Source organism: Oryza sativa, chromosome 11, assembly GCF_034140825.1.
Source record: "Oryza sativa Japonica Group chromosome 11, ASM3414082v1".
Taxonomy (NCBI): Eukaryota; Viridiplantae; Streptophyta; class Magnoliopsida; order Poales; family Poaceae; genus Oryza; species Oryza sativa.
Window position 1 is genome coordinate 23,490,227 of NC_089045.1, and position 72,089 is coordinate 23,562,315.

Consider the following 72,089-nt stretch of genomic DNA (forward strand, 5'->3'; position numbering starts at 1 on the left):
AAGTGGCATATATACATTCATAAAAATCTTTAAAAAAATTGCCGAAAAAGAAAGAGGGGAAATATTTCGATCCTACTCGATGTCTACTACCCTAGCCTCCTAAAGCACCTAAATTAAGAGGTCTGCACGATCAAATCGCTGGCCATATCCTCGCGAAGAACACACTAACCCCCAGAACGCAAAACCAAACCTCCGATCCAAAAAAACCTAACACGCACGCACAACCTGGCATAAACCAACCTACCCAATAAAGAGGAGAACTCGGGGCAATGGGACGCAAATGCTGAACAGATGCTACCTCCGAGCAGATCTGGGGCTAGAGCGTGATCCGCAGCGGCCGGCGCCGGCGAGCCACCGGGGTGGGCAGTGGGTGTCGTTAGGTTCTTAGAGGAAGAGCAGAGGCAGAGGTGAGGTGAGTGACAGAGTGAGTAGTCTACTGTGGTCGAATTGGACACGTGTCATGCTAGGAAGTGAAGTCCTCGAGATCAAGGATAATTTTTCAATATATGCCATTCAATTCGTCGCACTTTCAGATTTTGCCCCTCAATTCGTCACACTTTTAGAATATGTCATCGAGGACGTGAATTGTTTCATTCCGTGCCACTCCATCCATCCAACGCCACATCCGTCAATCTGTCCGTGCCCGTGCCGTCGTTCGTCCATTGGGCGGGGAGCAGCTCGTCTGTCCTCCCTGCGCGAGCCGCCAGCCGATGAGGTCCTTCCTGCACGCGTCGCCGGCTGCAGTCGAAGCTAGTGGACGCGGAAGGAGTTGGAGTTCCCGCACTGCCGACGCGAGCGTTCATCTCCTGCGACACGCACTCGCCGTTCCGGCCACGCAGCGTGCACCCAACGGCCCTGTCCCTGTCACCAGCACCCTCCTCGTCCCCATGTCGTACAACCTCTGCCCATGGACACGAGCAAGAACAGCATACTCACAAACAAGAATACCCCGTGAACCGATGAACGACATGAAGTAATGTGTGCATGCTCGCTGGTGATGTCCGGGATGTTGAGGCCATTGGAGAAGCGACCGGCGGCGGCTGGACCTCGTCGGCCAGCGAGCTGCGTGCGGGGGACCTCGCCGGCCGACGCCGTGCGCGAGGAGCAGCTCGTCGATGACGGCCGAACGCCCCAATGTGCCAATCGGGAGGACGTCGGTAGCTGGCGGTTCTCGACGGCGGCCGGATGCGTATGCTGGGAAGACATCGACTGCTGATGGCGGGCAGATGTGTGCGCATGGAGGACCTCGGCGGCCGGAGGCGCTCGACGGTAGCAAGATACACGCGCAAGTCATTGCCGGTCGGCGGCGAGCGCTGGGAGGACCTCGCCGGCTGGTGGCTCGCGCGGGAAGGACCGACGAGCGAGCTGCTCCCTGCCCGATGGACGAACGACGGCACGGCACGGACCGACTGACGGATGCGACGTCGGATGGAGGGAGTGTCACGGAGTGAAACAATTCGCGTCTCTGGTGGCATATTCTGAAGGTGTTACGAATTGAGTGGCAAAAGCTGAAAGTGCTACGAATCAGATAGCATATATACTGAAAATTCTCGAGATCAACGGAAGTGAGTGATAGGGGTCTTTTTTTCTAGGGTTAATTTTTTTTTGACCGAAAAACAGTGGGGGAGAGAGATGGCAACGGGTGCATATCCATCGGGTTCCTTTGCCCCATACCCACACGCATGATATCAAAATATTTCCACTTAAATACCCACACCCGTCGCGGGTACAAAATCGTCCCCATACCCACACCCATGCGGATAACGGGTATCCAACGGGCACCCATACCCATATAATTGACTTGTAGTATTTATAGTTTTGTACTCTAATTAGCTATATTAGAGTTGTAAACCATTAATATTTTCTCTAGCAACAATGCTATTAATATTAGTGTTCAAAGGCGAGTAAAAAATTATACAACTACATTACATAATCAAGAAATCAACTAATAATTTTATATAACTAGTCTAGAACAATGCTTAAGGTGTGAAAAGAGTTTTATGCTATGATTTAGTAGTCGTTGAGACCTATATGGCTCTGTTTTAGGCTCAATCAACAGGTTTTTTTTTACCCACGGGTTGGTGGGTACGGGTGGGTAAAGAACATACCTATATCCATGTATCTAATGGGTAAGAGTTTTCACCCGTTAGTAGATCCATGGGTATAAGAGTTAGAACACGATTAGCTCCTAATGGAGTAAAAACCCGTCGGGTCTCGGGTTATGGGTCCCCATTGCCATCTCTAGGGAGACCCCACGTTTTTCTAGGGTTAATTGGATCTATGCCATTACAAATATGCATATTTAGATAAATGTCATTACAATTCGTCAATTCGTAACTATGCCATTGTAATTTTATAAAATTAGAATTGTACCATTGCTGTTAGGCTTCCATCCATCTTCCTCTTTTTTTCCGTTTCTTCCTCTTTTTTTCCGGTCTTTTTCCATTGAGCTACCGATTTCTTCCGGGGGGATCGATCCACCTATTGGCGGCTGTGGATGATGTCTGGTGGAGGTTCAGGGGCACCAACGCCACCGTGGCCAGTGCGTTGATTCTTCCTCCTGCCATGCGCGGTTGGTGGCCAGCGCACGGCGGCGTGGCGGCCGGCACAAGGCAGCGCTGCGGCTGACGGCGAGCGCACGGTGGTGTGGTGTCCGGCGCAAGCACGGCGGGCGGCGGACTCAACGCGGTTTCGACACGGACTTGGCGAGCGGCGGCCGGGGCACGGCGCGTGCAACGGCGACGCAGCTCGGGCATCCGGTGCTGCTCGCCGTTTTTTCTTTTTTTTTTTTCGTTTTCTTTTTCTTATGTGATGGTGCCAGTCACCGTGGGGCGGTGCGCCGCAACCCAGCGGCTCGGCGGCGCAATGATGGCGGCTCAGCGAGGACGTGCGACGGTGTGACGCATGCATAGCGGGCGGCACCTTGGCGCGCTGCGGCCTTGGTGCTGCTTCGGGGCAAGTGGCGGCGCGGTGCTGCAGCCTGGTCGGCGCTCGGCGTCGGAATGACTTCGTGTGTGGCGGCTCCTAGTTTGTCACCCAGACAAACATCAACAAGACGGCGTGTTACCTCGTGGATTTGATCGGTCGATTGCCCAGCCAGACATGGTACTTCATGCTGGCTTCCGATGTGAGGCCAATGAGCTGCAGCCTGCAGCAGGTGAGCAGGGACTACATGGCGGCGACCGTGCCGCCCTGCCCTAGCACGAGGTTCTCCGCCGACTGCATCGTCGCCGCGTCGAGGCGTTCGTGGTGGCGGCGCAGCGGGCGTGACGTGCCACGCCGCCGGATTTGGCCACCGCATCGCCCGATTTGGCCGCCGCCAGGCCAGGTGCCGCGCCGAGCCACCAGCCTGCGTCGAACCCGCTCCAGTGGCGCGTCGGAGTGGACGGATGGGAAGAAGATGGAAGAGAGAAGGAACAAAACGAAGGAGATGGATGGAAGAAGACGGGAGAAAACGGAAAACAAGAAAGAGATGGATGGAAACGTGACAGTGGTGGCATGTTTCTATTATTGTAAAATTTCAATGACACGGTATGAATATGCGAATTGTAATGTTATTTATCTGAATATGCATATTTGCAATAGCATGATCCAATTAAACTTTTTTTTCTACTCCTCTGAAGTTTATATACTAGGAGTTTATATATATTTTTTTCGTTGGCCACTTGTGAGTATATTGACTGACTGCCTGCCTGCCTGACGCTTTCTATGATTACTTGTGGATTTAATAGTTGGATTTAATAGTTGGGTTTCTTTTGCAGTAATTTGTATCGTGATGTACAATTAAGGAAAAATGAATGTATAACTGACAGAAAAATAAATGAATGTAATTGAGAGAGAGAGAGAAGTAATGTTTCATGAAATTATTAGACAGGAAACTTCTCTTCTTTATACTTAAAATGTACGTTGTAACGGGTCATAACCACAGAAGTAGGAATGGACTATAGGGTGATTTGAGATAAAACATTGATCTGGTGGTTGCCTTCGGTGTAATGGACCATGCCCATATAAATAGATATAGGTTATAAGGTAATTTAACATAAAACATTGATCGGGTGGTTATGGGAGGTGGTGCGCTCGGTTGGAGGATAAAGGAGGATGATTTAGCTTTTAAGATTGTAGAGATATTGGATGAATCTTCTATTCAAGCCATCTCAAGAAAGGGAATTGTCCATGCTAAATGCTACTATCTCTATTTTTAGCAAAGTAACGTGTACCAAAATAAAGTTATTTCTTCACCTACCTTTTTCTCTTAACCAATCACAACCATTCTCTTCTCCTTTAATCATAACCCTCGTCCAATCATTTCTATCTACTTTCGTTATATCCGTGTCTATCTCAAAATGGTTTCATTATGGGACAGATGGAGTATTATCTACCCATTTATTGCCAATTAAATGAAAGCCACGTATGGACGGGTGTGCCTAATGGATGAATGTTCAAGCACGAACACTTTTGGCCCGGCTCACATGCATCTAGCCTAACAAAAAAAGCTATTTCAGAAATTTTTTATGTGTATGTACAAACTTTTAATATAAAAAAATATTTGAATCCAAATCAAACATATAAACTTCTGTTATAAATCTCTACTATTTTAAAAATTGAAGATGTTTTTGCCGGCACTTTGGTACGTTATCCGTGTATGAGTTGGTTTTCGAAATACAGATCCGTATTTGAGTCGGGTTTTAAGTTCGTTCGTTTTTGGAAATGCAGAAGGAGTCGTATAAGAAATTTAAATAAAAAATTCGCATATTAACTTGAGATGATCGGACTCCTACTTACAGCTCATGGTTTTTTTAGAAAAATATATATCCAAGCGAATTCTCAAGTGAATTTCACCTTAATTAAACCATATAACGATAATAAGATAACCTTCACCCGTTGCAACACATGGATATTTTTTCTAGTTTACTTAAAAATAGAACCTGTACGGTGCCAAAAAAAAATTAAAGGAAAGAACATGGTGTATAAAGTGTCTAAGCCGCACGCAAACTTTTGCACGATAGCCTTTCCGGACCGCACACTACACATGCGTGTACCCTATTTGGCACGTGCTCGCACATTACACATACGTGCACCCTATTTGGCACGTGCTCAAAAAATAAAAGAGAATACTCTTAATGTGTAAAAGAAACGCGAATATTATATAATGAACTAATATTAAATAAATAGAAGAGGTGAGGCTTCGAACCCATACCGACTAGCCCACCACATTGTGGAGCCAGAAAACCCCCAAGTATTTTTCATTTATGTGTAAAAGAAACTCCAATATATAAAATTGGGAAAATTGTAAAAACCACCCCAAATATCACTCTGAGTTTAAGATGCCCCCTCATAAGAAGATTTGTGCAAATCCCCACCTTCTAATTCACCTTGGTTTGATTTAGACACCTTCTCTCCACACGTGCGTGATTCCTGGAGAATCTCATGGCGAAATCAACCTAGTCCCACTTAGAGTGAATTAGGAGGTGGGAATTTGCAACAAATCTCCTTATAGGGGGGCATATCAAACTTAGAGTGATATTTGGGGTGGTTTTTTGCAATTTTTCCTATAAAATTTAATATTCCATATCACATTTATATAGACCTGTGGTCATTGTCTGTCTCACTGTCTGCATGAGGAAACTCCATACTGAATATTGAATCACCACCATGCCACTAACACTGAGACCTCATCAGGCATGCGGTAGCAACAGAGTAGCACTATAATTTGAGGATTTTTATGGTATAATATACTAGTAGTATATATTACCAGTATAAATGATCTAATGGTTTAGATTAATTTGATCTTCCACTCAATTAGCTTGTAATATAAATTGACAAAGGGTATATTTGTCTTTCAACTAGGTGAAACCCCGCGCATTGCTGCGGGAATTTAGTATGATAACAATAAAAAAAATAACGTGCAAGATAGCTAGATAACATCAGATTAAGTAAATTAATGTGGTTTATGATAATTTAAATTTAAATAGTATGTAGAATGGTGATTGAAATGTAAAAAGTAAGGTGGTATGACTTTATGGAAGAAGAAAAGTAGAGAGATAGTTTGGACAGTAGATTAATCATTTAAAGGGTAAAAACAATTGATGTGATATGACTTAATTAGAGGAAAAAAGGAGAAAGATAATTTAAACCATAGATTAATCATTTAAGCACTAACTAAGTGAGGATGAACTATATAAGTATACAGGATATCATAAAACATAATAAAGATATACATTAAAACATTATGTGAATTATGTTGGATGATAATTTAATTTAACATATTTGTATTTGAAAAGCTCTTAAATTCTAAAAACTATAAAGATATAGCGTATTTGCATGATGTTTAAATGTGATGATTGATAGTGGATGATGGTGTGGCATCTTGTTAATTAGTGGATGATGATGTGTCATCTTGTTAGTGGATGATGATGTGTCATCTTTACATGTTAAGCTTAAATAGTTAGTATAGTTAGTGGGGGATAACTTTATAGTAAGATAGGAAAAGGGAGATTTTTATTTTTTTTTCCTTTGACGGATCCCGCTCGAGCGAAATCCTAATTGAGCCGTTCGCCTTCCTTCGTCACGGCGATCGACCACCGCGTGCCCACATGCCACAGGCACCCTGCGCCACCGCAATGTACTAGTAAGATGGTATTTTAGCCAGAGGAATTAATGAACTTCACATGCCATATTGAAAAGCAAGAATAAGATTACTGTGCCCATGGCGGAGATTGAGAAACAGCATTTTTCATCACCAACAGAAGAATTCATTTGGTGGACACAGTATATACACCAGGTAGAGTATAACAGATCCAACAGATTCATCTATCAATTTTATGGATCATGGTTCTGCATGTTAGACCTTAACAGTGGGAGCAAGAGGTCGGAGGTGGGAGGCGGGATGAGGCAGTGGGCTCGACGTGGCCAACCTCGCTGCCATGGTTTGGAGAAGGCAGAGGTTGAATACGGGGGAGAAAGCCGGCGGCTAGGGTGGGAGCCTACGAGGCATGGCGCCGGGGACGCGGGAGAAGCCGAGTGGGGAAGGAATCGGGCCGCCTCCACGTGCATCGTCTTCGTATTCTGGAAGAGCGCTACCATGACCACACGACGAGATCGACAGGGTACTCCCGATAGAAACAATTGTGAACTTCAAATGGCTAAAAAGCCCTTTCCAGATTTTTACCAAATACCAAACATACCCTTCTATATACTGCTAGGATATACTTGCAATACAATGTACCGTAAATGAATTGTATAATTTTCTCTGTGTAAACATGAATGAGGATTTGCACAGAAAGTTAACATGGCCAGACGAATCTATGTTTGGGTAAATTTAGATAAATCAGGTGTTGAACAGCTGAAATTTGGGTGGAAATCCTCCATTCCTTCTGTAGAAAAACGTCAGGAACTGAAGCAGGGTCGAGCTCATAGAAGTCACTGAACTTCAAACCCTTTTCTTTTACCAGAGAGAACGAAGGTATCCGATGCGAAAACCTGAGGTTCTCTTTCTCAGGTATCTCCAGTATCTCCTTCCCAATGTGAAGCTTGAACACAGCTATGTATCCATCTAGTCGTCTACTTCACTCAGAGGAGAAAACAGTGTGTGCTGCCTTCAGAGCACCTGATGATCTTGCCAATGGCATACTCAAGACAGCTATTGAATCTGGAAGGAGCCCAATCAGGTGACCAGTTCTTGTAGATGGCTCAAATCTCACCTACCTTTGGGAAAAAAAATAATTTGCCGATTTGAATCACACATGGATTTGCAGTTTCCAATTCTAAAGATGCCGCAACTGATAGGTGTATCCTGCTCCAACCATTGCTTCTCCTGTTCGAGTTCAGGGCAAATCTCTAGCTATGTCAAATGCAATCTGAGTGGATCCAGCTTTGATTTCGGCTATCCAGAGATAGAGATTGGGGAACTTATCATGGTCACTGTACAATGCCCAAATTTGCTGATGTTCAAACTTATCACATGACCGGACTTGTGGAATTCAGAAACAGGATGCGCGCAACTAGTGAATTCAGTGTTCGGTCTCGTGTCGAGAGACATGTAATGGGTGAGAGCGATAGAAAGAAATGTTGAATCCAACTCACTTGAAAGATGAGCTGAAGTATCTAGCTCCAGTAACCCTTCTACAATGCATGTTTCTCCTAAACAGAAGCTTCCGCGAGCAACAGGCAATTCCTCATCACTCCATTTCGCCTCTTGTGCATTCATAGCTTTGTGCTCCAGCCAAGTGAACTGAACTTTGAGGTTGGATATATCAATGTGATCTATTCGAGCATAGACTCTTGGAATGAAATCATGGTCGTCATACAGTGCCCAGATCTGATCAACTTCAATCCTGTTGATATCTCTAAACTTGCCAATATCACAGAAGTCTGGATAGTGGTAGGCAATCACAGGATTGTTCAGAGTCCTGACTCCTGAGAAGCAGTATCACCGGCTTCTTTTTGGTAATTCTGTTGATCGCCTTCATGTTCTGCATTTCTTTCCCCATGGATGTCCAATTTGATGGGGACATGATGTTCAGTAGATAGACTTACAGCTGAATTATCATCCAATATTTGCACATAATTAGAACCAGCACTAGGAGCTCAAGCTGCAGCTGGTGAAGGCACCATGATCTGCTCAACATTTGAACTTGTTTCTGTATCCATGTGTTCCCTCGGTTGAAGAAAGCTTAATATACTGGGTCTGCTGTGATATCGGCGCGAAAACGCTTCTGACGAAGTTCGGTAATTGCTGCTGAAGCTAAAAGGAATCTCGACGGCACAGCCTGTTCATGCAGCTTGAATGCAAAGTTCTTACTCCCTTTTGTTTGAGAGATGTTCAGATTTGTGTGCTGCTTTCATGGAAGCATACTCCCTTTTGCTGTCATACTACAAAGATCTCTTCATATGATCACACAGTATTAGATGAGCTTCTGAAACCAAGTTGAGAGCAGATTCAGCACCAGAAAGAGTGTTTTCATCAGGATAAAAGCCACAAGGCAAAGCTTGTCATGTTGATATTTTAATGTGGTGTCATCTGCTGTTGCCTCCACTTGAAGAACACCATACCAGTCCAAAGTCTCAGTAGGTTTTCGCCTCTGCTGAAGAATGAACTTTGCAGACAGTTAGCAGCTGATAAATGTAGTCAAGATCTGGAAAAGGCCTTTGGCACAAAAAATGTCCTTGTTTTCCAACTTCTTCACTGCAATTTATCTGACCCTTACAGCCTCTTCTCTGTTGCATTCCAATATGTAAAAAAGAAAATTTAGTGCATCAGTTCCTGCATACATACAAAAAAATCACTAATAGAGAAATGTCAACTGTGTGACACATGCACCCAAAAAACAAGGCAAAATTTCTTGTGCACAAACACCACCTCCTATTTCAAAGATTGACTAGGAAACAATCTTACAATACTACATGGATACCAACATCGCATACATGTAGTAGTGTAGCTTGGAAACAATCTTAATAAAAAAATCACTAATTATCTTAATACAATTTTGCTATATATTTGTCGACAAATTTTCCCCCAAAAATTTGACAGATATAATTACAGTACAATCGTAATATAATTACACTGTAACTTGCATGTCATTACACTGTAACTATAATGTAACTTGTACGTAACTTTCAAAAATCTCTCCGTAACATGTTATTTGGGTCAAATGGAGGTCGTGGGAATAAATCCTTTCACATATGTGTGTGCTGTGATTTTTTTTCTTCCTCACCATAACAAATCTTGTATTTCCACTGTTTCACAATGTAAGTCATTCTAGCATTTCCCACATACATATTGATGTTTATGAATCTAGACATATATATCTATCTGGATTCATTAACATCAATATGAATGTGGGAAATGCTAGAATAACTTACATTGTGAAACGGAGGGAGTAATAAATTTAACGATTCAAAATCACGTGAAACTTACATACAAGTTACACTGTAGTTACATGCAAGTTACAATGTAATTACACTACGATTGTACTATAATTACATCTGTTAAATTTTTAGGAGAAAATTTGTCAACAAATGTATAGGTGGTCCCATCAAGATATGTTCTGGGTTATTAGTAATTTATGAATCATTCCATTTATCATTCTCTGCCAAACCTAGCAAGTAGGATTTGTTCCAAGTCAATGGTATTGGAGTCGACACAGAAAAAGAAAAGGCTGTATTTTCTGGACGAGTAACAGAATGACAGAACTACAGAAAACCAAAAATGAGTAGCGTGCATCTTCGATGTTCTTACGTTTCCAATTAAATCACTGAACACACTAAAAGCTGTGTAGAGTACTACAGTTCCTGGCCTCCTCTTTTTCGGGAAAATTTGGGTACACTAATTTGCTGATTACAATGTACTGAAAGAAAGAAAAAAGATACTGACTGCAAGTCTGCAACCCTTCCATGGGCATCGTTCAGTAATCAGTAGCAGAGGCCTCTGCAATGGAATGTCAGGATGGGTTTTGAACATAACTTATCCCTGGGTAAAACATTGATGGTATTAAGGTTAATACAGAAAGTACAGGCTCATACATACAGGAGCATGCTGCCAGACAACACTATATGCCGACAACAGTTCCAACAGTAGTCAGGGCTCAGGAGCCAAACACAACTTATGTCATTTTGACAGGATTTCACAATAGCATTTGAAATTAAGAAAATCACTAAACACATAAAACACTTGGAGAAAAAAAGTACTGATTGCAGTGCAGCCCCTTCCACAGGGTGGCAGCCAGCAGAGGCAACTGTAATAGAATGCATGTTATGATGGTTTTGAACAGGGCTTATCCTTAGCAAAACATGGCATTTGACAAGTAAGAGAGGCCACATAATTAGAATGTTAGTAACAGGTTTCTGAATAGATTACAGGTAAGGCATATATGTACACAGAAAATGAGTAGAACCATACATCAAGATATATCATAATTAAGACCGAATTTCAGTTCTACTGTCTCAAGAGTCTGCTATGGCATTCGTAAGTCATGGAGTGTCTGTTATGGGTGGAACTAAAGTGCTTGGTGAGGTTGCGAAGGCTATAGGAGTGGTGGATGGGTGGCTGAGGCCCTAGCACTCATGGACACCAGAGCGTCAGCCGCCACTGCTGCCTTTGTGCCTGGCACACCTCTCATGCCACGCCGGTAACGCTGGTACGTTATCCAGCCCATAACAGTGTTCCTATACAGGAAAACGTCAGGAACAGAAGCTGGATCGAGCTCATAGAAGCCACGGAGCTTGCCACCTCTTTCTTCTGTCAAAAGGAAGGAGGGGATTCGGTGAGAAAACCTCAAACGATCTCTTGTAGGTATCTCCATAACTGCACTTTGCTTGTCGGGCATGAACACCGCTCTGAAGCCATTAAGTTGGGTCAGAAGATAGATTATTATACTTGCTTCCGTGCGCCCAACAATCTCACCAACGACAAACTCGCAAGTATCTACTCTGGGAGGAGTCCACTCAGATGTCCAGTTCTTGTAGATGCACCAAATTTCACCTACTTGCGGAAGAATTTCAATCTGCCGGTTTGAGCCATTCTATCCTGTATGTACTAAATGAGAAAGAATAATTTCTCTCATACTTGGTTTTCCAGTCCCGGATTTTAAATTTACCACAAGAGACTGGTAAGTCCTGCTCCAACCACCGTTTCTCCTGCTCATATTCAGGAGAAGCCTCAAGCCAGATCAAATGCACTATGAACGGTTGTCGCTCGACTTTGCTTATCCAACCATAGAACTTGGGGAATTTATCAACATCACTGTATAAAGCCCAAATCTGCCCAGGTTCAAACTTCTCACATGTGCGGTCATCTTCGAAGTTATGGAATTCTGGATCAGGATATGAAAAAATAGTTGGGGTTGGGGAAGGGCAGCCTGGCCCAGAATTATTGCCAAAACCATTGGCAACGTGGCCATTTTTGGGCAAGGATGAGTTTTTTTCAGAAGAAAGACTCTCCTTTTGTGCTTCAGAAAGATTCTCCGTTTGTTCATTTCCAGGATCCTTTCTACTACTTCTACTGTCAGTCGTCAAATCAATGAGTGTACTGCCCTTTTTCTTGCCAAGGGAGATGTAAGAGTCCAGGGTGACAGAAGGAAATATCATATCCATGTCAATGGGGAGACAAGAAGTGTCAAGTTCCATAAACCCTGCCGGGGCACCTACTTTTTCATTTCCAGTTGTCCTGTAACAGGGGATATTATGAGAAAATCGAAGCAACTCACTCGATGCTATCACAACTGCAGATTTGTCTTTAGCTGCCGCAAATAAACTCACAAAGCCTTTAATCCTGACTAATGGGATAACAGTGATACCATCATTAACTGAGAAACCTGACAATATTTCAACAACTTCATAATCATAAGACCGATGGCTGTCTGCATCTGAATTCCACTGCATGCTCCAATCCTTATAAAGAGCCCATAACTCACCCTTATTAAGATATACTTCATAGGCAATCCTCTTTTTGCCTTTTGTCCATGAAACAATGTGAGAGAACATGAGTCTGTCATGTTGACCCTAAGCAAAACTTACCACAAGCAACAGGTTGTTCTTCATCAGCCCATTTCTTCTCTTCTTCACTTGCTGCATTGTACTCCAACCAAGTGAGATGAGCTTTGAAGCTGGATGCATCAAAATGTTCAATTCGAGCATAAAATCTTGGCATGCCATCAAGGTCGTCGTAAAGGGCCCATATCTGACCAAGTGAGAACATATTAATATCCCTGAGCTTCTCAAAATCATAGAAATCTGGATATGGGGACGGAAGTTCTAAAGAACAGGAATGCTCATTCTGACGAACAGTATTAGTAGCTTCAGCATTGGCATTGTCCTTATCATCTGTGTCTGAAGTTTTTCCTTTACCTTGAATGTCTACTTTTCTTGTCATAGGAGGTGGATTATATTGTCTGTCAGCTCTATGGGCAGTATCACCGAACGTTTTCTTACGATTCAAGTGAACAGAAAATGGAAGATCATTCTTCTTTTACTTCCTTTTACCATTGGAGTTCAGTCTACTGTTGCCATCAACATCTTTCTTTCTGTTAGCTGGTCTGGAGACACCAGAGGAGGCCGCATATATACTGTGGGAGAGACAGATTGGCTGAGAGGAATCACCAAACCTGTTGGAACTATCACTATTCTTCTGAAAGGTTACCTTTTTTTGCAAAGAAAGATCTTCATGATGTTCTGCAGACAGCAGGCGACAAACATGTGCTTCAGACTGATTCACCTTTAGCCGAATAGCTACACGATTTGCCATTCTTTCCTCATGGCTGTCCACTTTGCTGGTGACTTTATGTCCAGCGGGGGATGATTGTGACACATGAAACTTGCGAGCTTTTTTTGTCTTTGGACCTTCTGAATGATCACCAACTGATGACAACCCTTTGCAACCATCATTGTTATTTTCTTCCCTATTGAGGAAAATGTCAGGAACAGAACCAGGATCAAGCTCTAAGAAGCCACAAAGCTCACCACCTCTTTCCTCTGTCAAACGGAAGGAGAGTATTTGATGAGAAAACCTCAAACGATCTTTTATAGGTATCTTCAGAACTCCCCTACGCTGGTCAGAAGGAAACTTTTATAGTTGCTTCCGTGCGCTCAACGATCTCACCGATGGTGAACTCGCATGTAGCTTTGCTGGAAGGAGTCCAGTCAAATGTCCAGTTCATGTAGATGGACCAAATTTCACCTACTTACGGAAGGATTTCAATCTGCCAATTTGAGTCAATATGTCCCGTATTTACTAAATGAGAGAAAACATCATTTCCGTGATACTTGGTTTTCCAGTTCCGAATTTTAAATTTACCACCGCTTCTCCTGCTCCTGTTGAGGACAAGGCTCAAGCCAGGTCAAATGCACTGTGAATGGTTGTAGCTTGACTTTTCTTATCCAACCGTATAACTTGGGGAATTTATCAACTTCACTATATAAAGCCCAAATTTGTCCACACTCAAAACTTCTTGCATGAGCGTCCTTCTTCAAAGTTGTGGAAATCTGAATTAGGAATGGCAAAATAACTGGAGGAGGAATACCTTGGCACAGAGAAATTGTTAAAACCATTGGCATTATAACAGTTTTTGTCGTGAATGTGTCTTGTTTAGAAGAAAGATCCATCTGATCTTCTGTAGACAGCGGGCAGCAAATATGTGTCTTAGAGTGATTCTGCTTTATGTGTTGCATTTCCTTCCTCATGGTGGTCCACTTTGCTGGGTACTTTATGTCCAGCAGGGGATGATCGTGGCACAAGACACCTCCGAGCTCTTTTCTTCTTTATATCTTGTGAATACTCATCAAATAAAGACCACTCATCGCAGCCACTGTTGTCATTTTCTTCCCTATCCTTACCACCAACTTTAGATGGGACAATATCAGGAAAACCAATGTGTCCTCTCTTCCTTGCCAGCATATTCCCTTGAGACCTTGAAGAACCTATTGCTTTTGCAGCGGAGCGCTTCTTCCCAAGTGCTTCTTTTCGTCTATGAGGTGCCTCATCGGTGGATGCTTGGATCTTCCATTGATAAACAAAAGCTAATTTCAGTAACAATAAACAGAAGACAAATTCCAAATGGGCAGGGAAAATAATTTCCCTACATTAAATATACTATGACACAGTCAGATAAACCCACCTTTTTGCGACAAGTTTTCTCTTCAGTGAAAGCAAGTTCCTGTGTGGTCAAGCAAAGTGTAGTGAAACTAAATGAAATAGCTAAGTGCAACAACCAGAAAACTTATGCATCACCTCTTCCTCGTCCTTGTGAAGATCTGGATACAACGTCAAAATTAAAGCGTCAAAATTAGGATCAACCTTCAACGAATGACTACTTGCAAGGGTGCGGCATGCTGGGCATTCATCATTTCTATAAAAACAATGTATCACTCAGTTTAACATAAAAAGTAAGTACCACATTCTATTTCAAAACCCCAGTCAGGTCCATTCTTTCGAAATGGCATTGACAGAATTTTAGGTGAATAATGTTAGGGACCATACCCAAGCCACATGGATTTTTCTATGCAGTCCCTACAGAACCGGTGCAAACACTCCGTAATTATCCTTGCCTTCTGGATAATGCCTGCAATAGGGCCATAAGGCATTCAGATGATCAGCTATGCACAGTTTGTGCAGAGATGCTATTTAAAATTCCACAGATGAGAAGCTTACTCAACCTAGTGTAATAAACTCTGTCTAGTTGTGCTTCTCTAAAATATGTAGAACATGAGCTTAGTGATGTACCTTTTTCCAAAGTAAAACATGCATGTTCTCTTAGACATCTTGTTATTTATCAGTGGACAGCAATTATACACAATATCTTTTTTATACGAACTATATACATACTTGGATAACAGAAATATGTGGACTATTAACTTTGCTGCTTCACTTTTTATAGAAAATGGTGATTAAAAAAATCTTACATCTACAGAACAATAGACAATTTGAAGTAAAACTGTAAAGAGGGAATTGTGCAAAGTAAAGAGGGTTTTTATCTCTACATCTGGAAGCAAGTTAGGGAAAGCAAATTCCTACCTAAGCATATAGGGCACTGCACTTCCTTCCGTATATCCATTAACTTCACTAGTATAAACCTGTATGAGAAACAATATTTAGATACCAATTTCATGCATTGGCTAAAATCAAGGTCAAGTGTTTCACTATCCATTATTGCATTGGTTACTCATCAATATTCTACAATATATGGAAAACAGAGAAGTGTACCACAAGATTTCTTTTCATTTTATTAAAACAGAAGAATTAATAGCTACTATTCACTGAAGCCTGGCTAGAAGGTATTCACAAGGTGACTATACAAAGACAGAATAAAAATATGATTCCATTAGGCATTAGCACATCATAAGTAAATTGAGACTATAAGGGCATGCACGGTGGTCATCAATGTGCTGTCTTAGCAAGTGCCTCGTTCAATACTCCCTCCGTTTCACAATGTAAGTCATTCTAGCATTTCCCATATTCATATTGATGTTAATAAATCTAGATGTTAATAAATCTAGATAGATATATATGTCTAGAATCATTAACATCAATATGAATGTGGGAAATGCTAGAATGACTTACATTGTGAAATGGAGGAAGTAGTTGCTAACATGGAAGGGAGAAAATGGAGAGAAAATAGAGTTGCATCTTCACAAAACAACAACATGAGCGTGCAGGTTAAGAAAAAGTAGAGAGGATAAAATAATCTAAGATTGAATTCCATGTTATATACTATGGTCATCTGTACATGTTGTCTTTTGAGCTAGCTTTAGTTGACACGTACCTATAAAATGTGGCAGTGGTCTCAATTGAAAGCTTGTGAAGTAATTGACAGGCTGAAAAAGGAAAATGCACACTAGCAGATTCACGCTCACTGAAAAGTTCAATGAATTCAATTAACCAGCAGAGGCATCTATGCAATGCAGGACCAACAAAATCGTAAAAAACAAAGCAATACGAGATATACAGGAATTGCCTGCACAATTATCTTACAGAAGAACTCAGTTTGTGCAAAACATTCACCTTATATTTCGGAGAATTGCCTTAAATGTCACATGCATGTGGGTTGTAATCTTACAACAAAACTAGTACTTTCACACAGACACCATCTAAATTAAGCATTCATAATCTTAACAACTCCCTACAATCCTACATTACGAATCTTGGGGATAAAAAAGAGGGGGTTTTTTTTGACGCAAGAAAAGAGGGGTTTCACAAAGATGCGCTCCTTGCGTATTCCAAAAAAAAAAGAGGGTTTTTCTCCCTATCCGTTCCTCCTTGCGACCTTGCAATGCATGCCATCGTTTTCTAGATTTTCCACCAATCCCTATTTAAAAGAAGTGTTGCACAAAATTTCCAATTACCGCGCAACCTCCAACTGCCATCCCAGAACCCCAGGAAATCAAACAGCAACAACATGAGCTGCACAGAATCGACCCCAATATTCCCAATAAAAAGGAATAACGGGAGAGAGAAAGAGAGAGGGATCTAGAGCCAACAGTCACCTGTGCTAGGGGGCTAACAAGGTCGTCGTTGGCGGGAGCAGTGACCGGAGCCCTGGGACCCACCGGCGGCGAGGTGGATTGGGGCGGGTCCCCGTGGCACTGTGATGAGTGAGGGCGTGGATAGTGGGCAGAACTTCAGGTAGGAGGCTGTGTTCCATGGTTAAATGTAGCGTCCCATTATGGTGGCCTGCGCAAATTACGCAACTAGCATCTTTATATTTTTCTCTCACTAGATAAAATATCTGGTACATTGCAACGGATAAAGTTTATTTTAATCTTATTATTGTTATATGGTTTATTTTAGATGAAATTTACTGTGGGAGTTCAGTTGGATATATATATTTTTAGAAAATCATGAGCTGCAGTTAGGAGTCATGCGGGGTTTTTTTAACAGTTTCTTGTATGATTCCTTTTGTATTACCAAAAGTGAATAATATTAAAAATCAATTCAAATACGGATATGTATTTCTAAAAGCAAACGAACTCAAAAACTGACTCTTACATGGATGGCGTATCAAAATATCCGCAAAAACATCTTCAATTTTTATAATAGTAGAGATAGAGAAGAGATATAGATTAAAACCAAAACATAAAATTAAAACCGACTCAAACATGGATGACGAACCGCGGAAACATCTTCAATTTTTATAACCGACTCAAACACGGATAACGGACCGCGGGAACATCTTCAATTTTTATAATAGTAGAGATATAGTAGCATATATATTATCACATTTTATTATTAAAATATATTAAAATGGCAACATAATTTTAAATTTTGTACTAACTTGATCAAACTAACCAATGTGTAATATTCGTAATGTATTGTATATATGTGATAGTTATTAATTATTTTTAAATTGTATTTTTATATGGACTCCAGACTTCTCTTCCAACATTCTTTATTTTTATAATTATAAATTTATATTATTTATAAACTTTATTCCTATATTTCTTATTTTAAATTCAAAATTTCAGTTATTTCTAAATTATACTCCTATATGAACTCTAGACTCCTCTCCAGTATTTCTTATTTTTCAATTTCAAAGTTCCGTTCTTTATAAATTATATTTCTATATGTAACTCTTCTTCTAATATTGATTATTTTTTTAGTTCTGAATTTTTATTATTTCTAACTGTATTTCTATATGGACTCTAAACTCATCTTTCAATATTTTTTTTAATTCGAATTTCAGTTACTTCTAAATTGTATTCCTATATGGACTCTGTACTCTTCTTCCAATATTCCTTATTTTAATTCCTAATTTATATTATTTCAAAATTATATTTCTATATGGACTCCAAACTTATCTTTCAATATATTTAATTTCGAATTTTAATTATTTTTAAATTGTATTTCTATATGGACTCTATATTCTTCTTCCTATATTCTTTACTTTTTAAATCTCGATTTTTTTATTTCTAAATTGTATTTCTATATGGACTCTAACCTCTACTTTTATTTTTTTTCTTATTTTTTAATTCCAAATTTCCATTAGTTCTATTGTATACCGGTATGGGCTGTAGTATTCTCTTTCTATATTCCTTATTTTTAATTCCGAATTTCAGCTATTTTTAAATTTTATTCCTAAATATACTCTGTTTTTTTCTTTTTCTCCGATTAATGTGAGAATTTTTAAGCCATGAGAGCGAACATGGATGCTTCTTTTTCTATTTCTTTAATAAGTTAATAGATTATTAGGATTTTAGAAGTTAAAATTCCAATCAGGGCCCATAATTACTCATTTCAAAGGACCAGGGCCTCTGCTCTCCCAATTGGTATAATAAGATGCGCAAATGAATCCACATGTGCTGCACACTAATGCAGAGTATTTAGAATTTGGCTAGATGTAAGATGCCTCTTCTTTTGAACATGAACATCTAGCCACCAAAAGATTGACCGCAAGATAACCAGTGATTGGGCATATCCTGGATTATCACAGATATCTATGCGGTTGGCGTTTGTTTGGAGGAGCTTCTAGCAGCTGCAGCTTCTTCTAGAATCTCCAATTGCCAGAAGCTCCCCAAACAGTCTAGCTTTTTACACAGATTCTGAGAATCTGTAGTCATAGAATCTGGAAAATGAACTGGAAGCCAGAACTAGGTTTCCCAGATTCTCCAGATTCTCACCAGTTAGCTTCTCAGCAGCTACTTCTCAGAATCTTAAGCTCCCCCAAACAGGCTCTTTATGTGCACAGTTGGGGTGGAGCTGTTCACGGCTCATAAAACGAATGGATCACTGGCGCATGATTAATTACGCTAGCCGGCGACTCATGCGTTGCACAAGCTATTATTATGATAGTAAAAATAATAAAAATTTAATCATATTTTTAATATAGATGTTATTAAAATTAGTTGAATTTATTGATAGACTTTGCTCTAAAGTTATAATTTTTTTAATATAGATGTTATTAAAATTCGTTGAATTTATCGATAGACTTTGCTCTAAAGTTATAAAGACGGAAGAATTTTATTTTATTTACAATAATGTAAAACAAAATAATTAACAATGTATATAGAATCCATCCTATTATTGCTTTTGTTAGTTTTTATATTCTTAATTTATTAATTAAAAAATAAGAACTAATAAGTATCGGTTTATACTCATTAGCTACAATTTAATGTAGAAACATATAGTTAAAGGAGTACTGCTATACTCACTTTGTAGTCTCATTTACAACTTTTATGTTAACTAAAATTTCTCAAACATTTAAAGTTTTACTATGTTTACAGTCTCAATTATGGAAACATATCCTATACACACCAACTAAAGATATAATAAAAAATTTTAGAAAATAATGTACACATACATTTAACTTTTAGTAATATTACATCTATGTATAAACAGTCATCTTCAAATACATTATATATAGGGAATAAAAAAATCTGATAGATTTATAATTTTAAAACTATCAGAATTTTTATATTTTTTGTTGCTGCTAAAATATAATAAATTTAAGGTTAAGACTTTACACATAAGTGCAACAATATTAGAAATACATGTACATTTTTTTTTACATTTTTCAATAAAATTTGTTTGTTAGTGTGTACGGTGTATAAAAAAGCTTGTGTGCACAGGATATTTCTCCTCCATCATAGCTTTTCGTGACATAATAATTTAATATGCATGGTTAGTTAGTATACAATTGTATATTATTTGAAGTCTAAAATGATTCACGATTCATGATTAGAAAATATCGAGTTGTACTCAGTTTGGGGTCTTGATGTTTTTCTTAGAGAAAAGGCTTTGGGGTCTTAATGTTAGCTTTTTCATGATTTAATAATTCTAAAATAATATTTAATAACTATTGAATTGTAATATTTAATAACTTAATGTTAGCTTTTTCATGATTTAATAATTCTAAAATAATATCTAATAACTATTGAATTGTAATTGGTTTGGAGTCTCATTTATGGATTTACATTATTTTGTAATTCTAAAATTTGTAATTAGTAAGTATCGATTTATACTGTTATTGCAGTAACAATTATAAAATTTTTCATGATTTAATATTTCTGAAATTAATCACTTCATGTTTGTTCTTCTATTTTACTCTCAGTTTGGTAGTTTTTAGTTTGATATTAAAAAAATTAGGAAGTAATAAGTTGCAAGTTGTAACTTTGGAATCTTCCTTTAGGACTAAACTAAAAAAAACAAAATAAAAGAACTAAAGGATTGCCTATATGGTATGTTTAATTTAAAATAAAGTCTCAACCAGATCTACTATTCATACACAGTAACATCGACCTAAACTGATGGAGTATATATAATATATAAAAAAATGTCATATGAAATAGAAGTATATTGTGCTTATGTGTGTTATTTTCTTCACCTTTTATGATTCATCGACTTGATGCCAAGTAATATGCTAAATATATATTAGTCACATATGGATTAAGAAATAATTCACTTACGGCCGTATGAAGATATTGCTTATTCTACATAAAACATATTTAAGTCCACATAGAAGATCGAGCTGGATCGGTTTGCAATGCTTTTGTAAGGTTGCAATGATATGGAAGCGTAGTTGGATAATTTTCAAAAGAAATTTAGCATGAATGTACTTAAATATGATGAATTATTGGAGGTACACTACAATTAGAAATAGAGCATTGCCTCGAGGTTAACTAAAAAGGTATTCAGTTATGATCTTCGAGTATCCCATCCTAGCTTGTATCCCATCCTATACTAACTCGTTGACTCGAAAAAAAAATATTAGCAAAAGCAACATAATAAATAAATAAAATATAATATTAACATGGACTCTAGCCACCATGATTTGAATCCTGACACCAACATATATTACACAGATATAGATGCACATTTAATAGAATTTTAGAGAGCTAGGGATTTTGCTGCTGGTCTTTATCTTTTAACCATATGTTGAGAGTACATTCAGGTGTATCCGTGAAAAAAAAGAACATCCATGAATTGCATTACGTTATCAATATATTAGGTGATTCGCCGTGCTTTGCTGCGGAAATTACTAAGTAATTTTCAATATATATTTTCTCGTTACAATCAAGATAGGGGTAAAGAAAACAAATGAAATATCAGAGCTTATCAGTATTTATCATGAAACAAACAAATAAAACCCGCTTTAATGTGGAACATATTGATAAGTTTATTTTAAATATTATACAAATGATAGATAGATTTGTAAAAATATTGTGGAAATGATGCGAGGGGTGATGATTGGATATGTTTGCATGTTGATTTGTAGAATTAAATAAATTGTAGATGATGTTGCATGCTTGCATGAGGTTGAATATATAATTATTGCTAGTGGGTGATGATTTGGCATGGCTGTATGTTAAGCTTTAGAGTTAGTGGGTTATAACTTTATAGAAAGTATAGATTCATTCATTTGCACGCATGTGGATGGCTGGGTACCATGATTATTGCCATTCACCCTCTGTCTTCTTTCGCATAAGAACATGTTGTGGAGGAAAAAAAATAAGGTCAAAATTTAAAAAACTCTATGAAGCTGTTGATGCGAAAAACACGAGGCCTGGAAGATCTGCTTAACTTTAGTGCAGGTCCAAAAATTTTGCTTTTAGGTTCGTGAGCGTGCCAGTTGATTTGATCCTGCAATCAACAAGAAATAAAGACAAAGAAACAGCGGTTAAATCCATAAATGATAGCCGATCGGCCAGCCGCCGATGACGTATCATTTATCTTTGAGTCGATGTCATATTTGAATCGATCGGCAGTTATAAACAATCAAGATACAACTAAATCTATTCGATCGGCTGTAGATATTAATGATATATAATCTTTCTGTCGGTGTATACTTAAATCAAGTGATTGGGAGACAATATAAATCACTTAGATCGAAATATACATTAACAAGGAGATTATAAGCATTCATAGCATAGCCGATCAGATAGATCTAGCATCTATCGGCTAATACTCCGATACCACTCTATATTAAGATATTAAAGCAAATAAAATATATCGAACAGAAGCCTAATATACTTTGTTGTAGTAAGATCTTAACATAAAAGGCAGATCTAGCATATCAATTAAGCATGTAAGATATAAAGCTAAATTAGGTAAGGTCGGCTGAAACCCCGATGCTACCCTAATCGGCAACTAAAAGCAGGCTAGAGATTGAGATTCTAAGCACGACTTAATAGATCAAACTTAACTGATACAGCATTAAGTATAGAAAGAAGGACAATATCTAGACAATCAAGTTGTTGGATGTTTCATAGAGTGGTGGATACCCTATATAATCTAAATCAACATTGGTATTTAACCTGATCGGCTGCCTCCTAGTGGTAGATGTTAGCTGATTGAAGGTTAGATAACAATATTGCCAAAGATTATATAGAATATATGATAACTCGACGAATTACATAAACAAGATTAGAGTATCATAAAGATGAAAGCACTAATCCCGAGAACGCAAGCCGCCATAACAAGTTTTACCTCAAATTGAAGATCGAAACCGATGCAGCTCAACCCGAAAGCAAGAACTCATCGAAAGTAAACGAAAGTAAAAAGGGTGGCGATGGGCCGAGATTGTATCGAACGTCTGTTGTTATTTTACATAGGGCTCAGGGTTTATTTATACCCGAGATTACAAAATATGTCCATGTCGGACACAACTCGTATCTCTAACAAACTCTAAAATACCATAAGTCTTTGCGGCAGACTTTTGCCCAAGCTTATCTCTAAGAAAATTACATAAAATATCCTAATTAATAGATATAATTGCCTTTTTAGGACTCAGTCCGTGTGTAGCAATCCATATGAAGTACATTAACTCAACCCGACAACGTGTATCGAGTCACATTGTCGGAATCGGCTTAACCGGCTACCTTGTCCGACTCGAACTCTGCCGATGCTGGTCGCAGCCGATTCGGACTTCAGCCGATTCTTGCTCTGTTTCCGAAACGATCTCTGTCTTGGATTCCGCTTCAATTTGATCTTCATCTCTGATACCTAGATTACCAATTTTGGTCATTAACAGAAGCTACAATACAAAAGTCATCCTATAATTTCTCCATAGATTTAAATCTTAATAAAGGCATGGAATTTAACGAGAAAAGTATTGGAAACAACAGAATAAGCAATACCAACAATGAAGTAACAGCTCGGTTCTACAGGAATGACAACAACAGGAGCGACAACAACGGTAGCCCATCATTGTCTGCCCGGAGGATGGTTGCATGTCCTACGAGGATTTAAAAAGCAGTGTTAGGAAAGCCAAGCAAATCAATCGACGTTGTATGTATAAGAGCAAGTATAATAGTGAAGGAGAGAGGTAACAAGAAATTAAGGGTGTTGGCTTTCATGCAAGAGCTAGCTTAACACAAGCTCCAAGACAAATACATTAAATGTATAAGTGAGAGATAGAGAGAGGAGAAGAAAATTATAGCCAATTTTATAGCTACTCTATCGGTAAATCTAATTGGAGAGGCCTAGTTTTAACCAGAGACACCCACGTGCTAGTACTTTAGGAGTTTTGGTTGCTATTAGTATATCCAATAGTGCATATCTTGTTTTCTTCTTATAGAATTTTCTCTTAAACTAGTTATCTAATATACAATCTGATTACACCATTACGTTCGTTGCAATTAAATCTTTACAACAAGATCTTACATGATTATATTACGATGAAAAAAATATTTATATTTATAAATTACTTTTATTATATACGTAAGTTACTTTTATCATATATATATATAAGTTACTTTTAGATTTGACTAAATTACTTCTATACATTCATAATGCTCTAAGTTGATTATTTTTATTATTGTTTTTAGTTAATTCTATATTTTGTGGACTTTATAAATCTTCTCTATACTTTACTTGTGAATCTACTCTACATAGTTTCTTATTTCAGCTCACTCACAATATAATTATTTCTACTACAGAGAGTTACTCTCTCCGTTTCATAATGTAAGTGTCATTCTAACATTACTCATATTCATATAGATGTTAATGAATATAGACATAGTTCTATGTCTAGATGAACTATGTCTAGATTCATTAACATCTATATGAATGTAGGCAATGCTAGAATGTCTTACATTATGAAACGGAGGAAGTATTTCAATTGCATAACTAAGTTACTTCTGTTGCATATAATTACTTTTACTGCAGAAAGTTATTTCTATTGCATAGATAAGTTACTTCTATTGTATAGCTAAGTTACTTCTGCAATTTAAATACATTACTTTTAAATTAATAAATTATTTGAATATATCCAATATGGATCTTGCATTATCATATGTAGAGTATAATGATGCAAATAGATCTTAAAAATAATACGTGATTTAAAATATATTAGTTATTAAAGAGTTTAAATCTAAATGAAATTTATGTATATGATAAAAATAACTTACATATATAATAAAAGTTATATATATATATATATATATATATATATATATAGAAAAACTATTCTACACCTGGGTATAGAATAGCTATTCTATACCCCCCTCCCTACCAAGGGTCACACCCACCTCCCCCTCCTTACCAAGGCCCAAAACCCACCTCCCACCTCGGTCAAAGGCCCCTCCCACCGGTCAAACCCGCTTACTAACTCCCCCCCCCACCCACCTCTTCTCAGCTCTCGTCCCAGGACGGTGCAGTAACACGACGACCTCTGTGCAGTAACACTGTGTCTTATGTGCAGTAACAACGTTAAAATATAGTTGAAATATAGTCATGACGGATCTACTTTTGATAAGCTCTTTTTTTCTAGCATCATGGTGCAAACGGTTTTAAAAAACCTTACATCACTTGAGAGATATTGTTCTTCAAAGCTTGACTTTTTGACAATTTATCTCTCTACAAGTAGTAGTAATACTATACTATTACTTACTATTACTTGTTACTACTTGTCTGTTGTACGTTACTACAATCGCATCACGATGTTACTACACTGCATATTACTGTATTTTTTGGGTAGTGTTACTGCATAAACACGTGGTAACGTATACCTTTCATGCAGTAACACTTTTACTTTTGTGTAGTAACAAGTATAAGGTTAGCATTTGAGGCTTTTAACCTATATATTTTTGTTTCAATTCCTGATTTACTGTAATTCACCACAATATTACTGTCAAAAGTGCAGTAACGTCATATACATGCAGTAACACTATATTGGAGGGAGGAGACCGATTTTCTTGAGAAGAGGGGGGAAGAACGGTTTCTTGAAGAGGAGAGTACGTAGATGCATTTTGAAGTTTAACCTTCCACATGCAGTAACACTATAGCATTATGGTGGGAACGATTTTAAAAAATAATACATATCTTGTGAGATATTGCTTTTCAAAGATTAGCATTTTGAACTTTAACCCTCCACATGCAATAACAGAATGTGTAACTTGCAGTAACAAAGACATATACATGCAGTAACATGGTTTTACCAAATGTATAAAATTGTTCAAACAACTCTTACATCAATCAGATCTCGCTCAAAGCCACCTACAGGCTTTACCTATAGCCCACCTATTCGATCTTCATCTCGTAAAAATGACATAGTAAAACTATAATTATCGTGCAGTAACATAGCTACTTGAAAGTGGTAATATGCGCCTATTATGTAGTAACACTTCTACTTTCGTGCAGTAACAAATATATGGTTAGCATGTGAGGCTTTAACCTATATATTGTTGCTTTGATTTCTGATCTACTACAATTTTACTATGACGTTACTCGCAGAAGTGCAGTATCCTATGTGTTATACAATAACGTCACATGTTACTGTACTTTTACAACAATGTTACTACTAGAGCATAGTAACATGTTATGAGTTTTGATAGTAAAAGATATTAAAATTGATAATCATATTACTTTCTCATAAAATTCTTAAAACAAATAGCATCATTAGATGAATTGGTTAGAAGAATGTGCTTTAAACTATGAGGTCATGGGTTCAAATCTTGAATTTGGTAATTTATTTTTTTTATTTTTCCAGAAAAGAGGAAACAAATGTTTCAGGGAGAAAAAAAAGAAAAAAAAGAAATAAAAAAAGAGAGAGATCGGTAGAGAGAGAGAAGGGAGGGGATCGGGAGGGAGGGAGGGGGGCGATCGAAAAGAGAGAGATCGGTAGAGAGAGAGAAGGGAGGGGATCGGGAGGGAGGGAGGGGGGCGATCGGTAGAGAGGGGGAGGGAGGGAGGGGGGGCGATCGAAAAGAGAGAGATCAGTAGAGAGAGAGAGAAGGGAGGGGATCGGGAGGGAGGGAGGGGGGGCGATCGGTAGAGAGGGGGGATCGGGAGCGAGAGAGAGAAAAGAGAGAGAAGGGGGAGCGAGAGAGGGAGAGAAGGGAGGGGAGCGAGAGAGGGTGGATCGGGAGGGAGGGGGGATCGGATGAGAAGGGGAGGGGGGGTATAGAATATTCTTACCACACACACACACACACACATATATATATATATATATATATATATATATATATATATATATATATATATATATATATATATATATATATATATATATATATATATATATATATATATATATATATATATATATATATATATATATATATATATATATATATAATCAGAATATAATCATGTAAGATTTTGTTGTAAAGATTTAATTGCAACGAACACAACGGTATAATCGGATTATAAATCGGATAAGTAATTTAAGAGAAACTTCTCTAAGAAAAAAATTGAGTGTACTAGTATTAGTTTTTTTTTTTTGGAAAGAAGGGTGTCTCTCTTTAGCACTATTCAGCTAGTGCTCTCGATGTAGTCGCGTCCCTAATCTATCATATATATATTGGCTACGCACAACTACTCTCTGCAGGTATCTTTTCGCTTCAAATCAGGATGAACGGTGAGTCGTTCACAGCAGCTGTAGCTCGTCGGTGGTGAAAATAATCTCATGCACCACCGTTCGCCGTTCGCTTGAGTTCGCATGTGTTCTCTCGTAACGAAGGTAGGGTCGTTCCCATCTGTGGTGATTTTTTGTTAGATGATACAGAGATATGATTCGTTTGTTACAGTATAAAGCACGTACAATAGTCAGATGGAATAGTCCGATGGGCTTTAAATGTACCGTGGTCAGATGGGTTTAAAGTTGGCCCAACATGGCCTTTAAATATATATAGGGGGGGAGAGAGAGAGGCGGTAACCGAAGACGTTGTTAGGATCGCCGTGAGTTTGAGAAAGATGTGGGGTACAACACAACTGTCGTGTCCTGAATTGGTTGCCGATCTCTCCATATATATGGATGAGATCATATATCTTGTTTCACAACATAAACCATCTAATTTTACACAACATGGAAAAAACATGTCTATAATAAAAAGTCCCATAAAAGGGAAAAATAAAAAATGCGCCGTCTGTGAAAAAGTTAAAAAACACCTTTTTGGAAAACAATAACCATCCGATTCTAGAAAAAAAAAGAGACAAAAAACATGTAAAAAAACCGTTCCACAGAATAAACAAAGTATGATTCAAAACCTCCATAAAAAAAGTTTCCTCCGAAAAAACGTTTTCGCGAAAAGAACCTGTTCCGTGCAATGTTACGCTCTATATATTTCTATCTCTATCAAAAGCGAAATAATAAATTTCTTCTTCGCATTGGTTCTCGACGTACTTGTTAAGAAACTACGGGTGAAACTACGGGTGATGTTATCCACCCAAAAAAAAATAGGAACAATGGTTACTAATCTAACCGGTAGAGAAGAGGAGATAGCTCCTCTCTCTCCCTTTGGTGTCCCTGTCGACAACCGACGCGATGTTCCTAAAGATCGCATCCCTACGGTTGGCACCGCTTCACATTGTATAATTGTACTGTTGATCAATGAGAAAATATCCGCTCATTCGCTCTATTGTATCATTCAATTCTCTCTCGCTCCAATCAACTTCATCCACTTTCAACGGTACTTTTTTTATTTTTCATTCGTGTTAACCTACTTTCTGAGTCCCGTGGGTGCCCCCCGCACATCACCAGATTAATTTACTTCAGGTTTTTTCGCACGTATATATCCAGTTCATGATCACAATTTGATTTGATCCGTCTTGGTCCATTTTGAATTTTTTTTTTGTCCGTTGGTAGAGATCACGTCCATCGCTAAGGATCGACCACGTCGGTGCCGATCAAATACGATGCTTGCGGCACACAAACTTTCCTTGAGCTGTATGTGCCAAATAAAAGCAGCAAGCAAAGTCTTATGGAAAAAGTACAAATTAGCCCCCTAACTATTTTGGTGACCGAATTACCCCCATAAACTCGAAAATCAGACATTGCTAAACTTTCAATACCGGATAATTACCCCCCTCGACCGAATCTAGAGCGGTTTTATCCTACGTGGCGTACACGTGGCAATCTAGTAAGCATTTTATTTTTTAAAATATAGTGGGACCCACTCGCCATACCTTATCTTCCCCTCTTCTTCTTCCTTTTCCTCTCTCTCGGGTTCAGAGTGTGCACGGCGAGCGGCGGCGCGCGGGGGCGGATGGTCGGTCGGCACGCGGAGGCCAGCGATGGATAGTGGGCGGCGGCGTGCTGGGGCGGACGGGCGGTTGGCGCGCGTGGGCTAGCGGCGGAATGCGGAGAGGGCACGGCGGAATGCGGGGAGGGCACGGCGGGCAACGGGCGGCGCCGAGGAGGCCAGGAGGGTGTTGGAGGCGACGGGCTACGGCGACGAGTCCTCGGCTCAGGCGGGCGCTGCCGAGGTCATCCTTCCTGCCGGAGGCAGCGGAGAGAGAGGTGCAGAGCCTCTTCTCTGGTTCCGATGTGGAGTCGGCGGGATCCACGGCCTCCCCCCGTCTCTCTCTCTCTCTCTCTCGGCTCAGGCAGGCGGCTGGCGATGAATCCTCCTCGGGGAGGGCGCAGCGAGCGGCGCTCGTGGCGCAGAGGGCACGGTGGGTGGCGCCAAGGAGGGCATTGGAGGCGGTGCGCTACAGCGACGAGTAATTCGCTGCCCATCCACGTCGTCCCCATCGACCGTAGTCGCTGTCAACCGGAGCCACACAGCCGCACCACACAGCCCACCGCTGCTCGCCGCCGCTAAAGATGCCACCTGATTCTTCTGCTGCTCCTGGTGTTCCCCGCTTCGCTGCTGCTCCTGTAAAACTACCCCGTCACACCGGCAAGCAGCACACATCTGTACATCCTGTACATGCATGTACACTGTTCGTCGATTCAATTTCTCTCAGAATTCTTCCGTGACATTGCCACGGGTAGATCGCGTCATTGCCGCGAGCAGTGTGCCAGCGTCCACCATGCTGATGCCACCCTCGTCCGGTGGGTGGTGCGTGATGGCGATGCCCGAGCGAGCTAGCCGAGCAGCGTCGCCATGTGCACCGCCGCTCGCTACCCAGCTCCGCCCTCCGCCTCCGCATCTCGCACTGTGGCGGCGGGTCTTCGTTGTGGGAGGAGAGGAGCAGCAGGAGACGCGCGAGACGAGGGCGGCGAGACCGGATGCGGGCCATGCGGCCTCCACTTCCATCGACGTGCCGGAGGGCGGCGGGGCAGCAGGGGGAAGACGAAGCAGATTGAGCGCCACTTCACCGCCTTCCGCTCCTGCCACGACGCCCTCCGCCTCCACCCTCGCCAAGTCGCCGTCGCCCTCTGCCATGGCCAGACCAGGCCGCTGCTTGTCGCCGCCGCCATGGATGAGGCTGCTGCTGTGGCGCATGGGGCAGATGGAAGGGTCGACGAGGATGGACGGCCACGCGTTTCAGGTCTGCAATTTTTCCCCTTCCCTTCTTTGCTTCTCTCGTTGACGTGGTGGAGGCGGCGCACGGTCCGTCGTCCTGGTCGTCGGCATCGTGGCCGTCCAACCACGTCCGCCAGCGAACGCAGAGCAAGCTCGGGTGACCGGCGATGGAGGCGGCGAGTTCGGGAGGTCGGCGGTGGGGGCGGAGGCAGAGCGCGTCGTCCTTGGCTCACCGCAGCCGCATGCTCTCTCCTCTGCTCACCGAGAGAGAGAGATAGAGAAGGAGGAGAGAAAAAAACGCTGATAAGTGGGCCCCACTAGTTTTTTTTATTGGGGCAATTGTGTTTTTACCTTTGCTTTACGTCTCAATTGTGATTTTACCCTTGCTTTTTAGGGTTTTGTGATTTTGCCCCTGCTTTTTTGAAACGAAGCATCCGTCTGCCCCGGTTTGGACGGTAGTTTGGTGGGCCCGGGATTTCCAAATTAAACGAAGAAAGAAAATGCTATTATAATTTGTGAATGACTATTCTACCCTTGCTTCAATGAAACAACCAAATCCCCAAACCTTGCTGTCCCGATCCAATTGAAAACCCTAGCATGCTGGGTTGCAAGCGGCGGCGGCGGCCGCTTACGCGACAAGCGGCGGCGCGCGGCAGGGAGGAGTGGCGGCTCGGGCCAGCACGCGATGGAGTCGGGCGCGGGCAAGCGCGGCGGCTCCGTCAGCACGGCGGCCCCGCGGCCGAGGAGCGGCGGCTCCGTCGGCGCGTCGGCGTTTGCTCGGCTAAAAACTCTGGGTTATTACATGCTTTCCATAAGTTGTGAGAGCAGGCTGCAAAAACAAATAGGGCCAGCTTTGAGGTGATCTGGTGATGTGGTCATTACTTCTTCCACGAAATTGTATGATATTGTTGCTGCTTACTGCTCGATCCGTCGATATAGATTTGAGCTCTTCCAGAGTTCTCCAGCCAGTTTACATCTGAGAAGGATGTGGTCAGATGGACAGATGATTCTATCGTCGGACAAGTCTCACAGTTGGTGTTTAATCTGTTTCTGAATGCGAGCCAGAGGGAGATTCTGCAGGTATTTGGGATTGCTTTGGGTTACAGATTTGTAAGTAAAGTATAGTAGGCAGCTGAAGTTGTTTGTTTCTGTTGAAGCTAGGAGGACAGTTCTTGTATTTTGCTGAATTTGATGCTCCGATAGGGCTGCACCTATTAGCGTTTGAAGTTTGGGGCAATTGTGTTTCTGCCCTTGCTGTCAAAATTTTGTCAAAAATATTGTGTTCTGACATCGTTTATAAACTGTGTTCAAATTATTGCGAAAATTCTATCAAAATTGTCCAAAATATTGTGTTATGTCAACTTTTATAAAATTTGTGAACATTTAGGTCCCGTATGAAATTCGCATAAAATTAACTTGAAACATGTATCCTGTGCAAGCCAAAACATGTCCAGGGGTATATTTGTCCATTCACCACACATTTAACACCGTTACCATTAGTTAACAGAGTAGGGGCAGGCAATTGCTTCGTTTCAAAAAAACAGGGGCAAAATCACAAATCCTAAAAAAACAGGGGTAAAATCACAATTGAGATGTAAAGCAAGGGCAGAAACACAATTGCCCCTTATTTGTTTTTGCTGACTATATCGCTACGTGTGTGCCACGTAGGATGAAAACCGCTTCGAACCGTGTTAGGGTGGTAATTTGTCCGGTATTAAGAGTTTGGGGTGTTAAATGTCAGGTTTTCGAGTTTAGAGGGTAAATCAGTCGACCGTAATAGTTAGGGGGTAATTTGTACTTTTTCCAAGCCTTATTGGAACTTAAACTCCTCTCGTCACCTAGCTTCTTGCTGCTACCAAGCAGCCAAACCCAATCACTGTGAATGCGACGTGCTCTTGACGATCGTTCACGCAAGATTTGAGGTGAGAGAAAGTTTCCATGATTTATCCATATTTTTAGATTGGTTCAACCAAACTACATGATATCAAACCCAACTAGCTCTATATGTCGTCTAAATAGTGTCGAGTCTAAATTTCAGATCTAACATATTAGAGAGGTCCATAATTTAAAAAAAATCAATTGCTCTTATTACAATTTCAGATCAACTAGCGATATTAATTTGACTTTTGATATTCCATGCGTAGTTTGACATAAGTAGCTAAATGTGGTGTAGTTACTAATTTTGAGTCTCTCCGGTTCTCTCACTTGCTTTTATTGTAGTCTTATTCACCTTTCACACTTTCTCTAACTACCTAGGATTTGGTGTACCTTTTCCCATAGCAATGCACGGACACTTTGCTAGTTCAATAAAGAATTGAATAAAAAGGTGAAGGATAGAAGAAAAATGATATATGTATTTAGATTTGGTTAAAAATTCAGATCCAAAGTTCAAGATTTGATTTGAGAGAAAGTGGATTAAATTTGATTAGGGTTGATGTTTGAGCATGAGTGATGATTTTGACACATTTTCTCCTGAAACATATACGACACATTTTCTTTTTGGTGCTATATGACATATTTGTAAGACATGTTTCTGCCACAATGCATGGAAGAACGGCTAACAGCTTCTGCCCACACGTCAACCCACAAGCATCACCATTTCCTCTACAGTTTGTGCAGGTGCACAGAGAAAATTCTACAGAGTTAGCAAGGCAGGATACTATGACAAATGCAGTTTCAGAATTACACCCCTGAAACCATCAAATATTTTCAGAGTTATTCCGCGGTTTTCTTTCCCTGGCTCTGTACAGATGAAGCCAAAGGAGTCATCCGGACTCCTAATTTCATCATGAATACCAATCAAACCACTTTGGTGTGCTGCATTCCACTGATAACTTGAAACAAACTAGCAATAGAAGCGCGCTACGCTGCGCCGCCCGAATCAATTGAAGTCCAATATGTTCGATGAATAATATGCATCTACTATTCACCCATAGCATTGGTTTATGCTTTCGTCTATATCCCATAAACTACCCTTATAAAAAAAATTTGCACATACAAAAATAGTGTATAGGCTAAAGGAGAAAACCGAAAGGTATCGGAAGTTTGAATAAATAGAAAAAAAGGGCAAATTACATGCCAATTTCAATGAGTTTACAGAGGTTTCAATGCTACCCCTTTTTCCTCTGTACGCTAGAATCACATTGGACTATTGGATGCTAAAAACAGAAGACCTAAATGCCTACTGGTGGTCCATATTAAATATATGCAAAGCTAAAATGAACAGATGGAAAATGATGTTTTTTAAGTGCAACATGCAAGTGCACTACTCAACAACAATCCTCCGTTATGTGCAGTTAGTGACATCAGTACACCTGAAAAAAAATATACTACCTCCATCCCAAAATATATCGCAATTTTGAGCTGTGTACCTAAACATACCTTTCAAGATATAGGGCTAGAAGTTTTTACATTTTGGGACAAAGGTAGTAGAAAATTTTAATAGTAATGTTAGTACAGCTAAAACAGTATAGTATCAACCACTTATATAGAGAGATAATATTTTCAGTTTGGCATCACAATTCTAAACACATGAAACCAATTTTTCTACCAAAAGTTCTAGCTTTTTTGGAGTGGAGTAGTACAAAGTGCTGCTACCACGTGGCAAAGTTTATGAGCGAAAGCATGCATAATCAATTAACCAAAGTATGGATGCAATAACATAAGCCTTATAGTTCTACAATGCATATATACTTCTTCAGGTAGGTTCCATTTTTTTCTTCCCTGTTCCTTTTAAGTAGCAGGCAAAATATACAATGTGGAAACAAAGAGCTTGTAAAAGCACAACGGCAGCAGGCTACACTACAGTTTGACGAAACAGATCGACTGCACAACTTTTAGGATTTAAAAGTGTGCTTTCACAAATAATGAAAAAACATGTGTAAAATAGTCTGGTGAACTAAACAGTGAAATAATCTCTCTGAGCACAGACATGTAAAAGCAAACCAACTGAAAGACAAAATATAAAAAAGATTGACTCATGATATTGCTTTACCTTTGCATCGTAACGGTTAGGATATGTCTAGCAAAGCATTCCCATTGAACCAGTTGATGCACCCTTCAAAAGAAATTTACGTCCGTCTCAGATATGAACAGGAAATCAGCTTTCCGTAATGGATCCAATCCATCCATGTCTTTTTCGACCTAATAAAAAAAGAACATAGAGATATGTGATGAAGCATGAATAAATGAAGGTCATTCTCGAGACTGCTAATGTTTTCATGACTCAAAAATGGAACCATACTTCTTTTAAAGAAAATGATTGAGGACATATCCTAACAGTGTGTATAGTCATAATCGACTGATAACATTCTTTTGGTGCCTTTCGTGCAGTGGCGGGCCCAGGATTTTGAACTTGTGTATTCGAAATGGCGAGAGGAAAAAATTTTGTTCATACACCTAAAAACCTAATAATTGGCTTGTATAGTATCACACACTAATAATTATATAATATATAGCGTATATAACATAAAATTGAGCATAAGTTGCACACATTGATAGAATTGATCATCACGTGAAATTGTTTAACATATAGAAATACTAATTGATAAACATATCAAAGTACCAACATATGGAATACAAAAATGATAGAAAATGATAAATTGGGAAGAAATCTTACAATTTAGAGATTAACTTTTCGACGCTTGATATTTTGAAAATAATCGATGATGTCCTTGTCCTGGCTTGCAAAAAGAATTCCCTTTCAATGAATGTAACCAAACAATCATTCAAGCATTTTTGTCCCATCTTGGTTCTCAACTTGTTTTTGATGTAGTTCATTGAAGAAAAGACCCTCTACAAACTAAGCAACCAAGCAAGTATACTAAATCAATCAATTGTAGTTCCCAATCCTAAAATTTGCATTGCAATTATTCAAAATTCGTGCTTTTGATTCACCGTGTGTATGTGGCAGTGTGGTGGCGGCGTGGCCCGTTGGCGTCTTCGCGGCCTCGGTCGTCGGCGGAAGGCGGGAAGGGGAGGAAGGCGGCTCAGCGCCCAGCCACCCACACGGCCATGCCGTCGCCAGCACACCACACGGGCACACAGGCCACAGCCCACAGCACGCCGCGTGGGCGCGCGGCCCGTCGCTGGAGCCGGCGACGCCGAGTCGACGACGTGCCACTACCTGCTTGGCCGACGGCCGCTGCCGGCGCTGCGCCGCAGCTCGCGCCTCCGCCGGTGCGCCCAGCCGGCGGCCGCCCCTTCCATGCTGTGGTGCTGCTCCCGCGCAGCCGCGCTGGCGCGGTCTCCGGCTCGCTGCGACGCCGCCGCCGCACGCCGCGCCCGCCGCCCACGCCACAACACACGCCGCCGGCTGTGGCTGTCTCCAAGCAAAATTAGGGTTAGGGTCTTAGGGAATTGGGGATTTTGGGAGGAGGAGTGGAAAGGGGGAGGGGAGTGTAAAATTTAGGTCCAATACAGCAGAAATGGTAAAACAAGGCCCAAATGAGTAGTTTAACTCTTTTTCTTTATCTTTTTCATACATATATGAACTATAGAGTAAATATACCTATTTTTTATCCAAAATCTTAGGTATACATCTGAATACCCTTGAATTATAGCTGGGCCCGCCCCTGCCTTCGTGTTTTGTAGAGATGGCATGAAAGATACACATCAATGCTAGTCTAAAATTCCATCTCAAGTGAATCTTAGGGATAAATGTGAAACAATAAACCTTGATGAGGTAACTAAAGTAGAAATTAAATATTTGAAATGGGTGTAACTCAATCATCAATGACATAATGGAGCTACTGAAATGGTGAGAATCATTTCCTCCATTAGCTACTTAAAAGAGGCTAACAGAGCATGAATACTCAATTCACATCATATCACACTGGAAGAGGCATTGGCAACACATGGATGAAAAAATTCTTCGTACTCGGCAACACCAACAGAAAAAATCTCTTCATGCAAGCAAGAGAAAGCTTTAAAAACGAATTGGTGAGATCAAATAGTAGAGACACGAAGGCTATCAAAGTACAATGTATATATGGAAGAAATTTCATCAGAGCATATGAGAGCAGTATAATAACGCCGGTTGTTATGTTACCAATGTAACTCAGAAGTTGTACTGGATGGTCTTTACAAAAATTAAGCTCAATTATGTAGTTATGTTGTTATACAACAATTTGTGTATTATTCAGCAGATGAAATGCAAGATGCATGACGACGATATACATAATTAACCTTAATCATAGAATCATTATCATAAGATTAAAGATCAAGCAAAATAGCAATATAGTCTATATGGCTCTGGGGAACTTGAACGGAGCTGGCAATATTTTTCCCTTACATATGCAAGCAGTGTAAGTAACATTTTACACTTGATGGTGTAAATATCCATGTCTAAATAATTTTTTGTATAAAAAGAATTAGTAAGAATAGCTAATCAGGTTGTACTGGTCGAAAAAGAATTAAAACAATAACAGGAGCATCTGTAATATAGAAACCTATAAAGGGTGAAGGAGATGTAACAATGTAAAATACCTTCGATAGCTTTGATAATAATAACTGCATGCAACACCCACTAAAAGTATGATCTAACATTGTTAACGTTATGATAGGATACTTTGCATAGAGATGAAGAGATCAATTAAAGAACACATCTCAACAATATATGGATTTAGAATACTTCAAGGGAATATAAATAACTCTGATGTGGTGACATACATATAGTTCTTATGTAGCTAAAAATAGGAAAGCAACCTAGGTAAGTTAAAAATGCGAGGCGACTGATAGAGAGGATTTTGACATTGAACTCATAAATCCCTTCCCTAAGAAATGTGCCATCACTTGCTATATACTTTTTTGCTTGTCTGATGCACCCTACTGACATTTTTATGATCATATTAGACATAAAAGACTAATGAATTACCTTCAGTCACTTACTGATTGTACTTTGAGATACCGGCCGATCAATGCAGTAAACATTTACCCAATCAAGTTAATTAACATGTAAAGCAAAGCAGAATGGGTATCTACATCCAAGTGGTGTATGTGTATTTGCAGGAAAAGGTATTAATTAGCAAACAGACTTACATATGTGATCCTTTCGTTTATGCTTCCAAAAATAAATGCAGGCCTGCACATAAAAAAAGTTTTGAATCAACGGAATATGGCCTTCTAACAATGAAATCTGTGCTTCGAAAAATAGATGCAGGCCTGCACATAAAAAGGAGTTTTGAATCAACGAAATATGGCCTTCTAACAGTGAAATTTCAGAAGCATAATGCAGGCAAAGCATTTATAACCTCATATCTTCAGACTTATTGACCATGCACCACAGAAAAATCAAGTAGAGGTTTCTGTTAGATAGATCTCCCACCCGTACGGCCCAACGGCACAACGGACCTTGACCGCGCCCTAATCGGGGGCGTCCAGCCCAATGGCTGGTGGGCTGTCACGTCCTGATAAATTCATCCCGAAATAAAAATCATTCCCTAAAAGGAATAATAGAATTAATTAAAATTCAAAAAGAAATTGACAAACACTAAAATACGTGCCAGAAAGATTCGAATGTGGTCCGGAGAATTTTTGTTAAATTCTCCTTGGTCTAAAAGGAGCCCTCAAATTTTACTTGAATTTTCAGAGCACCGAAAATATTTATTAAACAACAACAACAATTAACAAAGTTTATTAAAAAGAAAAAGCTAAAAATAATCCCCCTCCTCCCTTTGGGCCAAGTCTGGCCCAAAGTCTCCCTCTCTCCCCCTCGGCCCGCAGTCCAAGTCCCTCTCCCCTCCCTTTGTTTTTCTCTCTTTCCTCCCGGCAGCCCACTCCCTCCTCCTCCTTCCTCCCGGCCTGCCTCGGCCCAGCAGCCCGGCCCAAGCCAGGTCGAGCCGAGCCAGCCGCGTGCACGCGCGCCGCGCGTGCGCTGACTGCGCGCGCTGACCGCGTGGGGCCCACGCGCCGGTCGTCTTCCTCCTCCCGCACGGCCTCCTCTCTCTCCCGTGAAAACCCTAGTTCGTTCCTCCCTCGAATCCGCGCGATTTAAGCGTTGGATTCCAAAATTAATTGGGGAGAATTAATCCCCTTTCCTTCCTCTCCCTTTTCCCAATAATCTCCCCTTTAATCGTGCACTATTTTGACCGGAACGGCTGCGCCATTCATGGCCGTCTTCCATGGCCGCCGGGCGCCTTTTCCGCCGTCGTTCCCCGCTCCTCCCGTGCTCGGCTCGCTTCCCTCCGCTATAAAACGGAACCCCCTCGCTCCGTTCTCTCGTTTTAGCCCCCTCCCGCGCCCTCCCCGTGGCTGCACCACCTCTCCCCGCCTCCTCCTTCTCTTTCCTCGGTGCCGGCCACCCTCCAGCCGCCCCTACCGCCTTGCCCGAGCGCCGGTCGGCCGTGCCGGCGCCTCCTCCAGCGTCGCAGCCGCCTCCTCTGCGCCGGCCTGCCCTCTGTTGCCCGCGGAGGCCTCCGGAAGTGCATCCCCGCCGGCAACAGTGGCGTTGCCGCCACTGTTCCGTCTTCGGCCGGCTGCTGTTCATCGCCGGTACGCCGACCGACGTCGCCATCTCCTCCGTCGACGTCGCAGCCGCCTCCTCTCCCCCAGTCAGCCCTTCGTTTCGCGGGGAAACCACTGGAGACGCGTCCTCACCGGCAAAACAGTGGCGTTGCCGCCACTGTACCGCCTGTGCCGCCTTGCCGGTGCAGCGGCTGTCGTCATCGCCATCCTCCCTCGACGTCGCCGCGTCGCCCTCCACCCTGGCCTGCCCTCGGTTTCGCCGGAACGCCGTTGCCCGCGTCGGTCTCGCCCTCCGCCTCGCCGGAGTTCCTTCGGCAACCCCTTCCGCTGTGCCCGTGCGCCGGCCGACGTCGCCATCTCCTCCTCCGGCATCGCAGCGTCAAGGTTGCCCTCGGCCTCGCCTCCCCTCCATCCGAACCCCGCCGGTGTTCGTTATCGTCGTCTCTGTTCGTCCTCGTTGACGACTCCTCCGGTCGGTCGTTCGTCCTCGCCGGCTCGTCGTCTCGCTGCGCCGCCACCCTCGTCGTCATCATAGCGGCGTGTTCCGCGCCGTCCTCGTCTCCGTGCAGCTGCTGCCGGCTGCCCTCATCGCCTCCTCGCCGGTTCCTGTCGTTGTCCTCTCGTCGTTCCCGGTCGTCGTGGCATTCGTCCCTCCGTCAAGCCGTTCTCGTCCGTCGTCCGTGTCCGTCAAGTGTGCCGCTGCAGCCCCGTCGTTGTCTTCGTCCTCGCCTCCGCGTCGCCAAGCGTTGCGCCGGCCGCGTCTCGCCTTCGTCCAAGGATCGCCGCCGAAGTCGTCCCCTCGCCTTTCGTCTCCGTCATTCCCGGCCGTCTCCGCCGCGCCCGTTCATCGTTGTCGTTCCCTCGCCTCGTCGCGTGGTGGTAAGGATCTCTCCTTCGCTGCCCCGTCCTCGTCCTTTCGGTATCGCCCGTGCCCGTTGTGCGGTTGTCGACCCCGGTACCCGTGTACCGGTGTCGGTAGTTGTTCGCTTGTGCGTGTGGTGACCGTGTTAGTGTGCCCGCTCGGTAGCCGCGTGGTTTCCACGTGTGCAGCCCGTGTGGTGTCTAGTGGAGTCCGTTTGTCGGCCACTCGCCTCGGTTGACACACGGGATCTGCTTCCGTCGACCCGTGGACTGTCTCTGTGTACTCGGTCTACCGCGGTCCTTTAGGTTGACATGTGGGGTCCGCATGTCAACGGCGCAGCCTTCCTGTCTTTTCCAGGCTAGCGCTTACACATGTTTTATAGTTGCAAAACCTAATTATAATAATCCGCAAATCTCCATGTAACAGCATTAAACTTCGGATGATCATATCTTGGTCATACGAGCTCTGAATCGATCCGTTCAAGTCTCCTAATGTTTGTTATAACCTAAAGAACCCTGTGCTTTCTTTTTATGTATTGTTATTGCTTCTTTATAGGCTTGTAGCTTTGCTTGTGTGCTTCGCGTAGTCTTCGTCGTTCCGGAGGTTCCCGAAGCGTGGTTTGCGGTCGTCGCCGAAGGTTCGGAAGGCCGTTATCTCTGAGCAAGGCAAGTCACATCATCCTTAAGCATATTGAATCCCAGTTTATAAAATTATTTTGATTTAAATTAATGCATTATCGCTTTATTTAAATTCCTGCGTTATCACTGTTTTATTTAGCCATGCCTATTTACCTTTGTTATGACCTTATTATTATTGCTATTGTTATTATTACCTTGTTCACCCTAGGATAAACAAAACCCCAACTAGTGGGTACTCTATTCATGGTTCCACTAGTATGAATTTAGGTAGATGCTTCGCTGATTAATTAGGCAACATTAGGTGGTTTTATAACTTTAGACTTTGGGAATTCTCATATCATTTGGATACTATGGAATGGTTGGCTTATGTTGGAATTGGACACACACCTCCCCCTCTATTCAAAACCCCCAAAATGGTTTTAGGCTGGGCTCGAGGTGCGTGGTTGGGTTTTGTTAGTCGTACCTCGGGTACTATAAGGATTAAGCTCGGGCCTCTGTTGCAAAGCACTACCGTACTTCCACATGTCTAGTGGGTAAGGCTTAGTTTGTGGCTCAGTCTGGTTATAAACAAAAGTACACGGATGGAGATGGACGAAGTCGGGGGTCGATGGACATCTCTAGGACAAATGAAGGCTACACGAGCTGCGGCCCGGTAGTCGAGATGTCATGGCACAGGGCTGGTGTCCTGCTGCTAGGGGCTCAATCCTGCCTGCCTGTCCCGGAGGTTCCGGCCGTAGGTGGGGTTGGGTCGGTACTCTTGTTTATGGCTAGGATGGGTTGGGAACTATGTCACGTCTTCCGTCCGTATACCGTGGTGGTATGTGGCACGTGGTTACACGTGAGGAAGATGTGTCTTGTGGGTAAAGATGTACACCTCTGATCAGAGTATAACCTATTCGAATAGCCGCGCCCTCGGTTATGGGCAAGCCTAGCAATGTACCCAAGTTAGTGTTTTAATTCTTAAAATTTGCTTAACAACTAAAATGTGGAATGGTTGGCCTGGGTTGGCTTGGGACGAGCTGGGACCCAGGGTCGGGTTGCCAGTTCGGTCTGAATCATCGTAGGCCTTGGGTTAAGGCAGGTTCGTGAGGGTTCACGGCCTTGATTAATAACACTGTGTAACTCTAGGATCGTCTTTATAAAATGGCTTTGGGCAACTAAGTGACTTTTAAATGCTGTTTTCTGCAAAACTTAACCCCTATATTATTACCCCTTGTACCCCCTTGCATTAATCATGCATCTGCCGGTGTGGCTTGCTGAGTACTGTGGTTGTACTCATTCTTGCTCAATCTTTCCCCCCCTTCAGTAAGAGAAGCTTTAGAGAAGAAGTCTTAGGTGGAGTCCTGGCTTATACCCCAGTTGAGCGCCTGTGAAGATGGAGCCGTAGGCCCGCTAGTCCGCTGCTGTTTATTTTTGATTGTCAGGCCTTAAGTGCCTTTGTAATAATGTAAATATTATCGATATAATAAAGATGTGTCTTTTATATCATGTTTGTGTGGTGTACCCCGGCTTTTCCTTGGACGGGGATTAATACACTAGCGTTCGGGAAAATGTATTTTTCTCGGTCGCGACATGGGCCCCCGTCACACTGCGCCATATAAAAGAGGGGTGGAGGCCGGCACGGCACAAGGGACGAGATTCACCGCCGCCGCCAACTCCACCCTACAAACCCTAATCCGATCGAGAGGGGCCGTAGCCAGTGACGGGAAATGCCACCGCCGCGCCACGACCTCGCCGGGATCGCCCACGACCACCGCTGTTGCAGCCGTCATCGCCGTCGACCTCACCGGCGCCGCATCCATGACAACCGAGTGCCAACGACGACGATGGCCGGCACTTCTTCATCCTCCAACACCTCAACCGGTCGGTCTATCTAAATCCTCTCCCGTTTTCAATCTCTATAGTTCAAACATCAATCCCAAATAGAACCACCCGACTAGATCTAACCTTTTTCCCGCGCGCGCCAAAAGGCCGTGGGCCACCGGGAAAAAGTTTAAATTAGGTCCCTCGGGGGGCCGAAAAAGAAAGGAAAGGAATAGTAGCATTTTTCCTTTTAAATTTTGTCAATTTTTCATGCAAATTTCAATAGAATTTTGAATAGATTTTTGCATGTTTTACCTCTGTTTAAATTTGAACCAACGGGAGAATTTTTACAGAGAGTAAATTACAGAGTTTTGCTACTGTTCATATGATTTTTATATAGTTTTTCCGCTGCAAATAGATAAAATTGATGAAAATTAGTGTTTCTAAAATTAAATTTCGAACCAACGGGAGAATTTAATTTTTGGAACATTAATTATGTGCTATGATATTGTAATTTTCTGACCAACGTTGATAATTGCAATGTTATAGTTATGGTTATATATGTTATGTCTAATTCTGCCCAACGGTGATATAGGCTTAATGCATAATATTTTAATGTTAATGTTGTTCTCACCGTACATGATTATTTTAGGTAGCTACTTCTTGATGGGTTGCATTAAAGATATTCCGACCCTAAAAGGAGATAACTACGCAGAATAGAAAAGAAAACTCGACCTTGCTTTCATCTTGGGAGAGGTGGACTGGGTGTTGACTACCCCATGTCCTATAGAACCTGCTGAACTTATCAGAGGTGAAAATGAGTCAGATGGTGACTGGCAAAAGAGACAGAGGGACAATGCTCCTCTCGTCATGTCGTATGACATTGAACAAAAGAAATGGTCCTTAGCCAACAAGAAATGTTTGGCTATGGTAAAGAACACGATTGAGCCTACCATATTGGGCTCAATCCCAGAGTGTGACGCTGTCTCAGAGTACCTTGAAAGAATAAAGAGGCAGTTTACTGGCTCTTCAAAGACTTATGCTACACAGCTGATCAAGCAGCTTGTGACCGAAAGGTACCATGGAGGTGGTGTTAGAGACCACATACTTAGAATGAGCAACATGGCTTCCAAGTTGAAGCCAATGGATTTGGGCATAACAGATGACTTTCTGGTCCATCTGGTTATGGCCTCATTGCCAAAGCAGTTTGACAATTTTATTGTCAACTACAACATAAGTCCAGAGAAATGGAACTTTGAAAAACTCATTGCTAATTGTGTGCAAGAGGAGGAGAGAATTAAAGAGTCAAATGGTGGTTCAATTAACTATGTTAAAGATAACAAGAAAAAGAACCACAAGTCTCCCACCTCAAAAGCTAAACAGTCTCAGCATCTGCCTCAGCAACAACAGTTCGCTGTTGAGAAAGATCAGTGTCTCCATTGCAAGAAGACGGGACATTACAAGAAAGACTGTCCTGACTTCTTGAAAATGATCATGGCAAGGAAAGGTGAGAACATTGTTACATTTGTAAATGAATCTCATTATGTTGGTTACTCTAGATCCACATGGTGGATTGATTCTGGAGCAATTATTCATGCTTGTAATTGTTTAAAGGCATTCCGTTCGACGAGGACTACGCAAAGAAGAGAAAGCTCCATTAGAGTTGCCAATGGAGTTGAAAAAAAAGTTGAAGCTGTTGGAGATCTTCCTCTAGAGCTCGCGAATGGCTTCACACTTTTACTTCGAGATGTCTTTTATGTTCCTTCTTTGCAAAGAAACTTAATAAGTTTATCAAAGTTGGATTTTGATGGATATGATTGCCGCTTTGGAAGTGGCAAATGTGAACTATGGTATAATAATGCATGTATTGGTCTTGCTGTGCTGTGAGACGAGCTTTATTTGTTATCTCTTTTTGAGAATGTGAATGTTGTGTCCTCGTTGACAAAAGAAAACAAGAAAAGAAAGAGAACTCCCGATGTCTCATCGAAACTATGGCACTGTCGTTTGGGCCATATTTCGAGGGGGGGAATTGAGAGACTAGTTAAGAATTAAATTCTTCCTCCATTGGAGTTCTCAGACTTAGAACAATGCATTAAAGGAAAATTTGTAAAGAGCATCAAAAAGGGTGCAAAACGAAGCACAGGAATTTTAGAGATCATTCATACAGATATTTGTGGTCCATTTCCTGTGAAAAGTGTGGATGGCTATGACTCGTTCATAACATTCACAGATGATTACTCCCGCTATGGTTATATTTATCCAATTAAAGAGCGATCAGAAGCATTGGATAAATTTAAGATATTCAAAGCTGAAGTTGAAAATCAGCATGATATAAAGATTAAAGTAGTAAGATCTGACCGTGGGGGGGAGTACTATGGTTGACATACGCCTTATGGGCAAGTCCCTGGACCTTTTGCAAGGTTCTTGCTAGAGAATAGAATAGTAGCCCAGTATTCAGCACCGGGCGAACCTCAACAGAATGGGGTAGCTGAAAGGCGTAACCGTACCCTTATGGATATGGTGCGCAGCATGATGAGCTACTCCACACTACCACTGGGTTTATGGATGGAGGCGTTAAAAACCGCTATTCATATTCTCAACAGAGTTCCAAGCAAATCGGTGCCCAAAACACCGTATGAGCTATGGACAGGAAGCGTACCCTCGATAGCTCACCTCCGTGTGTGGGGGAGTCCTGCAGAGGCTAAAGTATTTAATCCAAATATTGGGAAGTTGGATCCCAAAACAGTCAGTTGCCATTTTATTGGCTATCCTGAAAGATCAAAAGGCTATCGTTTCTACTGTCCAAACAGTTATACAAAGTTTGTAGAAACGAGACACGCCGTCTTCTTGGAAGACGAAATGATTAGGGAGAGCTCGGTAGTTCGAGAAATTGATCTTGAGGAGAGGCGGGTGTCTGTACCCGCTCCGTCGACTCAGGAACCTTTCTTCTCTCTACCTGCTGATGTTGTGCCTGCAATACCTGTCATTGAGGTACTGGCACCTGTTGTTACCTCTCCTGTGGCAACAATGAATGAAAATGATAAACCTGTTATACAGGATTCAACAGAAATGGTTGCCACACTAGGAGGAGCTGCAACAGCCTCAAATAGATAATGTGCTAGTACAGGAGACTCAACAAGAGCCTCAGGTACAGGATGTGCCAAATGTGCAGGCCCCTAGAAGGTCTGAAAGAGTCAAAAGATCGGTTATCCGTGATGACTATAAAGTTTATAATATAGAAGAGTCGCATATGGAGGATGATCACACCTCATATGAAGAGGCCATGAGAAGCGCTCGCTCATCTGAATGGTTGGAAGTCATGAAAGATGAAATGAAATTAATGAAACTAAACAATGTTTGGGATTTAGAAGAAATTCCTAAAGGAGACAAAACAGTAGGCTGTAAGTGGGTCTACAAAACCAAATATGACTCCAGAGGGAATATAGAAAAGTTTAAAGCGCGACTTGTGGCAAAAGGCTTCACGCAACGAGAAGGGATTGATTACAATGAGACATTTTCTCCAGTCTCTTGTAAAGATTCCTTCAGGATTATAATGGCACTAGTGGCACATTATGATTTGGAATTACATCAGATGGATGTAAAAACGACATTTCTAAATGGAGATTTGGAGGAAAAAGTATACATGGCGCAACCGAAAGGTTTTGTCATGAAAGGAAACGGAAATATGGGATGTCGTCTAAAGAGATCCATTTATGAATTAAAGCAAGCTTCGAGACAGTGGTACTTGAAGTTTGATGGGACAATAAAGAAATTTGGGTTTCAAGAGAATGTCGAGGACAACTGTATTTATTCAAAGTTTAAGAATGGGAGATTTATTTTCCTAATTCTGTATGTGGATGACATTCTACTGGCTAGTAGTGATGTCAGTCTACTGCAGGAAACAAAGAAATTTTTGTCCTCAAACTTTGACATGAAAGACCTCGGTGAGGCTTCATATGTTTTGGGCATAGAGATTCACCGAGATAGAACAAAGTATGCATTGGGACTTTCTCAAAAGACATATATAGAAAAGGTGTTGAAGAAATTCAATATGTACAGATGCAGTGCTACACCTGCTCCTATAGTCAAAGGGGAAAAGTATGGGGCATCGCAATGTCCCAGAAATCAGTATGAGCTCAATGAAATGAAAACAAAGCCATATGCGTCAGCTATAGGAAGCCTAGAGTACGCGCAAGTGTGCACACGACCTAACTTGGCATTTGTTATTGGGTTACTTGGCAGATTTCAGAGTAATCTAGGCCCAGAGCACTGGAAATTGGTAAAGAAAGTCTTGCATTATTTTCAAGGAACAAAAGGCCTCATGCTGTCTTATAGAAGATCAGAATCGCTTCAGATTATGGGGTATTCAGATTCTGATTTTACAAAAGATAATACAAAGTCAACATCGGGATATGTGTTCACCCTGGCAGGAGGAGCTATTTCATGGAAAAGCTCAAAACAGACTATCACTGCAGGGTCTACTATGTATGCCGAGTTTATAGCATGCTATGAGGCAACGGGGCAGGTGAACTGGCTAAAGAAGTTCATACTCAGTTTAAAGGTGGTTGACAGTATTGAGAAACCACTAAAGTTATACTGCGACAACGAACCCGCAGTAATGTACGCTCACAGCAATCAGTCAAGTGGTGCTGCCAAACACATTGACATAAAGTACTATGTTGTGAAGGACAAAGTCCGGGATCAAACAATCAGTCTCGAGCACATTAGAACAGAAAGGATGCTCGCGGATCCACTCACGAAAGGCCTACCACCCAACGTGTTCAAGGAACATGTAGCCGGCATGGGTTTAAGGGAAGCCTTATGAATCCTGGACTACAGGGCCCAAAAGTAAAGTATATGTTTCTGAATAGAGATGTGTATAGTGGCTGTCGAATCCATCGGTGATTGACTGTGACGATGAAACATGCTCTATTCACAAATCTGTGATGGAATAGAAAAAGCTAAAAGAAATAGTGAGATCAAGGGGGAGAATGTTAGATAGATCTCCCACCCATCGGGCCCAATGGCATAACGGACCTTGACCGCGCCCTGATCGGGGGCATCCAGCCCAATGGCTGGTGGGCCCCCGTCACACTGCGCCATATAAAAGAGAGGTGGAGGCCAGCACGGCACAAGGGACGAGATTCACCGCCGCCGCCAACTCCACCCTACAAACCCTAATCCGATCGAGAGGGGGCGCAGCCAGTGACGGGAAACGCCACCGCCGCGCCATGACCTCGCCGGGATCGCCCACGACCACCGCTGCTGCAGCCGTCATCGCCGTCGACCTCACCGGCGCCGCATCCACGACAACCGAGCGCCAACGACGACGATGGCCGGCACTTCTTCATCCTCCAACACCTCAACCGGTCGGTCTATCTAAACCCTCTCCCGTTTTCAATCTCTATAGTTCAAACATCAATCCCAAATAGAACCACCCGACTACATCTAACCTAGGTGATCCTAGAGCAAAGTCTAACAGTTTCCACCAGTCATATAAGCCTGATATGAAGAAAGCATGAGATGCAGGACTGTAAAGAGAACTGAGAAATCAATTTGAGGAGTAGTATCAGCAGGAGGAGATTTGGCTGCTGCCACCCATGTCGAGTTTCACCTGTTGGTTACCGCGTGCTTGTAGGCGCTCGATGCGGCACAGATCTTGCAGAACCAAGTTCGCGTGGGATGGAGAAAGAGACGGTATGGCGGCGACAGTGGACATCGAACTTGCAAGAAGGTGGCAGCAGCCGCTGCTAGCTCGCTGGGAAGACGATGACGGTAACCACTGGCTCCGCACGGCGGCAGCAACGGCTGGCTCAACGAGCTTGAGAGGAAGGCAGCGGCTCCGGCTTCGCGAGCTCGAGGGGAAGGCGGCAGCTGGCCACAGGCTCCATGAGACCATGAGCAGGCGTCGGAGGATTTCTGGGAGGGGAAAACGTGAGACAAAGGAAAAAAGAATGACCAGACAACCATCGTCGCCGAGCCGTGGTTGTCTTCGTCGCAGTCGTGGCCGAGCCTACGCAGGGTGGTGGCGGCGGCCTGCTGACCCCGTCTGGGCAGCGGCGGCTCTCACCCCTCTTTAGGGCATCGGATCCGCTGGTACCGGCGGTTCTCATTCCTTTCTCTGGGCTGCCGGATCCGCCGGCGAGGAGAACGGGGTCACTGGATCCGGCGGCCCCGGCCTCCTCACGGGGAGATCCGGCGACTCGTTGGTAGGGAGCGGCAATGGTGGCATGGCGAGTAGGTTGAGGGAGTGGAGGAGAAGGGAGGCTGCAATGGCGGCACGACGAGTAGGTTGAGGGAGTGGAGGAGGAGGGAGCTGCGGCGGCGACGACGCACGCGAGGGAAGGAGGACGGTGAGGCTGCGGCGCGATTGGAGGAGGTGGGCAAGGCGGCGTGCGTGGGGAGGAGAGGACGGGCGGCTAGGGTTTGTACTGGCTGAAGAATCCAGACCATCCGTTTCCAATCCAACGATCTGACGATGGTGGAAGGGTAGTCATGCTGGGACACGTGGACGGTCAAATCGGCCTTAGCTTGTGATCCGACGGGCCACGTTAACGGGGATGTACACGCTATTAGCGGAAAGAGCAAGGGTTTTTCTGAAAAAAAAATGATGACGTGGCGCCCTAATCCTCAGCCATTCCCACGGCTTTTAAGTAAACAAATTGCTCATGTTCATGTACTTGATTCCATCATCTTCAGAATGTGTTTTAGGTTCTCCCTTTTCTCCCTGTAATGCATTGGCGCAGCTAGTTTGAAATTATGAATGTTAGTACCTGACGTCCCTGTACTGCATTTGTGCAGATAGTTACCTGACAATGTTCTACTAACTGAATAGCAATGTGCTGTACTTGACAAAAGAAAAGCCTCAAACCTGTTCTAAGCAAATGAGGGGGTGTTTAGATCAGGGGTGTAAAGTTTTTGCGTGTTACATCGGATGTTTCATGGGATGTGGCATGGGGTGTTCGGATACTAGTGACAAAACTAATTACAGAACTCGCAAGTAAACCACGAGACGAATTTATTAAGCCTAATTAATCCGTCATTAGCAATGTTTACTGTAGCACCATATTGTCAAATCATGGAGCAATTAGGCTTAAAAGATTCGTCTCGCAAAATAGTCGCAAACTGTACAATTAGTTATTTTTTAGACTATATTTAATACTTTATGCAGGTGTTCAAACGTTCAATGTGATAGGGTGTAAAATTTTGGGGTGGATCTAAACAGGCTCTGGAAAAGAAAAAGAAAAAGAAAGAGAAAACTACCATGATGGATAGCACAATGTTACCTAGAAGAGGCCCGTGGTCACATTAAAAGTCAGTGCTGCTACAGGGAGAAACTATTCTAACTTTTGAGGGGACAGCCACTGGTGTCTAAACCCAAGCTTCTGCATTCTACTCGACGCTTCAGAAAACAAAATTTGATATGTTTTCTAAAGTCAGGGAGACCAAATACTATTCGAGGGTTGTGAGTGTAGTGTTGCATGTGTAGTGGTGTATGCGTGTGTCTGCTGTGTAATCTCAAAAAAAAATTACTATGAAGAAATCCAAGGTTTGAAGTTGTCATTTGCTATTCCTTGATTCATTAGCAGGGTGACTTTCCACCCTTATTTGGATAATGCCCAGCATCGGTCGACCGGGGGAGGTGGGAAAATCGGTCGCTCCTCCTCCCCCATGTGCGCACCTGTTTGGGCCAACCCACTTCTCCCTCCCCTTTTTTCACAAAAGATGTTTCACCCAGTGTACCTACAATGTTTCACTATTTATAGATTTAATGTTGCAGTGAATTAAAATATTCTTTTGCAACAAAAAACCCACATATTTTAGAAACTCTCTATTAAGGGAATTTGGTTTATTTTTTATTTCACCAAAAATGTTTCACCTAGTGTACTCACAATGTTTCACTATGTATAGATCTAATGTTGCAGTGAACGAAACATTCCATTGCAAAAAAAAACCACATATTTTGGAAACCCCCTATTAAGGAAATTTGGTTTATTTTTTGTTCCACCGAAAAATGTTTCACCTAGTGTACTCACAATGTTTCACTATGTATAAATCTAATGTTGCAGTGAACTGAAATATTTTTTCGCTATTTGCTGAAACATGGTTTTTATATAAGGTGAAACAACACCCGATTTAAACGAGTGAAACATTTTTAATCTACTTAGTGAAACAATTCCGATATACCTGGTGGAACATCGCGCAACATTTAATAATAATTCAATAATAAGCTAATTTTTTTCATTGGAATATATCCATGTGTGGTCTTGTTTTGAATATTTAATTGCAACGAATTTAATGGTACAATCGGATCATGATTTGGATAAGTAATTTAAGAGACAAATCAGTTTAAAGTAGTTTTTGCATGTAGCGCCCGATTTTAACCTCCTCCCATCGGGCGCCCGAGCGGGAGTCGCGTCCCACTGATTTAGGTTCAAAAACATTGTCAAGAAGTATCAAATATCAAGAAAAAGGATGCATGGTGAGGGGGAGAACCAAAGGTGAGATCGGTAAACACGAACGGCTATGGTCATGATCTGGGGACAGGTAAAGATCTTACTCCTATTTTGCTGTAATAATGTGTGAAAAAATTGTTAACAACTGTTATTGTCTATTTAACTGTTATATCACCTCCTAACTTAATCTTTTACCCCTTGCAAAGCTTAACATTCTCTAGTGTGATCATACAAAGATTATGTCCTCCATCATTGTGATGTAAAAAGTTTGATGGAGTGTCCAGCTTTCAATAGTTGTGATAAGTTTGAATTGTCCATCTTTTTCTGTAAGTGATCAAAGCCAGATGGACGGAGTTGTTGATATCCCTACAAACTATAACTCTTATATATTGCATGTGGGGGACTGGAGAATATAATTGCCAACATCATGTACAAAATATGGCATCACAAGTAGTAAACGAAATCATCTTCCACAAAGAAGAATAAAATTCATAGGGAGCTGCCACAATGCTCTCTGTCATAACATAAATATAAAATATTAGAAGATGTCTTTGCACATTAGATGCAAACAAACAAGAATGTTATCATTAGTAGCGCATAAGACATACATAAATATTATTTTTCCCATATATCCTTTTATTACACATCTATCTATCTATCTATCTATCTATCTATCTATCTATCTATTATCTATCTTCTATTATATACTAAAAGTCCATTAAACTTCATATAAACGCTCTCAAGCTGACATGTGGCATCCTCAAAACGTTCTCAAGCCGCCACATGGCACAACAAGATAAATCAGGACCCACATTTGCAGCCCCGTACGATGCATGGTGTATTTGTGTGTATAGAAAGCGAGGACCCACATGTTCAGCCCAGCACGATGCATCCATCTCACGTAGATTAGTTTGATACTTTCGTATAAGATATCAAATCTATCTCTTAGCAAAAGCAAGCTAGATTAGTTACTCCTACGGGACTAGCAAATTATATCTCCTACATACAAGACGCTGTTAGTAAATTATATATCCTACGTAGCTCAATGATAAAATTTGGATTTACAATTAAAATTCATATTTTTCATCAATGGACAGATTCAAAATATTCACAATCCTAACGCCACAAAAATTTTAACAATTTATATAAGGTGCCTGTTGTTTTAAAAAGTTGAATAGATCCATCATTTTTCAAGTTTGTAATAATTAAAATCAAATAATCATGTCCTAATTGTTTTCTACACACCCTAATTTTATCTTTATATATTTCTATTATATACTAAAAGTCCATTAAACCTCCTACAAACGCTCCCAAGCCGTCATGTGGCCGCCTAAAAATACTCCCAAGCCGCCACGTGGTATTCTAATAAAATTGAGAAATCTGGTCATCGATTTTTCTTTAAATCGGTGAACCGATTATTTTAGAATGTTAGATGTATCTTTAAAAAAACCAAAACCTATAAACGTCCGCACCTCCGTGCAGCACACACGTATTGTACGCTACCTCTGTTCCTTTCTCTTTTTTTTTCATCCTAATCACAATTAAACTTAAAATTAAACTTAAAACATTCAACCATTGGTTTCTACTTAAATCGATGGATACATTATTTTACGTTTGTTATTAGATTTATTTTTTTAAAAAAATCCCAAACAATTAGGACATTAAAGTACATAAATACTTTACTAAGCTGCTACTAATCTCGCTTAAATTACAGAAAATCCTAATAAATCGGAAAAAAAATAAAACATCCTACCATTAGTTTTAACTTAAACATCAACACATTATTTCAGATCATTAGATAGATCAATTTTTTTAAAAAAGACATCCCAACTTTCCCTCCATCCCTATTCCTGTGCGGTGTGCGGCATTACTTTTCTCTACTTTTTCTATCTCTATAACAATTAAAATTAAAATTATCTTTATGGACAAAGAAAAGGCCATGATTTTTTTTTACCTTGAAGAAAAGAGCACAATTGAACCTCCACATATTAGGTCTAGCCAGCTATCCCTATGCCCCTTATGATTTGTTTGAATTACCATATTTTTTATGTGAGATCAATAATTTAATACATATTGACTATATTTTGCTAACAAAAATTTACATTCTGGACCCACATCCATATTAAGGACTCCACTAAATAAAAGAAAATTCTAAAATTTCTCACTAAAATTCAAAATATCCCACCTTAAATTTTCATAAAACTGGTAGGCCCAGTACTTATATTCCGTTAAACATCTAATGACTTTCCATCTACTTAATTATTTTTCTCTAAGCATGTATATAAGAGCTATTTACCTATACAATTTGATATTGATCTTTTATCAATAAATGATATTTTAAGAGATAAATAAATAATCTTAAGATGATCATAACATCTAAATTATATATGTGATATATGAAGTCGCGTGACCAATCGAATATCATATTGATCATACTAAGCACATATTGGCTACACCAAGGAATCCTAACAGTGAAATAACCATGTTGTGGCCTTAGCAATATATAAGTTAATTCCATATAGGAATTAAAAAATGTCAATTTAAACTTGCTATGGTACATCATGAATTCCTAGCATTTAGCATAGAACAATCTAGAAATGTGTATTTGTTACATGACACTTCAGTTTAGTGGTAATTTGCTAAAAAAAACTTCAGTTTAGAATGTTATCATTAGTAGCGCATAAGACATACATAAATATTATTTTTCCCATATATCCTTTTATTACACATTACTACTAAATATCTTTCTCATAACTAACAATCAGAGCCACAGATAAGAGGTTGGATGAAGGAAAACATCTTCTCCCTAATTGTGTGATGCTGAAATCATCTTCCTGGGGTTCGGTATAAGCCATATAGGGACTGGCCAGTTGGACCAAAGCTCCGGAGATACTATCGGCTCGATGGTATCATTTTCCAAGTCGAGGACTCCAGTATCGCGGCGGTTCTTCTTACACCTAAATAGATATAAGCTATCATCTTCTGTAAAGTAGATATGATTTGGCTTCAACTGTGGATATACATCAGCATTTAGACAAAGAGTTTGATTATACCCAAGAAACAACACACTGTTACCTAAGCTGTTTATGTCCACAAGCATTTTTGCAGAAAAATCCACTTTAAATACTTTAATCATGTTGGTATTTACCACAAGTGAATCAGTGTTTGGCTCGGGCTCCAAATCATCCTCATCCTCATCCTCATCTGACTCAGGCTTCAAACCATCTCCAGCCCTCCAATTCTCATGTTCTGATGCATGTTCCAAATCATCCTCGTACTTGTCTAACTCAAATTGTAGAACATCTCCATCCGTCTGATCCACATAATCGTCAATCCAATTCTTATGGTCTGATCCATGTTCTGAATCATCTCCATCTGTCTGATCCACGTAATAATCGTCGCGATTTGTGGCCAATGACCTCCAAATTTGCAACAAATCACCAGAGGGAGCTCGAGCAAAGTACATGTTCTCCTCGATGTATGCCTTTACATCCTCCAGAACCACCTTTTGAGTTACCGTAGGGGCACTGAGATCAAACGCATGGACTTCTCCTGCTGAATTGAGTGCATAAAGCAAGCCATCCTCAAACAAACAATCCATGAAATCAGTGTGAGGAGGCAGCCAAGTCCATTTATCACTCCCTGCTCTTGCAAATGAAAGTTGCGCTAGCGGATAATGGATGAGCGCTACAAAGTAGTCCCCCATGGATGGATCAGATGACAGAAATGCCTTTTTAAATATGTATTTCCGAAGCAACCTAAGAGAATATGTTGAGGGTTCAGCCCAATTGTGCTGACCGCCAACATGACATGGGTACTCGTACTTGTGAACAACGCCGGCGTCATCGTAGACAGGCTTTACCGGCTTAATGGTGGTGACCGTAGGCAAGTTGATCTAGTCACCTGTGATGGGGTTAACGAGATGCAGCTCAGATCTCTCGTCTGCCGTGATGATCCAACCATGAGAGGACCCGATTATATACCTGCTACGGATAGGTGGATCTGGCATGGTTAACTTGTATGCCCTCTTCTCCGCGAGGCTGTAGAGGCATGCCACATTCTCACCAGCAGATTCAGAGGTGTAGAGCAGGCATGGCGTCTGAGCCTGCCTGTAGCCTCCAAGTTTGCATAGACTGATATACGAAGCGCGCCATGAGGAGCACACCGAGCCAGCACGAACGAGGTCAGGGACCTCCAGGAGGGCAAAGATCTCCATCAGCACATCCTGCGGCAGCTCCGGTGAATTTCCTGCCTTGGCTTCTTTCAAGAATTTCTCTGCAAAACTTGGGAAAACTTTGGAGATTGTACAGCCCATATTGCCTGTTAAAAAGAACCTGGCTCTTGGATGTCTTGCTATCCTGGAATGATTTCTGAAGAAAAGACTCCAATGTGACCTGATCGCTCTGAATTTATAGCTCCCCAACCCGAGCAGGACGAGGAAATCTCACCAACTTCAGTGGTTAAATGAGAACATGGGCAGATTTCCGTGTAAACTCTGGATCAGAATCGGACTTGCAAAAGTTGGCAAATCTTCAGAGTTCAGAGTTTGTACAGTAAAACCCTGGCTCTTGGCTCTTGCAATCCTGGAAGAACTAGTTCTGTTGTGATTTCTGAAGAGAAACTCGCAATCTTGGAAGCAACGTGACCTGATCCCCCTATATTTATAGCTCCCCAATCCGAGCAGGAGGGAATCCGACCAAACATCAGTGCTTGCGTCAGAACAGAATTCCATCTAAACTCTGGATCGGAATAGGACTCTGACTCAAACGGAATACGATTCCATCTCGTGAAGACGGAAGACGGAAGCGTGGTCGCGTTCGTCGCCACCGTATTTTTATCCAGTTTCCAATGATCTGAACGAAAAAAATTAAATGTCTCGAGCGGAAAAGCAAATCAAAAGGTCAGCGCTGACCGCTGATCATGACAATAGGTGTGAAGACCGAGGTCTCCTTCGTTCCTCGCACGAACAAAACATCCTGTGGTTGCATGATACTCCCCCAGCATGAGAAAAAGAAGATGACGAAGAAAAGATAAGCATGAGAAAAAAAAAGATAAAGTAAAAGAGAAAAAAGAGGAAGAACTAAGGTGTCGATAAAAATGCAACCGCGTCTGCGAGGAAGAGAAAAGATGAAGCATGAGAAAAAGAAGATGAAGCAAAAGAGAAGAAAGCGGAAGAAGCATCGTCATTACGAATCAGACGAACCGGGGACTTGCTCCCAAAGTTCTCCAGGAAGCATTGGAGACAGATGGTATGATTCTTCTTGCATTTGGCGTTTGCTTCCTTGAAAGACATTTGCTTGATCTTGAGGCTGTCTTTACACATGACTTCTCTTCGGGACACCCAAGAAGATCGAAAAGAAGGATGCGACAGCACAAGGTCGTGGTCGTCGAGGCGGCGCTGCTACCGCATATCCACGGGGAAGTCGCCATTGCTGTGCTTGGTCCGCAGCGGCTTCTTGATCCCCTCCTTCCCGGAGGGCTACTTGATGGCCTCCTCGTCATGGGCCTTGGTGGAGGTTGACGCAGAGGCGCCACCTCCCCACCACGAGCTGAGCCGCCGCCGCCGCCGGTGAAGCAGATCGCGTCTGTGGGTGGCGTGGGGTTCCCCATCAACGGATCGAGGTGCAGACGCAGCTGCTCATGGCGAACGGCGCGGCGGCGCCGGGTTCGCGGCCGACGCCTTTTCGTCCGGGGACGAGATCGACGAGGATGCCGTGGTGGAGCTCGGCGAGGCGGATCCCGTCAGCAGGAAGCGGCGCAAGGAGAAGGAGAAGAAGAAGCGGCGCAAGGAGAAGAGGAAGCAGCGGAAGTGGGCGCCGCCCGACAAGGACGAGGTACGCGTGGGCCTTTCTACTTATCACTCGTGCTCTACTTATCTCTTTATTTAGTTCACCTTCCCATGCCAGAATTGAGTTGGATTGTGAGCTGTGCTTGAACCGAATATTAGGCCTTGTTTAGGCATCCCACCCCAAAACTTTTCGCCTGTTAGATAGAACGTTTGAACACCTACGTAAAGTATTATATATAGGCTTAAAAAAATAATTAATTGTACAGATTGCGACTAATTTATGAAACGAATCTTTTTAGCCTAATTGCTCTATGATTTAACAATGTGGTGCTACAGTAAATATTTGCTAATGACGAATTAATTAGGCTTAATAAATTCGTCTCGCAGTTTACTAACGGATTCTCGCGGTTTGATTAGCCCTAAGTGCTATAGTAACCCATATGTGCTAATGACGGATTAATTAGACTTAATAAATCTGTTTCACGGTTTCCAGACAAGTTTGAAATTAGTTTTTTCATTCGTATCTGAAAACCCCTTCCGACATCTGGTCACTACTGGAGAAACCATCTTTGCTTGGTTGACCAAAAACTACACTAGTCTCGGTAGAGAAGGCGGAGACGTTGGCGAGCGGCGGGAGCTCAACGGCGGCGGCGACATCCTGTCGGCGACGGAGCACTTCAACGATGCGTACTCCATCGGCAAGGGGAGCTTCGGGACCGTGTACAGCGCCGACCTCGGCGGCGGGCGCACCGACCTCGGCATGAAGCGGCTAGACGCATCAGAGACCGGCGACGCGTGCTGCGGTAGCTGATGCCGGTGAGCGTCACTACGTAGAACGTCGGCACCGAGGGGATGCGACGCATCGGTGTGAACGAGAAGCCAAACGCTGTGTTGCTGCTGTTGGGCGTGCCGAGGGCGATAAAAAGCATCGTGTTGCTGTCGAAGAAGATCATAGAAAGAGAGGAAGAAGAACAGAGAAAGAGAGATAGACAAGTGGACCCATGGGCAAACTTGTCTTTAACCAAAGTTTCTCTCCCCGTTTTCATTGAAAAATAATAAAATAATAGAAGAAGTGTCTAGCAGCTAATTACCACTTTTTACAGTATCCATGAGCAAATACACGATCTTCGGGTGTCTCACAGCAAAGACCACAATCTTTGAGTGTCCTGTACCAAATTTTGCCTAAATAAATAAGTTCTGAATGACTATATACCTATTAATGAATAAAAATATATTTTATTATACAATTGATTGCTCGGTTCACACCATCATATTCACCGATTATTAATACTAACTGTCCATTAAACTTCCTATAAACTCTCTTAAGTTGTCACGTGGCATCCTCACAAACGCTCTTAGGCTGCCATGTGACGCTCTAATAAATTATAGAAAATTCTAAAAAAACAAAATATCTAACCCTTAATATTCACTTAAATTAGTGTGTCCAATATTACATAACTACTATTAGGAGTGTATTCGAGCGCTAAACATACATCAGCCCAGGCCCACCCCACCCCACGTCCCGTCATCCCACTTCTACCGTTGTCGGAGTAAACAATTTACTCCTATCGTGCGCCTCTACCTCCCATCTTTACTCGAGTAAACGATTTACTTCAATAATAAAAACAACTTTCCTGCTTCCGATCCCACACCACGTCCCATATCGTGCTCCCACCATTATCGGAGTAAATGATTTACTTCGATAAAAACAACTTCTCTGCTTCCGGTATATATTCTATTTTTCCCGTACCCAACCAACCACTCTCGACCCCACTTCATTTTTTTTCTTTTTTTCGGATCTGAATCGATCCACCATCTCAGTCCACAGATCAGTGACACACCATGGAGGAGGACGATGACACCGTGGCGGTTGATGGCGGTGGCCGGTGGTGGTTGAGGCGACGGCACTACTTCGGGCCTCGCTGTCGGACGCTGGGCAGCACCTTAACCAAGAAGGAGGTATTCACCTGGACCAATAGCAACAACCAACAGCTGCTCCACGTCAGCGATATTGATAGAACAAGCAAGTAAGGAAATGATACTCTGATTTGCATCTACATACTCTCCTTCAACTTCGTGCATGAAGCCCCAATATTTTTTTTTGCAAATCAAATTAACGTGCAATCTCCAATATTACCTGATCTCAATTGATGGGCTGCACAATTCATACATTTGCACATCGTGCTCCATGTGGCTGGCTGCAGAGGATAGGGTAGAGTCCGCCGGTGATGGAAATTGTTTGCTATTTTTCTTTTGCTCGTCATCTCCATTGACATGAAGGAGAATGTTTTTTGCATTTTTTTCATGCTTACTAGATGATGGATGGCTACTAGTGCGCAACGTCGAGCTCATCTCTAGACCATACCGCTACATCCTTCCATGATTTCATAATCGACTACTGCTCGCTACCTGGTTGCCATCTCCACTACCAGTCACAAGACACAGACAATCCTCTTCATCCTTATGGCAAGATCCAGCAAAGCCACTAGATGGATTTTTGACTAAATCTTCTTTTTTTTTTCTAATTTGATTCACCTGTGAGTATTTTTATCTCTTGCGTGTGATTGAGCCTGTAATTTTTTCATTCATACGACTATTTTGTGATATAGATCAACAATATTCTTAGTACTAATTTTTACTCTTATATTGTATATTGAACACATTAGTAAACATATTACTACACGGTGGCTACGAGATCATGGCTATATCGAGAGGAAAGTGGTAACTGTTTTACTCGCAGACCACGGAATGTCTTTTGTTTACTCTTATACTGTATATTGAAAACATCAGTAAACATATTACTACATGGTGGTTACGAGATCATGGGCTATATCGAGAGGAAGGTAGTAATTATTTTACTCACAGACCACGAAATCTAAACAATATTTATAATATTGGTAAAAGAATTACTAGTGTTGTCGACGGGTGATACCCGTAGACCGGATATAGAGGGTATTGGGGTACGTTGGTACAAGGATCTACGTAGTACGACATCAAGCAAACAAAAGACGAGAATTATACTGGTTCAGGCCCCTTGATAGGTAATAGTCCTAATCCAGTTGATGTGGGATTATATGGTGGAAAACACAGGTTACAAAGGGAACAATGGAACTTGTCGGATCCGGCGAGATCGTAGTCGAGTTGGTTCAACTAGATCTCGATGGCTTGGCTCCTTGCAGGCTCTGGCTTCATAGGCTGTGTGGGTTGTGTTGGCTCTGAGATTCGATGCCTTAGGTCCTCCCCGGGGGGTCCCTTTTATATTGCAGACCTGGAGGTCTCCAAGTAGAACTCGGAGATATCAGACCCTGTACGATACATTAACGACCCAATCTTGTCCGAGTAGGATTCTTCCCATCCATAGATTCTGTGAAGGATTTCCTTAGAGTACGCAGGAAGTATCCGTATGCGCGTGGATATACCATACCGATATGTAACGTATATTAAAGGGTAAAGGGTATGCCTAACCCGTAGCCCTGACAGTAGCCCCCGACTTCTGCTTAAAATGAACTCGTGTAACCATTCGCGACTTCGGGTGTCGAGACTGTTGTCGTTCCTAGTGCGAGGACCGCGGAGACAGGCCGTAGTCGAGCACGCCATTTGAAGCCCAACGGTCACGAGCGAATTTTAAACTAAGTCCAAAAAACCGCCGCGCGTAACGGACCCAGAAATTTCCGGCAGGCATCTCTCTCTGTTCCTTGGAATTCGCACCGTTGGTAGTGCGCCTATTTAAAGGAATGTTGGGGATCCATTTTGAAGTCCGCCCACCGTGCAGAAAATATTCCACCTGTAAGCGCTCTTCGCCTTCTTCACCGCCACAAGAAACCCTAGTTCATCAACCTAGGCCCTTTCTCCGGCGATCTTCGATTAGCGATGGACCTCAGGAAATCATCTTCCACCAGTGCGTCGCTGAAGAAGCTTCAGGAAGACGGCGCCCTTCCCGGTCGTGGAACCATGGAGAGGGAAGCAGGAGGTACTAATCCCCAGCCCGTCTTAGGTCGCATGGTTGCGATCGAAGACTATATTCTCTGCGGTTTTCTCCCTCCGCCTTCCGAATTCCTTCTCCTAGTTTTGAACTTCTATGGTCTTTCTCTTCTTCATTTGAACCCCAATTCTATCGCTTTTCTTAGCATCTTTGCTCATCTTTGCGAGGCCTACATTGGTGTAGAGCCTTTTCTTGATCTCTTTCGCTTCTACTACGAGCTGCGTTGGATGGAGTCCAACAGGGTATCTGGTTGCGTCGGGTTCTGACTTCGGGATGGCCTGAAGTCGCGTTATATCCCCTTCCAGTGCCCTTCTTCTCACAGCAAATGGCGGAATAGGTGGCTCTATCTTGAGATCAAAGATTCAGACCCTGTCTTCGTTGTTCCCAAAGAACAACCTGACAAGATTTCGTCTTGGACCGCAAAGCCCCCCTTGACCCCCTCTCTTCAGTCGTTTATCGACATCATCGACGACTTCCGAGTACGGGGCTTGTCGGGGTATGAAGTCATTGCAGACTTCGTTGGTAGGCGGATCCAGCCGTTCCAAGCTCGGGCCCATCCAGCCTTTAACTATTCCGGACCGGAGGACGCGACCCGGGTTTCTCCTCGGGGTATCTTTCTCGCATTTTTCTTGACATGTGTACGTTCGCGTTCCTCTTGATTTATCGAAGTTTGGTTCTCGATTCACAGGTTTGAACAGCGAAACCATGGAGCGCCGCGTCGACCAGGTGATGATCAGTGGTCTGACAACGGCGAGTGACATCCCCGTGCCCCTTTGTGAGAAGGGGGCAGCCGAACGCAATGACGCTATCAACGTAAGTGTACTCGATAGGCATCCCGCATTTTCCTTTCGAGATCACCTTAAGACTTGATTAAGCGTAGGCTCTTCCTCTGACTGACATCATCGGGCCGCTCGCGGACCATCAGGTGGCGGCGTCTCTGAAAGAGAAGGCGCCAAGGAGGCGTCTGATGCTGCTGCTGCCACAACTAGCGGTCGCAATGTTCCGACAAAGGGGAGGAAGTTCTCCTCTGTAAGCGGACATCGTCGCAAGGCGTCGACCCCCTGGGTAATTTATCCTGTCGTCAGATCGTGCAGCCAGAAGGATTTTGCCTTACTTTGCATTGATTGTCTTTCAGGCCTCGGACGCGTCTCCCCCGCCTCCACGACGACAACGTATTGTGACGATTGGCGAGAAGTAAGTAGATGAACTTTTAGATTTCCGTGATTCTATTCAAGCGTTGTCTGACCCGTGGTCGTCCCGTAGGGAGGCGCGGGCAAAGGCTGTGCAAGCCAAGTTCGGAGGGACTTCCAGCGCGTCGCCTGCCGTGGCCTCGACGGATGTCGCGCTCACAGCCGGGAGCCGGGAGGCGACGCCTAGCGGCCCAGTCAGCGATCCCGCGGCAGGTCGTGGTCCGCCAATTGCCGGCCTCACCTTGGAGGAGCTCCAAGTCGAAATGAGGCGCCTCCTCGAAGCTGGTGCTCGCGGCATCGACCGCGAGATTGCAGAGGCAAGGTCGGAAGCAGCGCTGGCGAATGCGCGTGCTGACCGGTTGGTGCGTGAGTTGGCTGAAGCCCGTGAAGACCTCACGAAGATGAGGGAATTGGTGTCCGGCAACGAGCGACAACGGAAGGGGCTCGAGGACCGCCTGTCGGAACTCGGGAACAACCTGTCGGAAATCCGGGGTTCGTTGTGGGTCACCTACACTGGCCTGCACCAGCTCTCCGGGGAGTGCGGCATCAAGTCTACCATCCCGGTGAATCCCGACGAGTTCTCGCTGACCTCCTCCCTTGCGGAACTGGCAACGACGATGGGGGAGATCCCCCCCAAGCATGCAGCCAGGATTGCGGAGGAGACGTCGAGCGGGATCTACACCGGGGAGTGTCATGTCCTCGCGTGTGTAAAGCAGTCGCGTCCTGAACTCGATCTGCGCGAGATCTTGGATCAGGGGGCGGCCAGCGACACGCGTGAGGAGGTGATGGAAGAAGTCGGTGATCTGGGAGAGTCTATTCTCCCCCTATTTGAAGAGTAGGACTTCTTGTACTTCCAAGACACGCTGTGTAAAACTTGAATTCTGACCGCCTTCGTGCGTGCAATTATCATTCTAGTTTACTTTTGTATGTTGACCTCGGAAACTTTTGTCCTTTGTAGAGATGCTGATGATGAGGATATCCAGCAGTGCGGCCAGCCCGAGTCACTGGCGATAATTTCGGTACTCGAGTTTGAGCCACACGTGTCGCCCGACAATGTGGACCAGACCCTTGATACGGAGACAGGGATGACGACGACTTCCTCAGGTTAGTAGTCCATTCATCCCTTGATGCCCTCCCGACTAGGTCAACCGTGTTCTCGAAAGAGGTGTGCAGCTTGACTTAGTGGTTATCACATTAAGAAGATCTCGAGGGTGCCCTTGCTGGCCAAGATCATCGTATCCAATACTGGAAGATGAAGTTTGAAGTGGCGGAACTCGAGAGAACCATGCTGGCAGTGAAGAAAGAGCAGGCTGTGGAAACGCTCCAAGGTCGCGAGGTGTGGTTTAACTCGTACTTGAAGAGTTGCTGCACATCTATGGCCAGGGTCTGTAGAGAACTTCGAGTGGTCCGCGGAGATCCCGAGGAGTCGGCGGCCGGATACATCTCATGGCTGAACGGGGCCTGTGCCCAACTCAATGGCATCGGCAAGCGTATCGACGAGGCCTTGAAGCAGGAGTGTCGTCGATCGAGCCGGTATGCCGGAGGGCACGTGTTGGCTTGCCCGCGAGATCATCGTCCGCGCTTGGACCTCGACTTTCTCCATGAGGGTTTTGCTCGTTCTCAGAGGACTCCGGCGGAGATAGACCATCTGGCGAGGTCGATGTCGCCGTTGGCCGAGAAGATCTTCCAGTCTATGGACTGGCGTTGGCCTTCTTGGTAGTATTCGTACCCTGTGACAGATATCTTGGAAAAAAAGTGTAATTTAGCAAAAGATTTGTGTAAAAACTGTAAGAAGTATTTTGTGAAATAGAAAAGAAATCTATCTTTAACAAATGTTTCTTACTCTGGATGTCGTGTGTAAGAGTGTGTTCTCAGTACACGACTTTAGTCAGCCGTTTAAGTCGTACACTCTCCCTGGCTCCCAGCCTTGTCGTCGGAGGAATTTTCTCGGAGGATAAGGCTCTTGGACTTTTGACCTGCCTTGGTTGAATAAGCTCTGATCCTAGCCCCCAGCCGTGAAGTTGGAAAGTTAATTTCCGATTTCATGGCTTGGTTAATACGCACGGCGAGAACTCTTACACGACCAGATCTTACATGGTCTTTTGTCTCTACAGGATCTGACAAGGCCTTATCGGCTTTGGGTGTCCCCAGCCGACGATCCCTTAGGTTCCTCGGAGGCCTTGTCAAGACAGCGTAAAGGGACATAAGGACAGGTTTCAACGCTAGGTGTCATCAGGGTAAGGGATCATCGGGTGAAAAACACTTTGATTGTAATATGGGCCTAAAAATAGGCTTTATTGATACTGTAAGGTGTCTTACAGGTATGGATGGTATTGACTCATACATAGAATTTACGTAGTTGGTCAATGTTCCAAGAATTTGCTAACTCGCGACCGTCGCCGTCTGCGATTTTGAATGCGCCTGGCCGCAAGACTTGTGTGATCGTGTAAGGTCCTTCCCATTTTGGTGAGAGTTTGTTTCGCCCTGCTTGGCTTTGAACCCGTCGGAGGACATAGTCGCCGATCGAAAGTATGCGTGCTCGGATGCGCTTCTCGTGGTAACGTCGGAGGGCCTGTTGATAGCTGGCTGCTCGAACGGCAACTCGTTCACGATGCTCCTCGAGAAGATTTACATCGATGTCTCACTGTTCCTCCTGGTCCTCGTCGGAGCGCTTCTGTACTCGTGTATTCTGATGTCATAGCTCACCGGGGAGCATAGCCTCAGAGCCGTACACGAGGAAGAAGGGTGTTTCCTTGTTAGACGTTGTCGGTGTGGTGCGTACGACCCATAGTACTGATGGGAGTTCTTCAACCCATTTTTTGTCGTGTGACATGAGTCTGTCGTAGACGCGGGTTTTTATTCCTTGTAGTACTATGCCGTTTGCCCTCTCAACTTGTTCGTTGCTTTGAGGGTGAGAGACCGAGGCGAAGCATATTTTGACCCCCAGCCCGATGCAGTAGTCGTAGAAATCGGCGCAGATGAACTGGGAGCCGTTGTCGGTTATGATGCGGTGCGGTAGTCCGTATCTGCAAAATATCCCTTTGATGAATTTGATGGCGTTGTCGGCCTTGATTTCCCCCGTGGGTACTGCTTCGATCCATTTGGTGAACTTGTCAATTGCCACGAATAGGAACCTGTAGCCGCCCTGTCCTCGTGGGAACAGCCCAAGTATATCTAGCCCCCAACACGAGAACGGCCAAGTCAGAGGGATAGTCTAGAGCGCTTGCGCGGGTAGCTTTGTGTGTTTACTGTGGAATTGATAGACTTCACATCGCTGGACCATGTCGCATGCATCTTTAAGGGCGGTTGGCCAGAAAAAACCTTGTCGAAAAACTTTCCCGACCAATGTCCGACCGGCGGCGTGTGACCCACATATGCCTTCATGTATATCGAGGACGAGGTGTCTGCCGTCGTGGGACGAGACGCATTTGAGAAGTACCCCGTTTGGCGCTTTCTTGTATAGATCGTTGCCGACCATACAGTAGATCTTTGCTTTACGGGTTATTTTCTCGGCTTCTGTATCGTCCTCGGGCAACTCCTCGCTGTTGATGAATTTGATTAGTGGGATGCGCCAGTCGTCTGTGGTCTCGATATCGGCAACGGCGCGTTCTGCCTTGGTGACCTCCGAGCTAATGTCGGGGGTGTCCGGGCTAACTTCGCCGCTGACCTCTTTCACTGATGGCTTCGTCAGGATGTCGAGAAAAGTGCCGGGCTCGAGCGGTTCTCGTCTGGACGCACGTCGTGCTAGGTCGTCTGGCTCAATGCTGTCCTTGCGGTAGACGTGTCGGACCTCGATCCCATCAAACCTTTTCTCCAGCTTCCTGACTTCTGCGAGATACTTGGATAACTCGGGGTTAGAGCATTTATAATCTTTGTGCACCTGGTTCGCGACTAGCTCGGAGTCCCCTTTGACGATTAGTCGCTTGACCCCAAGTGCAGCTGCAGCTCTTATCCCAACGAGTAGTCCTTCGTATTCTGCTGTGTTATTGGTTGCCCTGAAGTTGAGGTGGATTGCGTGCTTGAATTGATCTCCGGAGGGAGACGTCAAGATAAATCCTGCCCCTGCTCCTTGGCTGTTGAGTGCGCCATCAAACGCCATTGTCCATGTTTCGTTGTCGACTTGGTTGTCTGATTTGTTATCTGGCATAGTCCAATCGGCAACGAAATCGGCGAGTACCTGGGACTTGATGGCTGTTTGTAGCACAAAGTGGACATCAAACTGGCTTAGCTCGACTACCCATTTCGCAATGCGGCCGACAACGTCTTTGTTTCTCACAACTTTGCCAAGAGGGAAAGAGGAGACAACTGTGACTCTCTGGGCTTGACAATAGTCGCGTAGCTTCCTTGATGTCATGATGACCGCGTAAAGCAGCTTTTGGATCTGTGGGTATCTTGTCTTTGCGTCGTGGAGAGCTTCGCTAACGTAGTAGACTGGTCGTTGTACTTTCTCTCTCTCGACAACAATGACGGTGCTAACGGAATATAGTGTGGCGGCAATATAGAGGAATAATTCTTCATTAGGTTGGGGAGCAACGAGTACAGGGGGGTTTGATAGGTAGCGCTTGAGTGCAACGAATGCCTCTTCGGCTTCCTGTGTCCATACAAATTTGTCTTGTTTCTTCAGCAGAGCGAAGAAAGGTTATCCTCGTTCTCCCATCCTAGCGACGAACCTACTCAGTGCTGCCATGCATCCGGTTAGCTTTTGTACCTCCTTAAGTCTTATGGGCGACTTCATGTTCTCGATTGCCTTGATCTTCTCGGGATTTGCTTCTATTCCTCTGCCAAAGACAAGGAATCCGAGCAGCTTGCCCGACGGTACTCCGAACGTGCACTTCTCTGGATTGAGCATGAGGCGATATCGTCGGAGGCTGTCGAGCGTTTCCCACAGATCGTCAATCAATGAGTCGCATGTCTTGGTTTTGACAACGATATCGTCGACGTATGCCTCGACATTGTTGCCGAGCTGGTCACTAAGTGCGCCCTGGACCGTGCGCTGGAAGGTATTCCCTGCGGTTATCAGTCCGAACGGGTATCTTAACATAGCAAAATACCCTGAACGGCGTGATGAATGCTATCTTCTCTTCGTCCTCTTTTGCCATGCTGATTTGGTGGTAGCCAGAGTAAGCGTCGAGGAAGCTCAACAGCTTGCAACCGGCTGTTGAATCCACCAGTTGATCTATTCGAGGGAGAGGGAAGTGATCCTTAGGGCACGCCTTATTGAGGTCGGTGAAGTCGACGCACATTCTCCATTTTCCGTTGGCCTTCCGCACCATGACTGGATTGGCTAGCCACTCTGGATGAAGTACTTCTCTGATGAAGCCGGCTTTGAGAAGTTTGTCGAGCTCTTCTCGTATAGCTTGTTTTCGGTCTGGTGCAAATCTCCGCAGTCTTTGCTTTACTGGCTTGGCATCGGGTCGCACCATGAGTTTATGCTCAATCACCTCCCTAGGGACCCCCGGCATGTCGGACGGCTGCCAAGCGAACACGTCAGCATTATCACGGAGGAAGGTGATGAGCGCGAGTTCCTATTTCTCGTTTAGTGTCGCCCCAATCTTGACGGTCTTGTCGGGGTTGGCACTGGAGAGTGGAACGATCTTGATGGTGCCGTCCGGTTTCGGCGTCTTGTTTGTCTTGCTCACTTTCTTGGGTGGCTCAGTCGTGGCGGGTGGGCTGGGCGTTTGCTCGACCATGTCGAGGCTCCGCTTGTCGCACTGCACCGCCAGCTTTGCGTTCCCTTGAATAGTGATTGTTCCCTTCAGTCCCGACATCTTGAGCACTTGATACGCGTAGTGAGATGCGGCCATGAACTTCGCAAGTGCAGTTCTCCCGATAATGGCGTTGTAAGCTGTATCGAATTCAGCGACATCAAAGGTGATCTGCTCTGTTCGGAAGTTGTTGGCTTGGCCGAAAGTCACGGGCAACGTAATCTTGCCCAATGGTCTGGACGATGATTGGGGAATAATTCCGTGGAAGGGTTGATTGGTTGGTGTCAACTCGCTTTGCGGAATTCCCATCGCGTCCAAAGTGCTGGCGAAAAGAAGATTGATTGAGCTGCCACCGTCGATGAGGACTCGCGCTACCTTGATGTTCCGAATAGTGGGTTCGACCACGATCGGATATCGTCCTGGGATGACGGCGGTCTTGGGGTGGTCTTCTTCCGAGAACTCTATCTTCTGCTCAGACCACTTCATCTTGGGTGCAGCCCCCTGCCATGTCGAACAGACTTCACATTCCACTTTCTTGTATTCTCGCTTTGAGGAGTATGGTGTGGAACCGCCGAAGATGTGTGAAACGTGGAGGTCGAAGTCTGGATACGCTGAATCCGATTCGTGAGGAACCGCCTCCTCGTTCTTCTCGACCACGCGTACTCGCTTGCCTTTTTCAAATGCGATGTGCTTCTCGAGCGATTTTTTGAAAACAAGGCAATCTTCCAGAGAATGTCTGTCCGTCTTGTGTATGGGGCACCATACTTTCTTTGTGTCGCTACTTTGTGGGTATGGGCGCTTGGGAGGGTTCGCGTATTCTGCTGCGAGGACTTCTGCTTGAGCTTTCCTTTTCCCATTTTTGCGATTTTTCTTCTTGCTTGACTCAGATGCGTCCGTGGCTGGTTTCTTCTCTCCCCCGGTCTTCGGCTTATCGTTCTTGCGTCTTAGCGCATCATCTGCGTGGGCGCATCGCTCAACAATCTCGAACAATCTCCGAGTGGTTGTGATGCGTCTTGTCGCCAACTCCTAGGTAGTGTAGCGATCTCTGACACCGGATTTGAAGGCGCGAATTACAGAAGCGTCGATGATTTCGGGGATTGTATTTCTGCACTCGTTGAAGCGCCGAACATATTCCCTCAATGATTCACCAGAGTTCTGTGTCAACGCATGTAGGTCGTCTTCGATCGCGTGGTGCTTGTATGTTTCTTGGAAATTGGCGACGAACTGTTGCCACAGGTCTGCCCACGAAGAGATTGAGTAGGGAGGAAGATGCATCAGCCATGAACGTGCAGAACCTTTCAACGCAGTTGGTAAATAATTTGCCAACGCGTTGTCGTCTGCTCCGGCAGTGTAGAGTACTGTGGAGTAGACTTGAAGGAACTCCTCTGGGTCGGTGCTCCCATCATACTTTTCTATTACTCCAGGTCGGAATCTCTTAGGCCATCGGACATCACGCAGGGAACGACCGAAAGCCCTACACCCAGCGTTGGGGGCGGTGGGTTGTCGGCGGTCGTGTGTCCTTCGTGGATGTCTGTCTGACGATGAGGAGGACGATGATGATGACGATGACGATGGGTTGCTTGGTTCCGGCATACGATTACGAGGATGTCGGCCTGGATCTCGGGAATCCTGTCGTCGTCTCCCGCTGTTGTCTCGGCGCCGATCTCCGTCATCGTCGTTGTTATGGTGACGGCCTCTACCAGTATTGTCTGGCACCCATCGTTCGCGATCGTTGTGATCGTGGTGGTTGTCCTGGTCTCGGTCCTCGTTTGAGCGGTTTCCTCGATTTCCGTTATCATGGCGCCGTGAAGAGACATGATGCCGAGAACGATTCACATTGTCTCGTGTGCGTCGTGCCTCTCGGTGGCCGTTGATGTGATCTCGGAGATCGCCAGTGCCGCGAGGTGGAGGGGTAGCTCGTTGAGGTGATTCCCTCCTTTCCGGGTCTTCACCATTGGCATCGCCAGTTGGTGGCTGCTCCGGGTGCGCTGCGGTAGCGACTTCTTCGAACGCGTTGCTGAGGTTGGTCACTGATTCCCGTAGTCGTTCTGTCCAACGCTCGAGGTCATCGTTCAGAACGGGATCGTAGGGAGTTTCCCTCAGTATAGCTTGAACGGCCCTAATGTGCTGGGCTGGAGAAGTCAATTGACTCCCCGGTTCTGCGTTGGCGTGCGCTTATCGATGACCCATAGTCTTCGAGAAGGTGTAAGACCGATGGTTCGTGAGGATTGATATCGAATACCCCAACGAATCGATCTGAAGTTGGAGTCGCTCCATGTTCCTTGTCGTTATCCCTGATGGGGACGTATGACTTAGGAGACAGAGCTTTCATGGCGCTGAGAAAGACCTTGCAGCTTGAGAGGTCGTGATTCTTTGTCTTCTGAATAGGACAATAGACATCACGAGTTGGAGAAATACGCTGAATTCCACGCTCTTTGCAGGCGCGAATTTTGGCGCAGACGTTGAGGAAAACCCAACAGGCTTGCAAAGTGTGTTTCCTGGTTTTGTGGATAGGACACCAGAACCTTGTGGCTTCGGAAGTCATCTTTGTCGGCTCGCGGTTCATGTCGGAAGGACAAGGTTTGGCCGCATCAGAATCCTTCTTGAGCTCGGATGTCGTCGATGCTCCGTTCTCCGTCTCAGCGGGAGGATTTTTCGACATGGAGTCGCCTTGGTTTGTAGCCACTGCGTTCTCGTTTCCGGTCATTGGAGGACCAGTTGAGATCGGCGTAGTGGTGTAAACCGGGAAGACGATTTCGCCGACTTGAGTCCACACCAGCATCGTTGAAGCAGGGAGTACTTGGCTGAGGTTGGTGTTGACGCTGTTGTCGACGAGGCTGGATGTCATAGTAGTAAAACCTTGAGTACCAAGTCCCCCTACCTGGCGCGCCACTGTCGACGGGTGATACCCGTAGACCGGATATAGAGGGTATTGGGGTACGTTGGTACAAGGATCTACGTAGTACGACATCAAGCAAACAAAAGACGAGAATTATACTGGTTCAGGCCCCTTGATAGGTAATAGCCCTAATCCAGTTGATGTGGGGTTATATGGTGGAAAACACAGGTTACAAAGAGAACAATGGAACTTGTCGAATCCGGCGAGATCGTAGTCGAGTTGGTTCGACTAGATCTCGATGGCTTGGCTCCTTGCAGGCTCCGGCTTCGTAGGCTGTGTGGGTTGTGTTGGCTCTGAGATTCGATGCCTTAGGTCCTCCCCGGGGGGTCCCTTTTATATTGCAGACCTGGAGGTCTCCAAGTAGAACTCGGAGATATCAGGCCCTGTACGATACACTAACGACCCAATCTTGTCCGAGTAGGATTCTTCCCATCCATAGATTCTGTGAAGGATTTCCTTAGAGTACGCAGGAAGTATCCGTATACGCGTGGGTATACCATACCGATATGTAACGTATATCGAAGGGTAAAGGATATGCCTAACCCGTAACCCTGACAACTTTGCAGATGTAGATTGCATCATCGTATACATTTATAATGTTTGAAGAAAGTTTACTGCATTGTATAGTTATATTCTTTACACATCTATATGTACATTTGTTGATGGTTGTTATTGATCAGTTTCGACCGTCAATATTACCAAAATAAAGGAGAACTAGTGATGCTTACAATGCATATACTTGTTAGAATAATAATATTCCTCTAGTATTTGGTTCACTAACCTTTTGCAGAGAATAACCATAAAGTGGAGGAGAATCGGCATCAACTCAAACGATAAATCAATCGGCATCAACTCAAACGATAAATCAATCGGACGATGTCGAGAATCAGACTTATGCGTGAATGGGCCAAGAACTCAGAATTGACACGATGAATTGGGCCAAAATTCACAAGTCTGCGTAAATGAGCAATAGAGGAGGCCGCCAGCCAAAGATGGGCCGGGATGGCCCAGCCTATGGTTCGGCCGAACCCATCCTGGCGCCGTTGGATGCAGGGTTCGGCGTGGACGTCCAAGATTGCATCCCAATGACGGTTGGAGGGCACTTCAGACAATTCCCCTTCCACAACTATAACAGCCCTCCCTCCAGAACCGCGTAGCCCAGCACAACTGACGAGCGGGCCCACTTATACACACCACCCCACTTACACTTTTGTCCTCGCTTCGTGTAAAAGGGTTAACCCTGGAGTGATGTGGTTGGAGGGAAGAGGCCTTATAAGTCGGTTCCACTCGTGCTAAACTAGCAAGGTGGTACTAAACATATGCACACAGCTCACATGGGCCACACAGGCCTAATCCTTATTGGGCCGGGATGTCACATCCACCCCCCTCAAAGGACCCGATGTCCCCGTCGATCCAACTTTCCCAGCCACACAGGCATACAAGCAAATGTCCAGGAACACACCCCCTCTTAGCGCACGTCCGTACGTCCAGTGTCGATGCCATATGCCATGCCTTGTGCCTCACACAGAGCCCACATGCGCCATGCGCCATATGCCCGACCCCGTACGTCTAGTGTCGATGCCATATGCCATGCCTTGTGCCTCACACAGAGCCCACATGCGCCATGCGCCATATGCCCGACCCCGTACGTCCAGTGTCGATGCCATATGCCATGCCTTGTGCATTGTGCCTCACACAAAGCCCACATGCGCCATGCGCCATATGCCCGACCCGACGTCCCCGTCGGTCCAACTTACCCAGCCACACAGGCATACAGGCAAATGTCCAGGAACACACCCCCTCTTAGCGCACGTCCGTACGTCCAGTGTCGATGCCATATGCCATGCCTTGTGCCTCACACAGAGCCCACATGCGCCATGCGCCATATGACCGCACACTGACCCGTACGTGCAACCGCGAGGGTCGGCTCTGATACCATTTGTAACAGCCCTCCCTCCAGAACCGCGTAGCCCAGCCCAACCGACGAGCGGGCCCACTTACACACACCACCCCACTTACACTTTCGTCCTCGCTTCGTTTAAAAGGGTTAACCTAGGAGTGATGTGGTTGGAGGGAAGAGGCCTTATAAGTCGGTTCCACTCGTGCTAAACTAGCAAGGTGGTATTAAACATGCGCACACAGCTCACATGGGCCACACAGGCCTAATCCTTATTGGGCCAGGATGT

General features: G+C 43.6%; 2 protein-coding genes, 1 long non-coding RNA gene and 1 pseudogene across 5 annotated transcripts; 1 reads left to right on the plus strand and 3 right to left on the minus strand.

The window, feature by feature from the left end:
* Positions 1–9,202: 9,202 nt before the first annotated feature.
* On the minus strand, positions 9,203–30,096 carry LOC4350764 (uncharacterized; annotated as a pseudogene).
* A 3,036-nt stretch (positions 30,097–33,132) lies between these two features.
* LOC107277746 (uncharacterized) lies at positions 33,133–35,455 on the minus strand. Of its 3 annotated transcripts, none has more exons than XR_010737868.1 (4): positions 35,014–35,455; positions 34,736–34,918; positions 34,112–34,260; positions 33,133–33,514 (listed from the first exon to the last, which is right to left on the minus strand). It is a non-coding gene; the product is annotated as an uncharacterized lncRNA (long non-coding RNA). The 3 variants fall into 3 exon arrangements; XR_010737869.1 differs by having other exon boundaries at positions 34,736–34,939; XR_001541022.3 differs by lacking the exon at positions 33,133–33,514 and having other exon boundaries at positions 33,808–34,260; positions 34,736–34,939.
* A 1,631-nt stretch (positions 35,456–37,086) lies between these two features.
* LOC136354214 (uncharacterized) lies at positions 37,087–42,348 on the plus strand. Its single transcript, XM_066305902.1, has 2 exons — positions 37,087–37,131; positions 38,344–42,348. The coding sequence occupies exons 1-2, from the start codon at positions 37,087–37,089 to the stop codon at positions 39,580–39,582; spliced, it is 1,284 nt and encodes a 427-aa protein (XP_066161999.1). The 3' UTR covers positions 39,583–42,348.
* Positions 42,349–53,159: 10,811 nt separating this feature from the next.
* Positions 53,160–56,209, minus strand: LOC107278577 (F-box only protein 7). The gene is given in 2 exon segments (XM_066305086.1): positions 53,160–53,296; positions 53,488–56,209. Coding segments are annotated over 2 exon segments (1,173 nt in total). The 5' UTR covers positions 54,655–56,209; the 3' UTR covers positions 53,160–53,290.
* Between the last annotated feature and the right edge of the window lie 15,880 nt (positions 56,210–72,089).

What these genes read in the sequence shown, in the direction of transcription:
- LOC136354214 (XM_066305902.1), top strand. Translation starts at nt 37,087, where the DNA reads ATGGGTATCTACATCCAAGTGGTGTATGTGTATTTGCAGGAAAAG. An exon ending in ATGTGTATTTGCAGGAAAAG is followed by an intron (nt 37,132 to 38,343) that starts GTATTAATTAGC and finishes CTCTCGTTTTAG; the next exon opens with CCCCCTCCCGCGCCCTCCCC.